The sequence below is a fragment of the Myxine glutinosa genome, chromosome 3 (assembly GCF_964187855.1).
Source record: "Myxine glutinosa chromosome 3, kmMyxGlut1.1, whole genome shotgun sequence".
NCBI classification, from domain to species: Eukaryota; Metazoa; Chordata; class Myxini; order Myxiniformes; family Myxinidae; genus Myxine; species Myxine glutinosa.
Window position 1 is genome coordinate 170,357,208 of NC_136263.1, and position 60,948 is coordinate 170,418,155.

Here is a 60,948-nt window from a genome sequence, read left to right on the forward strand (position 1 = left end):
TACTTGGGAAAGAATGGATACACAACATTTGTAATACCTAATTAATATAGAGATACCTGTCCACATGTGGACCTCATGTAACAAATGGGGTTAATTTACCTTTTAGGGCCACATGTTACATATGGTTCTCCTATCTCCTTCACCACAACTTCCTCTTTATCCTCATGATCATTTCATTATAGTACCCTGAGGTTCCATACACTGTCAGGGAATGTGGAGCAGGACACGCCATGGAGGGCGGTGCAGATAAGTGAGGGGTGCCTCACCAGAAAAGATTTCACCTGAAGAGCCTCAGGGAGGTCAGTGTATTTGAGTGATGATAAGAGAGATCAGTAACTTGAATGAATTCCACCCATCTCAGCCTCAACGACCTGATGACGATACACCCAGAGAGTCTGTGGGACTGGATGTAGCGGGGCAGGCCACAGTTCGGCATTACATGGAAACGAGTATGAGTTCGCATCACCTCTCAACCAAATATGGTTTTTAATTATTCCCCTGTGGTTTCACCTTTCCCATTTCTCACTGTTATCCCTTACCTGCATTCGGATATGTGGCCACAGTGGAGGTACAGTAGTTATTTGTTCACCCAATTGGTACGAGTTCTGTATCTTGTTTGGTTATATGGTGCTGTCTGCTGCCCATATTCATGAGACGATGTTCTTCAGGCAACATTCAAGGCTGATGTGCATCACCATGAGCTGATAGTATGAGATCAAAAACGGGTGTCGTTCATTTATTGGGCCTCGAACACCAAACGTATACAAGTCATATCTTCAATGATCTGATTATTTTTTGTATTAAAACATTATGTTGGGTGTGGTGTTTGTAACCTTGTTCGGAAATCTTATACAGAATGTAATTTTACCCTGTTACCTTGTTTTATCATCATTTCCATGATTGTTATCATATTCTTTTTGATATCTCTGAACACGAGACTTCTTGTTCTTTTATTTTTTTTTAAAATACAATTTGTTGAAGGACAAACTTTTTTCAATCACGGTTTATTGATTAAGAAAGCAAATACATTTAAGCAGAAAACAAAATCCTTGGGTAATTGCAGAGCAGAAAGTAATTTATTTTGAAAGATAAATGTTTGAGCATTTTCTTGAAGAAATTAACTCTTCATCTTTGTTTTGGTTTTGGAATCAGTCTCAACCTGAAAAACAACACAAGTTCACTCTCAGGTCAGTGGGACGATAAAAAACATGGGTTATTAATTCACTCAATTAAAGTAGGACCGAATCAATCAATCAATACATTTATTAAATTGTACTTTTCGTTTCAAACAAAATCGATGTGTTTGTGTAATAGGAAGATGTGATGATTGAGGAAGAAACAAGAGCTTAAACATATGACAAAATGACAACGATTTTCTCCATGAACAGAATCTACATTAGAATCATATCTGATTCACACTCGGAGTTCATACATGAAATGGAAGATCAGTGATGTGGATTTGACATTATATTACATCTTTTGTATAAATCTTCAACAAACCTTTCAAGTAGACAGGATTCATGCACACATGTCCACATCCATTTGAACAACACTTCTGTCTGCCTCTGCATCCAAAATCATGGGAACATTTCTCAACGCAGATACCAAATCCCCGAGGAATGGGACATTTTCCGGGTTTTACTGGAAAAGATAAACATTGGGTCCTGGTGATTGTCTGCTTGATATTCAAGACCATGGTTAGTGCGGGATTTCTCCAAAGTGAGAACGTGTGGAGGGGGTGCACAAAAACTCTGATATCAAACTCTAAATGAAAGATATTCACCAGTCCAATACTACTTTGTTTCCAAAATATTTAAAGTTAAATTCGTTGTTGAATCGATCAAAATGTCGTCCACCACACCCACACCCCTCTAAATGGCCACACAAACAAAATAAAACAACTTTAAGGCTCTCTAATCGTTTTCTGCCTTTCATGCCACCCATCTACCACAAAATGGTGACCGACATTCTTTGCCACATGGACCAGGACAGCAGATCTTATGATGTTCACAGTCTGAATCCGACTGACACTGATCCAAATACCGGATGCATTGTTGGTAATCATTTTTAGGTGGGCAACCCTTTCTAGGTGCTGTGGACACCAAGAAAAAAAACAACATATTATTCAGAAAACAATCAATCAATCTTATCATAGAATACAATAGAAAAACTGATTATCAAAGTATTCCTGAAATGGTTCAAATGTGACTTTATATCAAAAGTTGTCGAAGTTGTGAGATGTTTACCAATCACTCACCGACTCCATGTGCGAGTTCCACGATGGAGATTCCGATGATGAGAGCGACTGCCATGGAGAGCTTCATGATCTTCAGATGAAGGAAACGTGTGTCATGCACACTTTGAATCAGTCTGGTGTGTACATCGTGCTTTGGGCGGTGTACTCGTATTTATAGCTGAGAGACAGAGAAGTAAGGGGGGAGGAGGTGGATAATGTGGGTGGAGTGCAGTTCAAATGATTTGTGCATTTTTGTATCGGGGTGAGTACTCGTTGTGCAATTCCAGGGGAGTGTTCTGTTATCAAGTTTCTTCAAGAGTGCCCGCCAAGAGGCGTCCACACTCAAGCAAACACTCAATTCCAAATGGTTTATAAGGAACAGCTGGCTTGGCGAGTGCTAGCTAGCTGCTTGGTAACTGAAAACATACCCCAGAACATTATAATTGGGATACACCTGGGGCGTTTACCCTTTCATGTGGATTTATATCACTTGCAAAACCAGACGTTCCGTATATACCGCTTCACAAGACACTTGCCAAGCCATGTGCGAAGCGCTTGTGAAGCGGAGCAAGGGACTAAAGGAGTTGCTCAGGGAGCAGTATGCGAGTTCCTTGTGAACAGAACAAGCCCGTATGTTATTAATAAAAATGGTCGTCGTGGTGAAGTTTAAAATGATTGGCTATTTCTTCAATTTTGCTGTCACAGAGAACGACATTGAAACGTGAATTTCATACTTTCATTGTTATTTATACTCGGCATCTTAATTCTTAACAAGCGTTACGCCTCGGTCCCCCGTCGGTGAAGTGATGCGAGTTGACAAAGTGGAAGACGAAAGGCGTCCATCTTGGATTTTGACGTGGCGACCCAATTTTCAACAGCTTTCTTCATTATGCCTAGATACACCCACACACCAGATTATAAGTTGGTACTTCGCTTATTTTTCAAGATATTCCGCTCACAAGGTTCAGACATACATGGCGGCGGCCATCTTGGATTATGATGTGGCGACCCAATTTTCAATAGCGTTCTTCCTTATGCGTCGATACACACACATACCAGATTAGAAGTTGGTACTTCGTTTCTTTTTCAAGATATTTAGCTCATAAGGTTCAGGCATATATATGGTGGTGGCCATCTTGGATTTTGATGTGGCGACCCAATTTTCAAAAGCGTTCTTCCTTATGCCTAGATACACCCATGCCGAGATACACCCACACACCAGATTACAAGTTGGTACTTCGCTTATTGTCCCCCCGTCGTACCGCGGAGCGAAAGGGGGACTATGGTTTTCTCCTCCGTCCGTGCGTGTGGGCAGGCGTGCGTGCATGCGTGCGTAAGCGAAGGACCGCATTCGAATTTGGTGTGGGTGCAACCCACGTCAAAATACAAAATGGCCGCCACCATGTATGTCTGATGCCATGTATGACTGTACATTGTGAGCGGAATAACTTGAAAAATAAGCGAAGTACCAAATCCTAATCTGGTGTGTGCGTGTACCTAAACATAAGGAAGAAACCTATTGAAAATTGGGTCGCCAAGTCAAAATCCAAGATGGCCGCCACCATATATATGTCTGAACTTTGTGAGCGAAATATCTTGAAAAATAAGCGAAGTACCAACTTCTAATCTGGTGTGTGGATGTATCTATGCATAAGGAAGAAACCTATTGAAAATTGGGTCACCACGTCAAAATCCAAGATGGCCGCCGCCATGTATTTCTGAACATTGTGAGCAGAATATCTTGAAAAATAAGCGAAGTACCAACTTCTAATCTGGTGTGTGGGTGTATCTAGGCATACGGAAGAAAGCTATTGAAAATTGGGTCGCCACGTCAAAATCCAAGATGGCCGCCTCCATCTGTGTCTGAACCTTGTGAGCGAAATATCATATCATAGCATGTTTTCTGCGTCTTCCACTTTGTCAACTCACATCAGTTCCCTGATGGGGGACCTACGCGTAACGCTTGTTTTTCAAGATAATCCGCTCACAAGGTTCAGACATACATGGCGGTGGCCATCTTGGATTTTGACGTGGCGACCCAAATTTCAATAGGGTTCTTCCTTATGCCTAGATACACCCACACACCAGATTAGACGTCGGTACTTCGCATATTTTTCAAGATATTTCACTCACAAGGTTCTTACATATATATGGTGGTGGCCATCTTGGATTTTGACGTGGCGATCCTATTTTCAATAGCGTTCTTCCTTATGCAGAGACACACCCACACACCAAATCTGAATGTGGTCCTTCGCTTACGCACGCACGCCCGCATGCACACACGGACGTACGGACGGACAAACGGACGGAGGGGAAAACCATAGCCCCCCTTTTGCTCCGCGGTGCGACGGGGGACAAAAATCGACAAACATGCCCCAATATTCCATCTGATTAGGTGGATGAGCGAATGGCAGTGGACATAGTGTATTTAAGGACTCTCAGAAGACATTTGATAAGGTGCCACAAAGGAGGTTATTATTTGTTTGCTTAAGATGAGGGCTTGTGGAGTATCTGGTCATGTAGCTAACTTGATTGGGAGCTGGCTTCGTCATTGTAAGCAAAGAGTGGCTGTGATTGGGACGATGTCTTGCTGGGAGAATGTAGTGGGTGGCCTACTTCCGGGACAGTACTTGGACCATTATTATTCACAATTTACATCAATGATTTGGGCAGTGTTTTGATGACACTGAAGTTAGAGTTGAGATAGATAGCATGGAGGAGTGGTTCGTTCTGATTTGTTCTTATTCGTTCTTATTTGTTCGTTCGTTCTTCGACCACGTTGTTTGTGATCACGTGATCACGTTGTTAAAAAATGTCTAATCTGTCCCCTGAAGACCTGTATTCTGTCATATTCTATAACACCTTTTTCTTCTTCTTCTATAATAGGATGCTTTCGACTTGCTCACCAAATCTATTCATTCCAAAAAAAAATTCCATCTCTTATAGTGCATCTTTCATTAATTCCCTAAACTCTCCAGCACTCCATCCTCCCTCCACGTCCTCAAACGTGTTTTTGACTCGAATGTCTCAAGAAACTCATTTTGCAATAAATGTTCGTTTCCCATTAATCGTACACTTTTCAAAATCCCATCACCCCAAAATCCCATTTCCCATCACCCCTCCCCTCTAAATCTACCCCTTGCCCCTCCCCTCCAAATCATCCCCATCTCCCATCTCTTTCAAATCATCCCCCTTGCCCCTCCCCTCCAAATCTTCCCAGTCACCCATTCCTTTCAAATCTCCCCCCACACCCCTCCCCTCCGAGACTCTCCCTCGCTCCTCCCCTCCTAGACTCCCCTCTCACCCCTCCTCCTCAAAGCGTCCTCCCCGCTTCTTCCCCCTTCCAACTTTCACCTTCATCTCCCTCAACCTTCTGCCTCGCTCTTCCCCCTCATCAAATAACACCTCACTGCGCCTCTCCCAATCACCATCAAACCTTTTGTCCGCCCCATTCTTCCCTTTCTCCAAGCTATTCTGTAATCTCCGACACACCTTCAACAGCTCTCCCTACCTCTTCCTCCTCTTCCACATCTTACCCTACTGCTCCCCCCCCCCCCCTGTTCTGTATCCGATGCTTCCCCTTCCTCTTCCTTAACAGTATGGACCTCAAACATCCGGGGCCTTCGCTCAAAGTTGTCTGATCTCTCCATACAGGTTGCTTCTGACAAACCAGACGTGATCTGCTTAACAGAAACTTTCCTCCTTCATGATGTCTCTGATTCCTTGGTATATCTCCCAGGTTACTCCCTCCTCCAGTATGATAGACCTGAGCCTCGTCCTGGAGGTGGGGTTGCTATCTTTATAAAAAAAACTCTCTTCCTCACTCGCCCTGCACTGCCCTCTCTCCACCTCACCCCCAGGAATACCTTTGGCTACGGCTTCCCCTTCGCTCCCACCTTTTGTTCATATGTGTGTTGTATTGTACCATCCACCAAACAGTGATGACTCCATCTACATCTCACTGTCTGAGAATATGGACCAACTTCTATCTACCCATCCCAACTCTCTCTTCCTCATATGTGGTGATTTCAACTGTCACCATGCCAGTTGGCTGGGTGTGGGTACCTCTCTCACCAAGCATGGCTCTTCAGCAAAGGACTTCCGTGACTCACTGGGACTGACACAATCTGTCAATTTCCTGACCCGGATTTCAGTCAATGGAGCATCTTCTCTTCTGGACTTGGTTATGACAACTTCCCTGAAAATGTCTGCTGCTCTTCTTCTGCTCCAATCGGCTCTTCTGATCATGTGCTTGTTAAAGTGGACATCTCTCTGACCATTCTCAGAGAGCCTCCTCAGCGGCGACGAGTCTGGCATTTCACTCAGGCCAACTGGCACGGTCTTCAAGCAGCCATCAATCATCTGGACTGGTCTCCCATCTCTACTGCCTCTGACTTAAATCCTTCCTGGGAATTCTTCCAAAGCAAACAGCTCTCTCTCATGCACAGATTTATCCCATCTCGTCTTCTGTTGTCATACCCTTCCTCCCGTCCATGGTACACGGAATCTTGTGGTGAGGCTATTGCCCAGAAACAACTTGCTTTCGTCTCCTGAAAAGCAAATCCAACGGAGGAAATCTCATTTCCTTTCACAAAGCCCGAAACAAGTGTGTGTCCACCCTCAGGAGAGCCAGGAAACAATATCTCTCCGTTCTCAGGACCGAACTCTCTTATCTGTCTCCCTCTTCCAAATCCTGGTGGCGTCTGGTCAAATCTGTTTCTGGTGTTTGTTCCCCCTCCATCCCCTCCCTCACCTCAAATGGCCACTTGGCTGACTCCGCACGTGAAAAAGCTGAATGCCTCAACTCTGTTTGCCTCTAAATCTTGTGTCCCAAACCCATCCCTCTCTGTACCCACCGTACCCAGTCGTACCCAGCTGCTCCTGGACTCTGTGTCCTTTCCTCCTGACAAGGTGGAAAATTTTCTGTCATCCCTCGACTCGGATTCTGCAATTGGACCTGACGGCATCAGCCCACGGGTCCTAAAATCCTGTTCTTCCACTCTTTCACTCCCTCGCTCTGTTCTCTTCACCCTCTCTTTTGCTCAAGGTCATCTTCCATCTGCTTGGGATTCTGCCAACATCACCGCTTTGCACAAAAAAGGTGCAAAAACAGATCCCAGCAACTACAGACCAATCAGCCTTCTCCCAATTATCAGCAAAGTCATGGAATCCATCATTGCTTCAGATATGAAATCTTTCCTCTTCTCCAATGGCTTGATTTCTGATCATCAATTTGGTTTCAGACCTGGACACTCTACTCTGGACATGCTGCTTCTGCTTTCTCAACAATGGATGGAGGTCCTCAATGCCAAACAGGAAATTAGAGCAGTCTCCCTTGACATATCACGTGCCTTCGATACGGTCTGGCACCCCGCTCTGCTCACCAAACTCTCCTCTTTTGGTATCCATGGAAATCTCCACGCATGGCTGGCGGACTTCCTCTCTAGTCATAGTCAACGTGTGGCCCTGAATGGGTTTCTCTCATCTCCTCCTCCTGTTCAGGCTGGAGTTCCACAAGGCAGTGTTCTGGGCCCTGTGCTTTTTCTGGTCTTCATCAATGATCTCTCTGACTCTCTTGAAAATCCTCTGTATCTCTTTGCTGATGACTCTACTCTCTGTCGCTCCATTCTTCATCCCTCAGATCGGCAGTCTGCAGCCTTCTCACTCTCTGCAGACCTGGACAAAATCACAGACTGGGCAAACAAGTGGAACATGTCTTTCAATCCTGACAAATCTCACACTCTTATGATGTCTCTCCGAAAAGACCGACTGGACAACCCTCCCATCCACTTTCTGAATAATCCTCTCCAAGAAGTTCTGTCACTCAAGCTTTTGGGTCTCACTATCTGCCATGATCTTTCCTGGGAAAACCACATTTCAAATCTGGCCTCCAAAGCCAGTCGCCGACTGGGCATCCTCCGTCGTGCGAAGTCCTTCCTTGGCACACCTGAGCTCCTCACCACATACAAGGCTTTCATCCGCAGCTCAATGGAATACTGCTCTCCCCTCTGGGCTTGTGCTCCTGCCTCACACCTAGCTCGTCTTCACGCTGTTGAAACCAAAGCATTCAGAATCATTGGAATCTCCCACGATGAAACTAACTCCAAGGGCCTCTCAATCACTCACCGCAGGCAGGTTGATGGTCTTTCCATCTTCTACCGACTCCTCTCTGGCCTTGCCCCCCCAGCTCTCTCTGGGCTCTGTCCCGCAAATATTCCTACAGGTCGCACAAGATCTGCCTGCAACCCTCTTATGGTCAAACTGCCAAAATCAAGACTCTCTGCTCACCTTCACTCCTTCATTCCTCTTTTCTCCCACCTCTGGAACAAACTTCCTCACTCTCTTCAATCCCACTCCACTCTCCAGGTCTTTAAAACAGCTGTTCACCGCCATCTCTTATCTTCCCCCATCCAAAACCTTGATCTTTTCTACCCCTGCTAATTTCACGCCAAATCCTCTTTTTTGAAATACCAACTTCTTTCCTGGAAGTCCTTGGTGTCCTTGTATTTTATACTTCTCCCTCCCCCTCCCCCCCCTTCCCACACCTCCTCCCCCCCAAGCCCTCTCCCTTCCACACATCTCCCTGCTCTCAAATGTTGTGTTTGTGTGCTTCCCCTTCTCTCCCCATCTTGTTTTCCGCTCCCTCTTTTTATATATTTTGTTTGTCTGGTTGATTTGTTTGTGAAGTAAATGTTAGCTCTTTCACGAGCCTCGATTCAGTATACAAAAAAAAAAAAAAAAAAAAAAAAGTGTGGGGTGAAATGAGATTCAGGGATGTCTCGACACTTTCATAGCTTGGGCAGAGGATTGGCTGAATCAACTTACCATATAAAGACATGTTAGGTGCAGGGGATGGGTAAGAATAATGAAAATAGAGATTACATGATGCAAGAGAAAATGTTGGAGTGGATCACACAGGAGAAGGATCTGGGGGTGGTAATAGATATGGTGGAGGGGAGGGGTAATGAGCATTATTTAGTGCAGTTGTGCGTTTGGCTGTCTCCCGTTTCCAGAGCTCCTTTTTCAAAAGTTTCGCATGCTGGCAAAGCTCAACGTTCACCCGGAAGAAATACATTATACCAATTGAGATACATCTTAAACGTATAAATACAACATGGAATCTCAGTTTGTTTGTTATCTCTGCCACCAAAGCTGGATGGAGGTTATGTTTTCACCCCTGTCTGTCTGTCTGTTTGTTTGTCTGTCTGTGCACAAGATATCTCAAAAAGTTGTGAATGGATTTGTATGAAATTTGGCAGAGAGGTGGTGTATGTGACAAGGACGAAATTATTAGATTTTGGTGAAGATCCGGATTCGGATCCGACTAGTAGAATTTTAAAGTGATTTTTCACCATTGGGAGATAGGGACAAAAACGATAAATAGCAGGATATCTCAAAAAGTTATGGACTGCATTTTTGGATTCTGCATGTCCAAATGAGGTTAATAAGCATTGTTCCAAACTTTTATTTCACAATGCCTCCACATGCTTCTATTTTCTGAAAATTTGACAGGTCTATTTTTGTTTATTACAATCCCCAACAAAACAATTTTTTGGAAATGATGATGATGTTGATGAGAGTGTACTTATATGTATGCAATGCCTCTTAACTATGGATATTTAAAGCATCTATCAATGTATTGAAGTGTACATGGGAAAGAATTGATACACAACATTTGTTTTCATTCCTAATTAATATAGAGATACCTGTCCACATGTGGACCTCATGTAACAAATGCGGTTAATTTACATTTTAGGGCCACATGTTACATATGGTTCTCCTCTCTCCTTCACCACAACTTCCTCTTTATCCTCATCATCATTTCATTATAGTACCCTGAGGTTCCATACACTGTCAGGGAATGTGGAGCAGGACACGGCATGGAGGGAGGTGCAGATAAGTGAGGGGTGCCTCACCAGAAAAGATTTCACCTGAACAGCCTCAGGGAGTTCAGTGTATTTGAGTGATGATCAGAGAGATCAGTAACTTGAATGAATTCCACCCATCTCAGCCTCAACGACCTGATGACGATACACCAAGAGAGTCTGTGGGACTGCATGTAGCGGAGCAGGCCACAGTTCGGCATTACATGGAAACGAGTATGAGTTCGCATCACCTCTCAACCAAATATGGTTTTTAATTATTCCCCTGTGGTTTCACCTTTCCCATTTCTCACTGTTATCCCTTACCTGCATTCGGACATGTGGTCACGGTGGAGGTACAGTAGTTATTTGTTCACCCAATTGGTACGAGTTCTGTATCTTGTTTGGTTATATGGTGCTGTCTGCTGCCCATATTCATGAGACGATGTTCTTCAGGCAACATTCAAGGCTGATGTGCATCACCATGAGCTGATAGTATGAGATTAAAAACGGGTGTCGTTCATTTATTGGGCCTCGAACACCAAACGTATACAAGTCATCTATCTATAATTCCAGTAATCTCTGTGTGTGTGTGTGTATGCGACCGCTGTTTCTCGACAACTACCGGTCCGATATACTTGAAACTTGCCAGGTATATTGCTGGGGACCCGAGGATGTGCCTTTTCAAGGTTTTAAATTAATCGGAGAAGTAGTTACCGAGCTATGTCCAAAAAACGATTCAACCAATCAGAGAGCAGCGAGTTATCACGTGTGCCTAACGTGGCGAACAGACTCTGCCTCGGACGGCACATTTGAGAGCGTATTCATTTATTTCACGTTGGCAAACTATGTTGCCGTTAAACTATGTTTTAAAACTAATTAAAACTATTTTGCGATTCATCGTAACTGCGATATGCGACCTTCCGGAGCTCCTGTGAGAGCGTGCGCCATTACGGATAGTAATTCAATTAAAAACATAAAAACATTGTCCCAATTCAAGGTTTCATATTAATCGGAGAAGTAGTTACCGAGCTATGGCGATTTCTTTACCAAACTCCGCAAGCCGTTCGCTTTGGACCAAACCATTTCATGTAAATAGAGGGGGGGGATTGTCACCGTACTTGCAAGCCGTTCGCTTTGGACCAAACCATTTCATGTAAATAGAGGGGGGGGATATAATTTTAGATATAGATATAGTACGGGCATGCCCTAGTATCTTCAATGATCTGATTATCTTTTGTATGAAAACATTATGTTGGGTGTGGTGTTTGTAACCTTGTTCAGAAATCTTATACAGAATGTAATTTTACCCTGTTGTCTTGTTTTATCATCATTTCCTTCATTGTTATCATATTCTTTAGATATCTCTAAACACGAGACTTCTTGTTCTTTTATTTTGAAAAAAATACAATTTGTTTCAGACAAACTTTTATCAATCACGGTTTATTGATTAAGAGTAGTGTAATAATGTTGCTTCTGGGACACCTCCGTTTAACATGGGAAATCCCTATCTAATGTCATTTACCCCCTTGTCTTTTTCAAAAATCATAAACACCTCTATTTCTCCCACCCTCATCTTTATGAACCTTTTGTCTGTAGTACCTATCCTTAATGTTGTTCATTAGACCACTCAAACACTACAAATATTTGTTTTCTCTTATAGACCTATCATCCTTCTTCTACATATCATCTGGCAGATTAATCTTTGACCCATTCACTTCCATATTAATTCTTTCCCTCCCTCATTGCCCCTAAACACCTATATTTCTCTCACCCTGTTCTTTACGAACCTTCTAACCTTTTGACATGTTATCCTTATTCATTAGACCACTTAAACACCTGTGATCCTTCTGACCTCATGGACCTTTTAACCTTTTACTCTTAATATCATCTGGTGAATATAACCCACTCAAACAACGACCCTACAAATATTTGTTTATGCGTGGGAAATAATTTAATTCTCCTACAACTCTCTTCACCATCTAATATATTAACAAAAAATATGTTTGAGTTTGGTTCTTTATTAAGATATTTTAACTGAGCTAAGATAAAATGGTAAACCTCCCTCAATGTTCTTATTTGAGCGCCTCCAGTGCCACATACCATTTTTTGGTAAGCCCCGCCCACTTTTTGGTAAACCACGCCCATTTTTACTAAGCCCCGCCCACTTTTTGTTAAGCCACGCCCACTTTTTACTAAGCCCCGCCCACTTTTGCTAAGCTCCTCCCACTTTTGCTAAGTCCCACCCACTTTATAAACTCTTCAGCATTGTATCATTTCCAGGTAATACATAACATCATTTTCAGGGAATTTCCATCACATCATTTCCAGTTAAGACACGCCCAGGGAATTTCCACAGGAAATGACACACACCCAGCCCTTCTTATAAAAGGCACCGACCACACAGGCTTTTTCAAACACGCTTTCTGCTTCACTTGAGAATGGACTCCTATGCCGAAATGGAATGGGATAACTTTGCTATTCCTTGGAGTCCTACTACCTGTGTAGCGCTCAACCTTCAGATTGATGAACTGGACTCGAACCTCTTGTCGATGGAGGAAATTGTATCTGAGCTACGAAATGAAAATTCTACTTTTAACACAACTTGGGATAAAGTTATTTTTTTGTTTGAAGATCTTTTGAACAACCAAGACCCACAGAACGAGTTCTACCTTGATGACCCAGCCAAAGAGTTATACCTTGGAGATCCACAAAATCCTGAAAAAGAGTTCTACCATGATGATACTTATTGTGAGTTATCAAAACAAAACCCACTGAACGAGTTCTACCTTGATGACCCAGCCAAAGAGTTATACCTTGGAGACTCACTGAATTTGGGAAAAACAAATTATGAGGTTTGCCTAGATGGTTCTAACTGTGGAGCCTACCTTGGAGACTCACTGAATTTGGGAAAAACAAATTATGAGGTCTGCCTAGATGGTTCTAACTGTGGAGCCTACCTTGGAGACTCACTAAATTTGGGAAAAACAAATTATGAGGTCTGCCTAGATGGTTCTAACTGTGGAGCCTACCTTGGAGACTCACTAAATTTGGGAAAAACAAATTATGAGGTCTGCCTAGATGGTTCTAACTGTGGAGCCTACCTTGGAGACTCACTAAATTTGGGAAAAACAAATTATGAGGTCTGCCTAGATGGTTCTAACTGTGGAGCCTACCTTGGAGACTCACTAAATTTGGGAAAAACAAATTATGAGGTTTGCCTAGATGGTTCTAACTGTGGAGCCTACCTTGGAGACTCACTAAATTTGGGAAAAACAAATTATGAGGTCTGCCTAGATGGTTCTAACTGTGGAGCCTACCTTGGAGACTCACTAAATTTGGGAAAAACAAATTATGAGGTTTGCCTAGATGGTTCTAACTGTGGAGCCTACCTTGGAGACTCACTGAATTTGGGAAAAACAAATTATGAGGTCTGCCTAGATGGTTCTAACTGTGGAGCCTACCTTGGAGACTCACTAAATTTGGGAAAAACAAATTATGAGGTCTGCCTAGATGGTTCTAACTGTGGAGCCTACCTTGGAGACTCGCTAAATTTGGGAAAAACAAATTATGAGGTTTGCCTAGATGGTTCTAACTGTGGAGCCTACCTTGGAGACTCACTAAATTTGGGAAAAACTAATTATGAGGTCTGCCTAGATGGTTCTAACTGTGGAGCCTACCTTGGAGACTCACTAAATTTCATAAAATTAGGAAAAGAGTTTTACCTTGGAGACTTTGAAAACTGGTTTCGTTTTGGAGACTCGGAATGGGGGTTTTGTTTTGATGACTCGGAATGTGATACCTATCTTGGAGGCTCAACAGGAATGTGGTTATACCTTGGGAACTTGGAAAGTTGGTTTTATTTTGGAGACTCTACCTGTGGGGTTCCTCTTGGAGACTCTTTGGATTCTAAAGCAATGAACAATGTTCTTTATTTAATGACGCTTGATTTAAGCAATATCAAGAAAGTTCGAGGAAGAAAATGCTGGAAAATTCTTTCTTCCCATTTCTACTTCTTCAAACTTAAAAGCCTTGAAAGACAGAATTGGAGGAAGAGGAAAAAAAAAAAAAGAAATACGTATTTAAAAAAGAAGAAAAGAAAGATTATGTTAGGGTTTGGGTGGGATTTTGAATGTGAGGGTTAGGGATGGGGTTGGGTTGGGATTTTGAATGTGAGGGTTAGGGTTGGGGTTGGGTTAGGGATGGGGTTGGGTTAGGGATGGGGTTGGGTTAGGGATGGGTTGGGTTAGGGTTGGGATTTTGAATGTGAGGGTTAGGGTTGGGGTTGGGTTAGGGATGGGATTGGGTTAGGGTTGGGATTTTGAATGTGAGGGTTAGGGATGGGTTGGGTTAGGGATGGGGTTGGGTTAGGGATGGGGTTGGGTTAGGGTTGGGGTTGGGTTAGGGATGGGGTTGGGTTAGGGATGGGGTTGGGTTAGGGATGGGGTTGGGTTAGGGATGGGGTTGGGTTAGGGATGGGGTTGGGTTAGGGATGGGTTGGGTTAGGGATGGGTTTGGGTTAGGGATGGGGTTGGGTTAGGGCTTGGGTTGGGTTAGGGTTTGTATATTATTATGACTCACTCGCACATACACACACACACAAAAGTTAAGCCCCAACTAAAAAGTTGTGGGATTCTGTGTTTGGGGTTCACAGATTTAAAAACGTATCCCCATTATACACACACAAAAGTTAAGCCCCAACTAAAAAGTTGTGGGATTCTGTGTTTGGGGTTCACAGATTTAAAAACGTATCCCCATTATACACACACAAAAGTTAAGCCCCAACTAAAAAGTTGTGGGATTCTGTGTTTGGGGTTCACAGATTTAAAAACGTATCCCCATTATACACACACAAAAGTTAAGCCCCAACTAAAAAGTTGTGGGATTCTGTGTTTGGGGTTCACAGATTTAAAAACGTATCCCCATTACATTTTATTTATTTATTTATTATTTTCAAGGGTATTATCTGCTTACTTGTGTTTTTTGTAATTCTTGTGAGTAAAATGAACCCAAGATTTCTTCTCCATTTAAATCATATAATTTGTAGGTCCAAGGGTATCCATTACATCAATGATTTTAAATAATTCACGAGTCCATTTTTGTGTATAACCTTTCTCAAAATGACTTTTCCATTTGTATATTCTTACAATATCACCAACTTTAAACTTGGGCTTTCTCAAATTAATCTCCTTTTCATATTCTAATTTTGTAAATGTTTCTGATGGTTTTGATTGTGTTGATGAATGAACTGTATTATTGTAATTATCTACAATATCCTGAATTAAATACACCCATTTTTGAGAACCGAGTTGTGTGAATTTTTTATATAATTTCTCTTTTAAAGTACGATTAAAACGCTCAATAACAACTGCCTTTCCTTCATTAAAGGTGCTGTATAATTTAATACCCTTCCCCTTAAGAAATTTCATGAATATTTTGTTATAGAACTCTGTTCCCTCATCAGTCCATAACTTCTTTGGTTTCCTTTTATCCCGATCAAATATTAGCTTAAAGGCTAACATTAAAGTATCACCCCTTTTATTTTTTAAAGGGACAACCCAGGCAAATCTACTCCTCAAATCAATAACGGTTAAAGCATACCTGTATCCCCTGTCATTATTCAATTCAATTAAATCAGCGGACCATATGTGGTCAGTGTATTTAGAATAAACCTTCCTTCTTTTAAACTTTGTGATTATAGGTTTGTGTAATTCTTCAGCCAAAAGCTCCTCAGTCTTGATGGCATCATTAGAGCCTAATAGTTTTTTGAGGAATAACCAAGACCAAGTTTCAATTTAGCATTTATCAAATTTCTCACAATAAACCTATCAACTTTCTCTCTCAACGTTGGATTTTGTATCAAAGACAAATTATACAACATTTCGCTGTCGGCTTTATGTTTTTCAGTCAACGTAGTGGTTTTCCCATAAGCAATATCATGCTTCATACACACTTCGTCAACCCTATTTGTAGGTTTAGACCAAGGTTTAGGATTGTCAGCCTCATCTAATCTTTTATCCAAGTTTGTTCCTGGACCACAGAAAGAATACCCTGGAAGGTGTAATTCCCCTGGAATTCCAGTTGTTGTAAATTTACTTCCTGACAGAAACTTTTGTATGTCTCCTCCTCTTTTAGGAGAGATGAATTGGCACTTTTTAGAGCCACATACTTGACATATTCCTTTTTGATAAACTCTATTATTTTTAGCTTTAACATAAGAGATATTTTTAGATTTAGTTTTCTTTTTACATTTGAGACAATAACTCATATTTATTTATCAGAAAAATTCCGACAGAGTATCAAAACCTTTTTGGTTTTCAACATATACATTTCAATCTTTATTTTTAAAACATAAAGAATCCTAAGGAATGCCTTCACTCTCTCCTCCATTTATTTACAAATAAAAACTAACTAAAGTCAATGACACCAACATCATCAATCACATAATCTTTTCCTTCTTCTTCTTCTTCTTCTTCACCACTTTCTCGTTTAAATCTCTGAAATTGAAGACATTGACGTTCTTATTTTTGAAACCATTATCTTCATAAGAGTTGTTAATTCTTTAATTTCCTCTTCGGTGCGTTGAGATTGATTTATTTGCTTTAATACACTCAATCTTTTATGAATCTCAGTGATTTCCATCTTTTTATATTTTTCCTCCCTCTCTCTTTGCTCCCTCTCCTCCTCCTCCATTTTCTCCCTCTCCCTTTCCTCCTTCTCCTTTTTCTCTCTTTCCTCCTTCTCCCTTTTCTCCCTTTCCTCCTTCTCCTTTTTCTCCCTCTCCTCCTTCTCCTCCTTTTTCTCCCTCTCCTCCTTCTCCTCCCTCTCCCTTTCCTCCTTCTCCTTTTTCTCTCTTTCCTCCTTCTCTTCTTCAACTCCTTCCTCATCCCTTGCTACCCTTGAGTTTGAACCCCAAAGAATATTATACATATACTCATCTGGATTTTGAGATATTCTTGTATCTATAATTATTTTTCTCATAATAGGATACCAATAAGATTTGTTGACGATTTCTAAAAGAGTTTTATATTTCATAACTTTGAGAAGTTCATTTTTATTTAATATTTTAAACAAGTCTCTATTTGTGGGTTTAACAATATCAGTATAAGGCCAGTTTTTTATGACAAAATTCCCATGTATATGCTCCAAATCATAAGGTATGTAATACCGAGCACCCTTTTCTTGTAGGTATCCTTGAATACAAAAATTATAATTCTCTTGTAGTCTTCTTCCTGCCATTTATGTATCAGAAATATATGTGAGATTAATATTATGACAGGTAATACCACCCCATCTTCCCACTACCAAATCGGTTTGTATTCCTCGGCTTTCTATCCTTATCTCATTACCTTCCTTCTTTGTCATGCGAACCATCGCTATACTATCATATATTTTTATTTTCTTAAAATCACGTATTTGTTGTTTACTAATTGTACTTCCACATAAATCCTTATCTTCACCAAGTGGATAATATTCTTCTTTACGAGACTGATTTAAATCATGTAGGTCTTCTATGTTTATTGAAAAAGACCAATTATACCCTAAATCAGGCATATCATACCCCCATTTATTAATTCGCATATTAACTAAATGTCCTTCTTTATAAAATTCAATTGTAAGCAGGTAGTTAAATTCAATGAGGAAAGGTGTATGGTCAGTATAACCAGGTGTTGTGGTTGTAAATTTTACTTCTTTCACAAAACGTGCTGTTTTCTTTAAAAATATATATTGTGATAAATCACTTAATCTAATTAAGTCATTCGCATCTGTAGGGTTTGGATAATTGATTAATTTATAAGTATTCTTCATATTAATATTTTTACTTACACTATATTTTTGTCGTTCAGCCTGTGCCTTTGTATAATAATTTGATAAATCAATATCCTGAGAGGATTTTCCAAAGATAGAACCATCTTTTCCAACATAAGTCATTTATATTAGATTAAAAATGATATCATAAAACTTTTCATTATTGTTGAGTTGAAATAATACATATAAACATAATTGACCACAACATTTAGAATTAATTTCTTGAACTTGAAATGTTTGATAAACACCATTCTGTAAGAATTGTATTACTTCAACAGGTGGTGGCATACCATAACTATCAAAATAATATTTATCCTGACTATTATGAATACAAACCCAATGAGAACCATTCTGTGTGTCTAAATTCATAATAATATTCTTTGTATTCTTATTTATATGTATTAATTCATCTCTCATACAGATTACCACATTATCAATTTTTAGTGTTTTACAATACTTGGCTAGTTCTATATTTGACGTTGTATTCTTTCCAAATTGTTTAAACCATTTATCCATTTATTTATGAGAAAGATACAATCCATTACCCCGTTTAGTTAGTTTAACACCCGCTTGAGCGATAGAGGAAAGCATATCACCAACCAACAATCTAGCTTTATCAGGTAGACTTTCAAGTTTTTGAGCAAAATCTACAATTACACCACTTCCACTAATTTGTTTCTCCAACTCCTTGTTATGTCTTTCCAATTCTTTTTGAGCTTTTAGTTGTGCCTTCCTTTCGTTAGCAGTTTTTACCGCTGCTGAAATACCACCAGTCAATGCTCCCGCCGCACTTAAACCAGCAAATAAAGGAATTAGAAACGGGAGAAATCCTCCTCTTGACTCGTCTATTGAATATTTCTTTAACATAGGTTTCGTCATTTTAATTTTAAGTGATCCAACATCATTTAGTGTTTTTACTTGTGTGTGTGTGAGTAAAACATCAATTCTTACAGCTCCTTTTCTTTGAATTGTATTAACATTAATAATACAAGGCTTTTGATTTTGAATACAAGATGTTAATTTATTAAGATTGATTTGATTAACATATACCCCAACCATTTATTTATGAGAAAAAACCTATGTGATATTAATCATAACACCATTATCTGTATTAATCTGTAATTCTGTTTCCTCCAAAAGCAAACAATAAGCATCAACTTCTTCATTCTCCCCTCTTTCAATGTATAGAGAAGTATCCACTCGATTAGACTTTATAGTTTCCTTTTGAGAACTCAGGTCAATTGCGTAGATTGTATATAAACCTTTAAATGCAACCATATCCAAAATAGGATCATTATTACCATTACTTTCACACACCTTTTGGTAGGACTTGTAGGCTTCCGCATAATCATTTTTTTCCCAATCAATTTCCAATCTATCTCGCGGATAAAATGTGCCATCAAGAGAAACCCGAAGTTGTTTCACCTTAGCATTATCACTCAGCGCATTATTCTTATTAGTACCGTCCTCTCCATCTGGTTTTTTAAAAATGAGCCAGAGGTATCGTGGCTTTCCTTGAAGAACACCCAAATTCCAAGTGTAGGTAGTGTGTTCCAGTTTAACGTGTTGACATCTTCTTTTAAGGTATGATACATTTAGCGGTTTCTTTGAGTTAGTTAAGTCTTCTATTTAACATCTCTTCCGTTTTAAGATTAGGAGTATATTCACTGATATACCAACACAAATCATTAATAACAAATTTATTGTTGTCTCCAAAAGCATTTTCATCCCCAAAAAGCAACCTATTTACATTATCATTCCTTTGTAGTTGAAATCTAATTTTAAGACCATACAAAACTTTATCATAATCGCAAAATCCAAATATACCTTTAAGAGGTACTGCTACGGTAAAACTATTCACTGCTTTTGTTTCATCATTATACATTGACTTCCTTTGACTATAACCAGGGTCTGCGTTTGTACCCGTTGACATATCAGGAATAAAACCTTCAACAGCTCCCTTACCCATTCTATCACTAAACGAATATAGTGTAAATTTCATCATTTCAGATGTAGCAGAGACATAATCAACCGCTTCAACCTCTTGTGTTCCAATATACAGGCGGACACTGTCAAACATTTTCCAGAAGAAATCATTTACGAGTGTAGCATTAGTATTATTCGCAGCCTTAGTGAATTTAAATTTACACAGCAAGAAACTATCAGCTATATTCAAGTAAGTTTGTTGATTATTTATTTCAAAACTTTTTGTTCCGTTTGAATTCCAGTCTGTTCCTGTTATAGCATTTACCTTAAAATAGTCTTCCTTTTTAGTGGAGTTTGAATGATAATCGTATCATCCAAATCATAGATACTATCAATCGCTTCCATACTTGTATTTATATAGCATTAAAATTGTTGAAACCCTGACCCAAGTATTTTAATGATTTTTTGTCGTTCTTGTGAAGATAGTTGAGTTTTACCTTTTTTTATTTCTTTGATTGCTTGTAATTTATGAGACTCCTTTTGAGCATCTTTTATACTCTTTATAGCACCCGCAACGGAGCCCACGGCAGAAGCAGTTGAACCAATTAGGTCTTTATGTTTAAGGATGGTTGAACCAATACCCATTAGAGTATCAATTATCCCATCTCCTTTATTTCGAAATTGATGACCTACACCTCGTTGTCTCTTAGGTTTATAGTATCCTCTACCCACATACCTTGTATAGTCTGGTGAAAGGAACATGCCCTCCCTGTAATTATTTTATATTTTCCAACTCGTGTTTTCTCACAATAACCATTATTTATTTATTGAAAAACTTCACGTAGGTGAATTCTGATGGATATAATTTCATCATTAAAGGATATCATACGATTATCTTGGTCGGTTATCCTAAAATTTACTCTGTATATGGTTTTTCCTGACACAGGTAAATAGACCAAGATTTTTTGGTTCCATATTAAATTTATAACCAATCGGGGTTGAGTATGCACTGAATGAAAATATTGTATTTGTTCTTATTCCATCGTTATAAGCACCATCAATCAAATCACAATGAATTAATACTGAATTTATACCGGAGGATATTTGGATAACATTATCACTGTAAAACGTCCCGTTATTTTCAATCTTTTTTGAAGAGAAACCCAATAGCTCTCTAAACGAATTTTCAATCGTGAAATCAACTTTATAATTATTTTTAAGTTTAATAGTTGATTTTGAAGTGTGTTTTTGAATATCTATTACAATATTTTTTGGTTCATCACCTTTTTCTTTCATAAGGCGAGAGACTTCTGAAGATATTTGAGAAATCTCGTAAGCTCCAGGTGAAACAGTTATAGTTTTGTAGGCAGTGCCTGGATTATAACTAAACTTGTTGTTTTTCTCTGTGATATTAAAAAGGGTATTGTAAGTTTCCATTGACAACAAAGATGCCTCATATGAGGTAAGGGGGTCAAGTTGTAGTGGGTAAGGGAATGAAGCTGTGTAATCGCTCGTTGTGAATTAAAACTAAGAATTGTGCTTCTCATCTTATTTAATATCTAATAAAATATCTTTGTATTGACATTTATTAATTATTTTCATATTCATCAACTGATCTAAAATGGCTGAGGATTCATTAAAACAATTGTTGTTTCCAGCCTTCTTACTACCTAACAACAATAATAGCCTATTAACTAATTGTGATGGGTCATTTGGAAGAAAACTAACACCTGAACCAAGTTTACTTAAAGCATCAATAATATGTTTCTCCTTCTCATTCTTCTTACTTTTACCAGCAACAGAAACTCCATAATCAAGTGCATTTAACAACTCAATATATACCCTATCTTCCTCTCTTTCCATATCAAGTGGTTCCTCAAAATATTTTGAACCGCTGAATCCGGGGTTTGTTAGAAGAAACATTAATCTTGGAGTTAATTTAACATTTGGTTGAGTAGAACTCAAGAACATCAATTCATCATTAAATATCAATACCTTTTCTTCCACAAGATGAAACACTGCTGGTTCTTCTGTTGGAATGAGACCTGCTCTGGTTTTTGAACCCGCCGAATATTCATTGTTTTGAAGAGCTTCCACAACATAATTAGGGGGTTGATTTACCTGCTCAAGTTTCCGAAATAATCCCTCGTCATCATATTCTAATTCACCAAGTTCTTGTTTTGTTATCTGACTAAAATCTTTGAGCATTTGAAGTTTTTTCGGAGTAAATTCTACCGTGGGAACTGTAGGTGAGTGTTGAGTTTTCAAAAGTGGTTTAAAGAATTTCTCTTGTTTTCTTTCAAAGGCTTCTTCACCAGTTAGTTTCTGTCTCCGTTTCTTCTTTATCTCTTCCTGTTGTTTAACAACTTTTGAAACTAATTGTTGATGTTCCTTAAACTTTCTTTCTCTTTCTTCGGTATTCATTTTCTGTATTTATTTATTGAAAAATATCATTTAGTATCTCATCTTGTTTCACAACAATATATTTATATTTTCCAATCGTGTGTTTCATATAATTTTCAAATTCTTTTTTACTACATAACGTAGAGCAATTATCTCTCCAAAAATTATTTACATCTATTGAATTTAACTTAAATAAAATAAAAGTATTGGCATTGTTTCTTATTGAGCGTCGAGGGAGTTGAAAATATGATTGACTAAGATATATACAATTACAAGAAGAATGTCTCCCTCTTGTATAGTAGCTATCCATTACTGTTTGGTTTTCTCTCATTAACACAATCATCAAAGATGACGAGGTTCTTTTTTGATTTATCTAAATCTTGAGGTGAAGGTATATCATCCGTATTATCACTGAGAATACAAGTTATGGGTTTCGATTTTGATTTCTGTGTATCACAAAATAATTGTATTATATCTTCAATATTATAATCATTCAGTTTGTTTTGAAGTTTAAATAAACCGATAATGTCTTCCTTTTTAAGACCTGCATTAAAACCCTGTGAGAGTAGTTGATACTCGGTTGAAAACTTGACTTTGTAAAAATTATTAAATTATCATAATCTAAAAAATTAGGACCAAGGAGCATCTTTAAAAGTAAACAGGTTTTCCCACATCCGCTTGAACCAACTATTAGACATCTCAATGAATTTGGAATGTTTTTATGGTTATTAAACTTTATCTTATTTTCCCAAACGGGTAAAAAATCATTCATTTATATATTTGGAAAACAAGTCATCTAACTTTTTTTGAGCTATTTTAGAAACTCTATATTTTATCCTGAGTTCGGGTTTAATTTCAAATAATTCATTATTTTATTTATATAGTATCTTGTATTAACATTTCCATTAAAATTATTTTGAATAATAAATATCATTAAACCCTTATACATTTCCTCAATACAAAGAGTCTCTTTCCTTGTAAGAAATGGTGTATTATCACCATAATGCTTAACATTCATCTCTCTTATTAATCTTGTAAAGTAATTCATTTTTGGTTCTAATTTAAAAGAGTTATATGTTTTTTTATATTTCTTATTATCATTAATTAGAATATAATCACAGAATAAACATTGTTTATATGAATCCTCATCATTAAGCCCCACTCTATCACAAGCCGGACAATTCTCTAATTTATCATATGGAGAGTCTGGAAATTCTAAATATCCTTCAGAACTTATCATATTTATGTGGTAAATTTTTACTTAAACTAAACGCAAGTTTATTCATTAATAAATACAATGTTTCAAAGCACAAAAGACAAATTTCAATCAATCTCTACTTCGGTGGAAGATATAGAAAAATATGTCAAAGATGTTAAATTGAACAAAGATAAATATGGAAATTTTTGGGTAAAACCAGTTATGGAAAATAACATGAGCCCCTCTATTTCATTTAAAGGAAGAGCTCTAACTATACCTGGAAAGACATCCATTAAAGTAAATCTAACAAAAGTTTCTCCTCTACTCCTGGCAATTTATTCAAAGCTTGAAAAAGTGATTGACCACGATACTTTGAAAAAGAATGATAAGACCATTAATAATTCTAGAGGAGACATTTGTATTTTCTTTAATAATCCAAAGGGTGTAGATCTAAGTAAAATGAATGATGTTAATATTTCTGGTGAAATGTCATTTCGTTCTATGATAGTTAGAGATTATTTAAAGATAACTTTTGATATAAAAATTGTAGAGATTGAATCTGTTAATGAAAGAAAGTATATAGATATTGATGGGAATATTTTTCTTGCTAATTAAATATGAGTCAATACAGCAGTGAAGATTTTACTATTTCATTGAACTCGGACGATAGTGATGATAGTATTTCATTGAACTTGGACGATGGTGATGATAGTATTTCATTGAACACAGATGATAGTTATGATACTAATAGTTTGTGCTCAAATGATAGTTATGAGAGTAGCTTTATTGATGACTCTGAGTATGATTCTGAGTATTCATGTGATAGTTATGACTTAGATGATTCTGAGTGAAAAAGTGTTTTAGTTTAAGCACAGCGATATATATAAAACGGAGCTGTAAAGCTCAAAAGTGTTTTATTTTAAGCACAGTGATATATATAAAACACCACGTTTTCTCACGCTATAAATATGGTTTATTGTGATACTTGCGAGAAGGAAGTAAAATATTATAAACAACATATTCTCACCGCAAAACATACATACAACATTTTAAACAAACTTTCCCCTCTTCCACCTGAAACAAAACACTGTTCTACATGTAATAAAAATATCCTCAAGAAAGGCTTCAAAATACATCTTAAAACAAATCTACATTTATCAAATTTTATCACAACTAAAAACTCTGATGGAGCATTCAAAGGACATATTAAAATAAGAGTCTTTAACTTCAAACCTCCTGAACCAGAGTCTATAGTTGATGCTGTAGAAATAGTTAAACCTGCTGTTCAAACGTTGATTGAAAAAACACTAAAGGAAATGAAACCACTTAAATTTTATATGGGAGTAAAATTAGAAATGACAAAGGATGAAGGAGTTATAGATGCACCATACATGAGAACTGAGCCACACTTTATATCTTCATATCAAGATTTTAAAACATCAGGAGTCTATGATGAACTTATTAAACAAGAGCAAGATGTGGATAATTCAATCGTAGGAAGTGGATTCAATATAGGAAAAATTATTTACATAGACATTCATATTCTTAAATCAGATCCTCTAAAAGCTTCTTCTTACATTGATTTACCCAGTGTTATCAAAAATAGAAAAGCAGTTATCAATATCAAAAATAAAGACAATAAATGTTTTCTCTGGTCTATTTTAGCACACTTACATCCTCCACATTTTCATGATGAAAGAGTATCTCATTATAAAAAATATGAGAATACATTAAATACGAAAGATCTAAAGTTTCCGATGACTTTAAATGATATTCCTAAATTTGAAAAGATGAATAATTTATCAGTTAATGTTTATGGTCTAACAGAAACAAACAACATTCAGGTTTTAAAGCTTTCTGACAATTGTAAACAAACTCATATTAATCTTCTATATTTTAATTCAGACGAAAATTCACATTATACATACATCAAAGATATTGCTAAATTAATAAAACCACAAGTCTGTAAGAGAACAAATAAAATATATATTTGTTTGCGTTGTCTTAACTTCTTCAATTCACAAGAAAGATTAGATAAACATTCAAATTATTGTGGCGAACATAAATCAACGGTAATCAATATGCCTAAAGAAGGCTCAAAGATCACATTCAAAGATGAAAATAAAAAGATCAAACATCCATTTGTTATATATGCTGATTTTGAAAGTATTTTAGAAAAAATTGATACTGCTTCTCAAGATCCAAAAGAATCATACACAAATAAATATCAAAAACATACTCCTTGTGGTTTTTGTTATTATATCAAATCATCCGTTGGTGATAAATATAACAAGTTAGAGATGTATAGAGGCTCAAATACCCCAGAGGAGTTTGTGAAACGACTAGAAAAAGACTGTGTTCGATTAACCAAGATAATGAGAGAAACCAATAAACCAATGTCCTTAACAAGTAAAGAAAAAAGGGAATTTATAAAAAACAATGTCTGTCATATTTGTGAGGAGAAAATTGGTAAAGGTCTAAAGGTTAGAGACCATTGTCATCTCACTGGTAAATATAGAGGTCCGGCTCATCAAAGTTGTAATATTAATTATCAACTCCCCTCTTTCATTCCTGTCTTTCTTCATAACAACGCTCATTATGATACACATCTATTTATCAAGGAACTCTCAAAGACTTCTGGAAGTATCTCAGCAATTCCAAACACGGATCAGAAATACATTTCATTCACAAAAACAATTCACACATCTCCTATTACTCATATCAGATTTCTTGATACATTTAAATTCATGGCAAGTCCATTGGTTAACTTGGTTCAAAATCTAAAAGAGTTTCCATGTCTTTCAGAGTATTTTTTAGATAAAGATTTTCTAACACAAAAGGGAATTTACCCCTATGACTATATGGACTCATTTGAGAGATTCAATGAAACACAACTTCCTTCAAAAGAAAATTTCTATAACAAATTAAATAATAGTCATATATCTGATAAAGATTATGTACACGCACAAAATGTTTGGGAAAAATATAACATCAAGAATCTTGGCGAGTATCACGATTTGTATCTCAAAACTGATGTGCTTTTATTGGCCGATGTATTTGAAGCCTTTAGATCTGTTTGTCGCACTGGATATGGATTGGATCCTGCTCACTACTACACAGCACCTGGATTGGCCTGGAGTGCGATGTTGAAAATGACAAAACAAGATTTGGATTTGATAACCGATGTTGATATGCTTTTGATGATTGAAAAGGCAAAAAGAGGTGGAATTTCACAAGTCTGCTCGAGTAGATACGCAAAAGCAAATAACAAATATCTTCCAAATTATGATCCAACGAAAGAGAGTTCTTACTTGATGTACTATGACGCGAACAACCTGTATGGCTGGGCAATGTCTCAGGCTCTTCCTTATGGAAAACTTAGATGGGTAAAGGAAAAAGACTACAAAAACGTTTTACAAGATGTATGTATCTCTACACAAAAAGAATTGGATGAAGAAAAAGTTGGTTATTATTTTGAAATTGATTTAAAATATCCAGAGGAACTCCATAACCTACACAAAGATCTCCCATTTGCTTGTGAGAAAGAAAGTCCAAAGAAAGAATGGTTGAGTGATTATCAACGATCGTTTGATATAGGTGAATCAACAGAAAAATTACTTACTACATTATATAACAAGAAAAATTATGTTCTACACCAAAGAAATTTGCGACAATATTTATCAAAAGGTCTAAGAGTAGAGAAGATCCATAGGGTTCTAAAGTTCAATCAAAGTCATTGGTTAAAGGGGTACATTGATTTTAATACACAAAGAAGAACAGAGTCAAAAACAGATTTTGAGAAAGACTTTTATAAATTAATGAATAATGCGGTCTTTGGTAAGACTATGGAGAATGTGAGGAAAAGACAAAATATCAGACTATCAACATCTTGGGAACAAGCATCAAAATTAATTAATAGACCGAGTTTTACTCGAGCTGAGGTCTTTACTGAGAACTTTTGTGCGATCCATTTGATTAAAGAGAGTATTGAAATGAACAAACCTATTTATATTGGAACAACAATTCTTGATTTATCAAAGTCATTAATGTATGATTACTTTTATAATAACTTGAGGAAGAAATATCAAAATGATGTTAATCTACTTTATATGGATACAGATAGTTTTATTTTGAAAATTAATACCAACGATGTTTATTCAGACATGAAAAGAGACATTAATATCTATGACACGAGTAATTACAGTCCAGAGAGTGAGTTGTTCTCTTCTAAAAATAAAAAGGTGATTGGAAAGTTCAAGGATGAATTAGGAGGAAATGTTATGAGTGAATTTGTGGGATTGAGGTCAAAGGCTTATGCTTATAAATACATTGTGAATAACGTTGAAAAGACTGATAAGAAGTTAAAAGGTGTAAAGAAAAATGTTATTAAAGAAACAATAAACTTTAAGGATTATTATAACTGTTTAACAACAAAGAAAGAAGAGTTTAGAAAGATTAATGGAATAAGAAGTTATAAACATCAATTATATTCAGAAGAGATAAATAAGAAAGCATTGGGGGCTTTTGATGATAAGAGGTTTATTTTAGAAAATGGAATTGATAGTCTCCCTTATGGTTATATAAGTATATAAGTGATAAGATATATATAAGTGATAAGATATATATAAGTGATAAGATATACATAAGTGATAAGATATATATAAGTGATAAGATATATATAAGTGATAAGTTAAAAAGGGGGGGGGGGGGGGGTTGGGGATTTTAACGGGCTACCGCCGCCTTTTTTACTATTATATAAATGATAGAACCAAGTATCAACCAGACTAAAGAGTGGAGGTGTAATCAACCTTGGTATATAAATGGAAAACATAATGAATGTGAAAAATATCAAATAGGTATAATTGAAAAGGCAACTGGTAAAAAAGTTCACAAAACAAATAAGAGAATTAATTTAAATACCGGTGAATTGGGTAAAAAAGATGGAAATATTTTTGAGTGGACGGAAAACTTTGATGGTTGTCAGGAAAATATATACTTTAATTTAAAAATGGTATGTGGCACTGGAGGCGCTCAAATAAGAACATTGAGGGAGGTTTACCATTTTATCTTAGCTCAGTTAAAATATCTTAATAAAGAACCAAACTCAAACATATTTTTTGTTAATGTATTAGACGGTGAGGAGAGTTGTAGGAGAATTAAATTATTTCCCACACATAAACAAATATTTGTAGGGTCGTTGTTTGAGTGGGTTATATTCACCAGATGATATTAAGAGTAAAAGGTTAAAAGGTCCATGAGGTCAGAAGGATCACAGGTGTTTAAGTGGTCTAATGAATAAGGATAACATGTCAAAAGGTTAGAAGGTTCGTAAAGAACAGGGTGAGAGAAATATAGGTGTTTAGGGGCAATGAGGGAGGGAAAGAATTAATATGGAAGTGAATGGGTCAAAGATTAATCTGCCAGATGATATGTAGAAGAAGGATGATAGGTCTATAAGAGAAAACAAATATTTGTAGTGTTTGAGTGGTCTAATGAACAACATTAAGGATAGGTACTACAGACAAAAGGTTCATAAAGATGAGGGTGGGAGAAATAGAGGTGTTTATGATTTTTGAAAAAGACAAGGGGGTAAATGACATTAGATAGGGATTTCCCATGTTAAACGGAGGTGTCCCAGAAGCAACATTATTACACTACTATTAAGAAAGCAAATACATTTAAGCAGAAAACAAAATCCTTGGGTAATTTCAGAGCAGAAACTAATTTATTTTGAAAGATAAATGTTTGAACATTTTCTTGAAGAAATTAAATCTTCATCTTTGTTTTGGTTTTGGAATCCGTCTCAACCTGAAAAATAACACAAGTTCACTCTCAGGTTAGTGGGACGATAAAAAACATGGGTTATTAATTCACTCAATTAAAGTAGGACCGAATCAATCAATCGATACATTTATTAAATTGTACTTTTAATTCCAAACAAAATCGATGTGTTTGTTGAAGAAACAGGAATTTGTGATGATGGAAGAAGAAACAAGACCTTAAACTTATTACAAAATGACAAAGTTTTTCTCCATGTTCAGAATCTACATTCGAATCAAATGTGGTTCACACTCAGACTTCACACATGAAATGGAAGGATCAGTGATGTGGATTTGACATTATTATTTTACATATTTGGTATAAACTTTTAACGAACCTTTCAGGTAGATAGGATTCATGCAGATGCGTCCACACAAACTTGAGCAACATTTCTGTCTGCCTTTGCATTCAAAATCATGGGAACACAGCTGATGAACAACAGAACAACCCATTTTATTGGGAACAGGACACTTTCCCGGTTTTCCTGAAAAGATAAGCAGTCATAGTGGTCAAATATATCATAACAATAATAATAAACATAGGGGCAATACCCCTGGCGCTCACCTGGTAGAATAAAAAGTATACTGAAATTTTTTCCAATTTTTTTTTCCAATTTTTCTAATGCCTTGGACAAACATTGGTACATCATGGGTACATTATGGTTGTGGTCACGTTTTATCGAACTTGCGGGTGTAGTTTCTGAGAAGAAAGCAAATTCCTATTTTGTGGGGTCAAACCTCGAGCCACTTTGACCCCCGGTAGACCCCCTTAGACCCCGATTTTTTTTTAATGCCGTGAACAAACTTTAGTCACCACACAACAAATATCATTTGTGCCAAATTTGGTCGCAATCCAATCAGCGGTTTCGGAGGATTCGTTTCAAGTGTTTACGGACGGACGACGCGCCATCACATGAGCTCCCCTGAAATTCGGTCCAGGTGAGATAAAAGTCCGTTGTTGAACCTATCATGGGATGAGTATGCCATAAACTGGTGGTTTAAAAGGGGATTAACAACCTCTAATACCAACGATCTATAACTAAAAAAAAAATATCGGGGCAATGCCCCGGGCTTACTTGGTAGAACCAGAGAACCAATGGTCCAAGATGGCCCACAAAATATGTAATGGCTAATACCTCACCTTAACTACTATCCAGGTGAGCTAAAAACACAATATTATGACAGCTCACCTGGTAACCAACATTCTTTGCCACATCGACGGGGACAGCAGATCCTATCACGGCCACAGTCTGAGTCCTCCTTACAATGATCAATTATTTTGCATTTGTGGTGCTCCATCGGAGGGCAAAACTTTTTAGCTGCTGGAAAAACGGAAACAAAACACATTATACAGAAAGCAATCAAACAAGGAATCAATTCATAAAATAATACACAAAAAACTGACTTGAAGTATTCATGAAACGGTGTAAATGTCCACTGACTTTACATCGAAAGTTGTCGAAGTTGTGAGATTTTTACCATCTCCATGTGGGAGTTCCACAACTGAGATGCCGATGATGAGAGCGACTACGAGGGAGAGCTTCATGATCTTCAGGTGAAGGAGACGGAGGTCGTGCACACCTTGAATCGAGTCTGGTGTGTACATCGTGCTTTGGTCGGTGTATTCGTATTTATACCTGAGAGAGGTAAGGGGGGAGGAGGTGTATAATGAGGGTGGAATGGAGGTCTCATTGTGCAACTCCATGACATTATCATTATAATTGCTCTCCACCCACCTCAACGTCCATCCATAACTCCAAGCACAAAAATGCCTGAAATGCTTCACCTGTGTCCGAGATTTACAACAGGGAGTAAAAGGTGAAATCGAGTCGATCGGATCCAGGATAATGGACCGCACAGTAAATGAGAAATATAATGTTATAAGGTTACAAATTTACTTTAAACCAACAACAAAACCAATATAGTACAGAAATGCCGTTGCAAGCTCGACGTTTGAACAGGATCAACTTTAAATTTGATTTATTTTCGCTAAATGAAGTTTGCTTCAAATTCAGAGAAAGTGAAAGTGCACTGTGACGTCATTACGTCCCCCTAATTATGTAAAACCCATAAAAGCTAAAAACTTGAAAACTTTTGAAATTATTTTCCAGTAATCTTTTTATAATAATTTTCTGACAGTAATCACAAAGCCGTCAATGCACCACCATGAGACACCTTGAGACCCTTTTATCAATCCCTTTACCCATTCGACTCTTTAGCCCTCTTACACCACTATAGACCCTGCTGACCTTTAAAACCCCTTAGACCCTCACTACAATTGGAACAGAACCCTTTGGACCATTAAGTCTACAATAGATCCCTATGTAGTCTGAGGTCCGCATGTAGCAAACAAAATGGCGGGAATTTGATATGATTTTTTAAAGGTTAGAATTGTGGGTGGAGTTAGGCCAGTGAAGCTCCGCCCTGGACGGACAGACCTTCAGAGTGGCAGACAGACAAAGCGAATGGCGGAGAATATAAATATGATGTCCATGTAACTCATAACAAAGCACACTGTAAGCTGATTGCAAATGACTTGGTCTTGCATGTCATTTTCAGGATTTTTAAAGATCTACTCTGAGAAAACTCACCTGTAAGCTATCTATCCTAGGTTTGAATCCTGACCCAGCTATAAACTGTTATCGCCCAGTTATCCCATTTAAACTGGTATCATGAAGAGAAGGCGAGTTGTCACTGGCGCCCTGAACAAATTCCAAAATTAACGCAAGAATTACTTTGCCGAAAGATAGTCCTGGCCAGCCGGTTCGTGAAAGAATTGCGACAAAAAAACTCCCGTGGACAACTTCCCCCTGGTCAAGAGAAAAGAATACTAATTTCTTCCTTCGTTACTGAATCTTGGTTTTGATGTAGGATTTTGTTGCTTTCACGGACGATGTCGATGTCAAACGTTGATCAGCGATCGATGTGCGGTGTAGTGTCTGTCTTGAGGACGTGGCATCCCTGCGTCCTGTTTCTTGGTTCAGCCTTACAAATGCCCCAGGGGCCATCTTTGACCTCAGATAAAATGAAACAGGTTAATGGACTCTCTTTCACAAGGAAGATTAGGATAAATATCAGATTCCATTCCACCTCCATCAATTATACAAATGAAGAAAACTACTTTCCTATATCTCGTTGATTGAATCTAAAATGAAAGTGTAATTTTTGAAAATAGTTCATTTTTATTGTTGCGTGGACAATGTTCGTTACATTGATTTTTTTTTTTTGGTTTGCTCAGAGTTTTATTTTGTTTATCCTCTTCGTGCTGTTGGGTGCATAAGACCACCGAGTCTGGTTCTTGGGTAGAGGTTATAATCCTGGAGTGTCGCCACGACTGGACTGAGAGTTCAGGGATTTGGAATCTGTTCATGGTGCCGGTGATAACTAGCCTACGCTTCAAGAAGGACACCGTGGAATCTTTAACGTCCACCAACTTATGCTGTTACATGGGATACCATGGGATACCGAGATCAACGTCTATCCGAGGGACAACACACACATTGATGCATCATCTTGCCTGTGAAACACCAGGTTGATGGTTTATAGCCTGGTCAGGATTCGAACCCAGGTTAGACAGCCCAGAAGTGCGACTTGGCCATCCGGCCAGCTTAATGAAGAGGAGTATTAGAGAGGCCAATATGGTAAAAGAGGGCTAATTAAGGAGTTTGACTACTTCACCTGCGAGAAATTTTTATTGCTAACTGTTAATTGCTAACTGTTTAAAATAATATTGCTAACTGTTAATTGCTAACTGTTTAAAATAATATTGCTAACTGTTAATTGCTAACTGTCAAAAATGATATTACTAACTGTTAATTGCTAACTGTTAAAAATAATATTACTAACTGTTAATTGCTAACTGTTAAAAAATAATATTACTAAGTGTTAATTACCTTCGCAAAAGCGGAAGGTTATGTTTTGATCGCTGTGTATTTATTTGTATGTCTGTGTGTGTGTGTGTGTGTATGTTATTCGCATAACTCAAAAAGTATTCAACCGAATTGCATGAAATTTGGTGGGATGATTGGTTATTATACGGGACACATTTGATTAGATTTTGGGAGCAATCGGGTCAAAGGTCAAGGTCAAGGTCACGAAAAGATCAAAATCGTATTTTTACCATAGCGCGGTCAATTTTTATCCAATTGGCATGCAACTAATGCCAAAATGTTCAGAATTCAATGCCCGATCTTGTGATATACGACATGACCCAGTGAAGACATTACCCTTGTTAGCGGTTGGGGGTCAAAGGTCAGGGGGGTCACGACCTTGCAAAATGTGCGTTTTTTGTCATAACTCGGTCAATTCTTATCCGATTTGCATGAAATCAGCACCAAACTGTTCACTGTTCTGTTCCCTACACTCCCATGCCAAGTACAGAACAGTAGCTGCGGCGAAGGTATGCGCTCTACCGAGTGCCCGTTCTAGTTGCTAACTGTTAAAAATAATATTGCTAACTGTTAATTGCTAACTGTTAATTGCTAACTGTTAAAAATAATATTGCTAACTGTTAATTGCTAACTGTTAAAAATAATATTACTAACTGTTAATTGCTAACTGTTAAAAATAATTTTACTAACTGTTAATTGCTAACAGTTAATTGCTAACTGTTAAATGCTAACTATTAATTGCTGACTGTTAATTGCTTGCTATTAATTGCTAACTGTTAATTGCTAACTGTTAATTGCCAACTGTTAAAAATAATATTACTAACTGTTAATTGCTAACTGTTAAAAATAATATTGCTAACAGTTAATTGCTAACTGTTAAAAATAATATTACTAACTGTTAATTGCTAACTGTTAAAAATAATTTTACTAACTGTTAATTGCTAACAGTTAATTGCTAACTGTTAAAAATAATATTACTAACTGTTAATTGCTAACTGTTAAAAATAATATTGCTAACTGTTAATTGCTAACTGTTAAAAATAATATTACTAACTGTTAATTGCTAACTGTTAATTGCCAACAGTTAATGGCTAACTATTAATTGCTAACTGTTAATTGCTAACTGTTAAAAATAATGTTGCTAACTGTTAATTTAATTGCTAACTGTTAATTGCTAACTTTTAAATGCTAACTATTAATTGCTGACTGTTAATTGCTTGCTATTAATTGCTAACTGTTAATTGCTAACTGTTAATTGCCAACTGTTAATTGCTAACTATTAATTGCTAACTATTAATTGCTTACTATTAATTGCTGACTGTTAATTGCTAACTGTTAATTGCTGACTGTTAATTGCTGACTGTTAATTGCTAACTATTAATTGCTGACTGTTAATTGCTAACTGTTAATTGCTGACTGTTAATTGCTAACTATTAATTGCTAACTATTAATTGCTGACTGTTAATTGCTGACTGTTAATTGCTGACTGTTAATTGCTTACTATTAATTGCTGACTGTTAATTGCTAACTATTAATTGCTGACTGTTAATTGCTGACTGTTAATTGCTGACTGTTAATTGCTAACTATTAATTGCTAACTATTAATTGCTAACTATTAATTGCTAACTATTAATTGCTGACTGTTAATTGCTAACTGTTAATTACTGACTGTTAATTGCTAACTGTTAATTGCTAACTGTTAATTGCTAACTAATAATTGCTAACTGTTAATTGCTAACTGTAAAAAATAATGTTGCTAACTGTTAATTTAATTGCTAACAATTAAAGTTGGGTAGATATGTGGGGGACATTGCAATGCAGGCTGCATATAGTCAGGGCTGATAAGTGGGAAAATGGGGGAGGGAGTCAGGGGGTCGCTACCCCAGGGGTCGGGCCTGTTGAAGCCTGAGGGTTCCAAGCTTCTCTCCTAATTTTTTTACAGTACAGCGAAACCCCTCATCGGCTCGTCCTCACTTCCTCATCGTTACATGTATGAAGACGCATGGCCGAAGACAGATCACATACTATGCTTTCTTTGAAGACCCATGTTCCTGTGGGGTTGTCTGGGGAAAATTTGGCTCAAGTCTTTCACGAACTAGCTGGTCAGGCATGACATTCGAACAAGGTTAGGGCAAGAATTTGTAATTTGCCCTCTTCCTCCCCAACCACTTCCTCGCTCTCCCCACCTTCCTTGCTCCCCCTTCCTCACTCACCCTTCCTCACTCCCACTTCCTAGCTCCCACTTCCTAGCTCCCCCCTTCTTTGCCCCTCACCTCAATTCTCCACCCCGACTCGCTTCCCCCTCTGCCTTCCCCTCTCTCTTTCCCACCTCATTCTCCTCCCTCCCACTCTTTCTCCCCCCCTCTCTTAGTATTCCCATCAATGAAGCAACGGGTGATACTTGCGAGTGACCAATAAAACGAGACCAAAACGAACACAGGTAGCGTGGAGCATCATTTCTCCAACAAATTTGTCGCCTTTTACACCAAAGAGCTCTCACAGATAATTTCTCAAATGTTTCCTCATCAGTCATGGTTACATACACATGCAATAAAGCAGATATTGTTGTCTTTCCTGCATTTAGACCTTCTACTACCACAATCGCTTTTATAGCGATTTGAAAATGTCAGGAGGTCTTCTGGTGGTAGTGTTGTCAGCTTTGGCAAAACGTGGCCATTCTCATTTACGATCCAATTTTTCACTGGAGATGCTGTTAATTACTGCACTGTATTATTTGACCAAATATAGATGTGACAGCTTGAAAACATCCATTGTTGAAGGCAGTTTGTCTCTTGTCTTGTTTTTTATTATTTACAAACAAGTCATAACGAATCATGGGATGCCTCGTCTTTCCCAGAGTAAACAATCGACATGCGATAAAGAGCCGGGGGGCAAGGAATATTTTCCGCCTGGTCTCAACATGAGCGCCACTCCCAGAACACAGGTTGCCTGAGGTTGAGTAAAGAATCTCTCATCTCTCTGGCTTATTTATATTTCGAGTTGAATGGGTTATATCAAAACATGTTTTTATATTTTCTCATTTAATTGATTACATGCACACATATAAACACAGAAATCATGCCCCTCCTCCCCTCCCCCCCCCTTATGCCGTTCACTTACTTGGAACATCGCATGCCCCTCCTTGCACCATTTACTCACACAAAACAACTCAGCTCAAGGCCCTCCTTGCACCATTCACTCGCACAGAACATCTCACGATCTGCCTCACACCATTCACTCACACGGAACATCTCACCATTCACCCACCACTCACTCGCATGATACACTCCACTGTCTTCCTTGCTCGCTCCCCCATACCACTATATTTGAGTAATAACAGATTAACAAGTTTGCACCATGTCCAGGCAGCTATTTTCGTCTGTCAGACATTATAAAAAAACATTTTATGCACTCAATTTTTTGGGGGCCTGCCAAGATCTGGGGCCAGGACCAAATGCCCCATTTGTCCCTGTTAAAATCCGCCATTGGTTGCAGAGTCTACCTGAATTGTATCTTAACCAAGACCATTAAATTCCATCAGTTCCAGGTGCTCTGAGGCTGCATCCATCCACCTTTTCTTAACCATTCTGTTGAAGGCTCTTGTTGAGTTGTATCCGCTGAATGTGTGAATGGAAGGCAACGCCAGGGACGTGTCTTTTCCTCGTTCTGCCAAAATAGTTTGCATTGGCACAATCACAAATCTCTTCTTATGACTGATGCCAGTCTGCAAGAAACAGCTCCTTGACTGCAGTCAAGAAGAGCAGTATCATGGACACAAACATACGACATCTGAATCAAAACTCCACAAAATAACACCATCTACCCTCAACGTGTGATGTGGACAAACATGTAGAACCATGTTGTTCTGGTTGTTGTTGTTCTTGTTTTATATCCCCGTTTCCTTTGCAAGTGTGATGTGCAGAAACATCTGAGAATCATCTTCTTCGTAATTAGTTGTCGGTGCAGATGGTACCCACATTATGATGCTGCCCACGAGTTACTCTGACTTCTCTTTTAATTATTTATTTATTTATACCATGAAACCCACCTGACAGATAAAGTGCACAGCCCGAAATAATTGTCTCCTCACACTTCACAATCCAGTCTTCCGTAAGAAGGTTTGAGGTCCGCTTCCGGTTTCTCGATCGAGGTGGCGACTTTTGTTCTCTCCGGGCATCCAAAGTTAAGTTATTTTTCCATTCGTGTGTTTGTCAAATTTCCACTTGTTATTTTATCGTCTATGCGTTATTGTTTGTTTCTAGTTCCTGGTTTTGAATTTCCTGTAACTCGTAATAAATTAATCGTTTTCTGTTTGTTTCGCATGTGCGGCCTTGTAGCGTGAGGCTTCCCCCGTCGAAGTTTGTTCACTCAAGTTCCTTCCTTCGCTGTTTTTGCTTGGTTCTTAGATTTTTCCCTTCTCCCCCGAACCTCCCCGAACATCTACTCTTTGTCTAATGTTTTAAATCCCCCTGTTCAATCTCCCTACGTCCCCCAAACAAAACAACAAAAAAAACATTTATTTCCCTTTCTCCATGTGTGCTGTTGTCTCATCGTGTGCCTCTGTCCACGTGCGCTGTCTTGCCCCACCCCCATTATTCCCTTGCCTTCCACCTTTTGCCCTGTTCACGTGACTCATGGTTGTCCCTCGAGGCCCTCTCCCCGTTGGTATTTTTGTGAATATAAGATTGTTTTTCGAGGTTCTGTTTAATTATGTTTAAACTTTCCCCTGCAGTGTTTTATTCAGTGGTATGTTGCAACACACTGTTTTTCTTCCTATTTAAAAGGCTCTTTTCAATTTCCTCTTCAACTCATTCCACTTCCAAAAAAAATTCAATCTCTTATTATTCTTCCTCACGACATGCTCCAAATTCACATTCATTCCACATGGATCTCTTACTTGAAAATCACAATAAACCCAATTTGTTATAAATGTTCGTCTTTCGTTAATCATCCACTTTCTAAACTCCCCCTTGCCCCACTCCTCCAAATCTCTCCCCTTTCCCCTCCCCTCCTAAATCCCCCCTTTCCCCTGCACTACTAAACTCACCCCTCACCCCTCCCCTTCAAAACTCCGCCCAAACCCCTCCCCTTCAAATCTCCCCCCAAACCCCTCCCCTTCAAATCTCCCCCCCAACCCCTCCCCTTCAAATCTCCCCCCCCTGCCATCCCTCTCTAATTCTCTCCCCTCCCTCCTACTCCTCAAAGCTGCCTCTTCCACACTTCATCTCCCTTCTATCTCATCCCTCCACCTCCCCCAACCTTCTACTTTCCTCTGTCCCCCTCCCCCCTCAAACAACACCTCACTGTGCCTCATCCCATCACCATCAAACCTTTCATCCTCCTCATCCTTCGCTTTCTTGTAACTCTTCTGTAATCTCTGACACACAATCAACCGCTCTCCCTTCCTCCTCCACTTCCTCATCTTCAGCCTCAAATTGTCAAAGACATGCATGTGTAATTTCTGAGAAGAAAGCAAATCCCTATTTGTGCGGGACCCCCCCCCCCCCCCTGTAATTGTAAAATTACAGTATTTAGCATTATTAATTGTTCAATTACCGTATTTATCATAGTTAATTGTTCAATTACCGTATTTACCATTGTTAATTGATCAATTACCGTATTTACCATTGTTAATTGTTCAATAACAGTATATAACATTGTTGCTTGTTCCATTGCAGTATTTATTATTATTAATTGTTAAACTACCGTATTTAGCATTATTAATTGTTCAATTACAGTATTTAGCATTGTTGTTTAATTACAGTATTTAGCATTGTTGTTTAATTACAGTATTTATCATAATAAATTGTTCAATCACAGTATTTAACGTTGTTAATTGTTCAATTACAGTATTTAGTATTTAACACGGTTAATTGTTCAATTACAGTATTTAGTATTTGACATTGTTACTTGTTCCATTGCAGTATTTAACATTGTTAATTGTTCAATTACAGTATTTATCATTATAAATTGTACAATTACAGTATTTAGTATTTACCATTGTTAATTGTTCAGTTACAGATAGTGAATATTATTAATTGTTCAATTATAGCACTTAACGTTGTTAATTGTTCAATTACAGTGTCTAACATTTTTTATTGTTATATTACCGTATTTATCATTGTTAATTGTTCAATTGCAGTATTTAACATATATGTGGTGATACCAAACCATGAGTTGTACCTTGCTTGGGTCTGTTTACGCCTTGGAGAAGGCTGTTTGCACCTCTCATGTCTATTCCTGTATGGGCCTGTCTTATTGACCACAATATTGACCTTTCTAAGGCATTCAAATCCAGCCAATTGTCGCTCTGCGAATGTGATGCAATTATGCCCAGTGTGGGCCGGCCATGGTCTATCCAAGACCAGGTGATGTTACCTTGTGTTATACTTGTAATTTTGTGATGGTTGGTGTTATCCGTTGCCCATGTTCATGAGAATTTAATCTTTCTTCAGGCAACATTCAAGACTAATGCGCATCAAAAACGGGTGGCGTTCATTTATTGGGCCTTGAACACCACACGCATACAAGTCATATATCTTCAAATGATCTAACTGATTATTTTTTTGTATTAAAACGTTATGTTGGGTGTGGTGTTTTTAACTTTGTTCAGAAACCCAATACAGAATCAGAATGTCATTTTACCCTGTTACCTTACTTCATCATAATTTGCTTGATTGTTATATTCTTGAGTTATCTCCAAACACGAGACTTGAAAACAATACAATTTGTTGAAGGACAAACTTTTGTCAATCATGGTTTATTGATTAAGAAAGCAAATACATTTAAGCATGAAACAAAATCCTTGGGTAATTGCAGAGCAGAAAGTAATTTATTTTGAAAGATAAATGTTTGAATATTTTCTTGAAGAAATTAACTCTTCATCTTTGTTTTGGTTTTGGAATCGGTCTCAACCTGAAAAATAACACAAGTTCACTCTCAGGTCAGTGGGAAGAAAAAAATATAGGTTATTAATTCATTCAATTAAAGTCGACCGAATCAATCGATCAATAAATTTACAAAATAGTACTTTTCGTTTCAAACAAAATCGATGTGTTTGTGTAATAGGAAGATGTGATGATTGAGGAAGAAACAAGAGCTTAAACATATGACAAAATGACAACGATTTTCTCCATGAACAGAATCTACATTAGAATCATATCTGATTCACACTCAGAGTTCATACATGAAATGGAAGATCAGTGATGTGGATTTGACATTATATTACATCTTTGGTATAAATCTTCAACAAACCATTCAAGTAGACAGGATTCATGCACACATGTCCACATCCATTTGAACAACACTTCTGTCTGCCTCTGCATTCAAAATCATGGGAACATTTCTCAACGCAGATACCAAATCCCCGAGGAATGGGACATTTTCCGGGTTTTACTGGAAAAGATAAACATTGGGTCCTGGTGATTGTCTGCTTGATATTCAAGACCATGGTTAGTGCGGGATTCCTCCAAAGTCAACACGTGTGGAGGGGGTGCACAAAAACTCTGATATCAAACTCTAAATGAAAGATATTCACCAGTCCAATACTACTTTGTTTCCAAAATACTTCAAGTTAAATTCGTTGTTGAATCGATCAAAATGTCGTCCACCACACCCACACCCCTCTAAATGGCCACACAAACAAAATAAAACAACCTTAAGGCTCTCTAATCATTTTCTGCCTTTCATGCCACCCATCCACCACAAAAACACAAGGACTACAGCTCACCGAATGGTGACCGACATTCTTTGCCACATGGACCAGGACAGCAGATCTTATGATGTTCACAGTCTGAATCCGACTGACACTGATCCAAATACCGGATGCATTGGTAATCATTTTTACGTGGGCAAATCTTTCTAGGTGCTGTGGGCACCAGGAAAAAAAACAACATATTATTCAGAAAACAATCAATCAATCTTACCATAGAATACAATAGAAAAACTGATAATCAAAGTATTCCTGAAATGGTTCAAATGTGACTTGATATCAAAAGTTGTCGAAGTTGTGAGATGTTTACCTATCACTCACCGACTCCATGTGCGAGTTCCACGATGGAGATTCCGATGATGAGAGCGACTGCCAGGGAGAGCTTCATGATCTTCAGATGAAGGGTACGTAGGTCGTGCACACGTTGAATCAGTCTGGTGTGTACATCGTGCTATGGTCGGTGTACTCGTATTTATAGCTGAGAGAGAGAGAGAAGTAAGGGGGGAGGATGTGGATAATGGGGGTGGAGTGCAGTTCAAATGATTTGTGCATTTTTGGATCGGGATGAGTACTCGTTGTGCAATTCCAGGGGTGTGTTCTGTTATCAAGTTTCTTGAAGAGTGCCCGCCAAGAGGCGTCTGCACTCAAGCAAGCACTCAATTCCAAATGGTTTATAAGGAACAGCTGGCTTGGCGAGTGCTCGCTAGCTGCTTGGTAACTGAAAACATACCCCAGAACATTATAATTGCTATACACCTGGGGCGTTTACCCTTTCATGTGGATTTATATCACTTGCAAAACCAGACGTTCCGTATCTACCGCTTTAAAACACACTTGCCAAGCCATGTGTGAAGCGGAGCAAGGGACTAAAGGAGTTGCTCAGGGAGCGGTATGCGAGTTCCTTGTGAATGGAACAACCCCGTATGTTATTAATAAAAATGGTCGTCGTGGTGAAGTTTGAAATGATTGGCTATTTCTTCAATTTTTCTGTCACAGAGAGCGACATTGAAACGTGCATTTCAAACATTCATTGTTATTTATACTCGGCATCTTAATTCTTAACAAGCGTTACGCCTAGGTCCCCCGTCGGTGAAGTGATGTGAGTTGACAAAGTGGAAGACGCAAGGCGGCCATCTTGGATTTTGACGTGGCGACCCAATTTTCAATAGCTTTCTTCCTTATGCCTAGATACACCCACACACCAGATTAGAAGTTGGTACTTCGCTTATTTTTCAAGATATTCCGCTCACAATGTTCAGACATACATGGCGGCGGCCATATTGGATTTTGACGTGGCGACCCAATTTCCAATAGCGTTCTTCCTTATGCGTCGATACACACACCAGATTAGAAGTTAGTAGTTCGTTTATTTTTCACGATATTTCGCTCACAAGGTTCAGACATACATGGTGGCGGCCATCTTGGATTTTGACGTGGCGACCCAATTTTCAATAGCGTTCTTCCTTATGCCTCGATACACCCACACACCAGATTAGAAGTTGGTACTTAGCTTATTTTTCAAGATATTCTGCTCACAAGGTTCAGACATACATGGCGACGGCCATCTTGGAGTTTGACGTGGCGACCCAATTTTCAATAGCTTTCTCCCTTATGGGTAGATACACCCACACACCAGATTAGAAGTTGGTACTTCGCTTATTTTTCAAGATATTCTGCTCACAAGGTTCAGACATACATGGCGACGGCCATCTTGGATTTTGACGTGGCGACCCAATTTTCAATAGCTTTCTTCCTTCTGCCTGGATACAACCACACACCAGATTAGAAGTTGGTACTTCGCTTATTTTTCAAGATATTCCTCTCACAAAGTTCAGACATACATGGCGGCCGCCATCTTGCATTTTGATGTGGCGATCCAATGTTCAATCCTGTTCTTCCTTATGCCTCGATACACCCACACACCAGATTAGAAGTTGGTACTTCGCTTATTTTTCAAGATATTTCACTCACAAGGTTCAGACATATATATGGTGGCGGCCATCTTGGATTTTGACGTGGCGACCCAATTTTCAATAGCGTTCTTCCTCATGCCAAGATACATCCAAGATACATCCATGCCTAGATACACCCACACATCAGATTAGAAGTTGGTACTTCGCTTATTCTCCCCGTCGCACCGCTGAGCGAAAGGGGGACTATGGTTTTCCCCTCTGTCCGTGTGTCCATCCGTCCGTGTGTGCGGACATGCGTGCATACGTGCGTGCGTGCGTAAGCGAAGGACCGCATTTGAATTTGGTGTGGGTGCAACCCACGTCAAAATCCAAAATGGCTGCCACCATGTATGTCTGATGCCATTTATGTCTGAACCTTGTGAGTGGAATATCTTGAAAAATAAGCGAAGTACCAACTTCTAATCTGGTGTGTGTGTGTATCTTGGCATAAGGAAGAAGCCTTTTGAAAATTGGGTCGCCACGTCAAAATCCAAGATGGCCGCCGCCATGTATGTCTGAACTGTGTGAGCGGAATATCTTGAAAAATAAGCGATGTACCAACTTCTAATCTGGTGTGTGGGTGTATCTTGGCATACGGAAGAACGCTATTGAAAATTGGGTCACCACGTCAAAATCCAAGATGGCCGCCGCCATGTATTTCTGAACATTGTGAGCGGAAAATCTTGAAAAATAAGCGAAGTACCAACTTCTAATCTGGTGTGTGGGTGTATCTAGGCATACGGAAGAAAGCTATTGAAAATTGGGTCGCCACGTCAAAATCCAAGATGGCGGCCTCCATCTGTGTCTGAACCTCGTGAGCGAAATATCATATCATGGCATGGTTTCTGCGTCTTCCACTTTGTCAACTCACATCCCTTCCCCGACGGGGGACCTAGGCGTAACGCTTGATTTTCAAGATATTTCGCTCACAAGGTTCAGACATATATATGGTGGTGGCCACCTTGGATTTGGACGTGATCGTCCAATTTACAATAGCGTTCTTCCTTATGCCGAGATACACCCACACACCAGATTAGAAGTTGGTACTTTGCTTATTTTCAAGATATTCCGCTCACAATGTTCAGACATACATGGCGGCGGCCATATTGGATTTTGACGTGGCAACCCAATTTTCAATAGCGTTCTTCCTTATGCGTCGATACACACACCAGATTAGAAGTTAGTAGTTCGTTTATTTTTCACGATATTTCGCTCACAAGGTTCAGACATACATGGTGGCGGCCATCTTGGATTTTGACGTGGCGACCCAATTTTCAATAGCGTTCTTCCTTATGCCTCGATACACCCACACACCAGATTAGAAGTTGGTACTTAGCTTATTTTTCAAGATATTCTGCTCACAAGGTTCAGACATACATGGCGACGGCCATCTTGGAGTTTGACGTGGCGACCCAATTTTCAATAGCTTTCTCCCTTATGGGTAGATACACCCACACACCAGATTAGAAGTTGGTACTTCGCTTATTTTTCAAGATATTCTGCTCACAAGGTTCAGACATACATGGCGACGGCCATCTTGGATTTTGACGTGGCGACCCAATTTTCAATAGCGTTCTTCCTTCTGCCTGGATACAACCACACACCAGATTAGAAGTTGGTACTTCGCTTATTTTTCAAGATATTCCTCTCACAAAGTTCAGACATACATGGCGGCCGCCATCTTGCATTTTGATGTGGCGATCCAATGTTCAATCGTGTTCTTCCTTATGCCTCGATACACCCACACACCAGATTAGAAGTTGGTACTTCGCTTATTTTTCAAGATATTTCACTCACAAGGTTCAGACATATATATGGTGGCGGCCATCTTGGATTTTGACGTGGCGACCCAATTTTCAATAGCGTTCTTCCTCATGCCAAGATACATCCAAGATACATCCATGCCTAGATACACCCACACACCAGATTAGAAGTTGGTACTTCGCTTATTCTCCCCGTCGCACCGCTGAGCGAAAGGGGGACTATGGTTTTCCCCTCTGTCCGTGTGTCCATCCGTCCGTGCGTACGTGTGTGCGGACATGCGTGCATACGTGCGTGCGTGCGTAAGCGAAGGACCGCATTTGAATTTGGTGTGGGTGCAACCCACGTCAAAATCCAAAATGGCTGCCACCATGTATGTCTGATGCCATTTATGTCTGAACCTTGTGAGTGGAATATCTTGAAAAATAAGCGAAGTACCAACTTCTAATCTGGTGTGTGTGTGTATCTAGGCATAAGGAAGAAGCCTTTTGAAAATTGGATCGCCACGTCAAAATCCAAGATGGCCGCCGCCATGTATGTCTGAACTGTGTGAGCGGAATATCTTGAAAAATAAGGGAAGTACCAACTTCTAATCTTGTGTGTGGTTATATCTAGGCAAAAAGAAGAAGGCTATTGAAAATTGGGTCGCCACGTCAAAATCCACGATGGCCGCCACCATATATATTTCTGAACATTTTGAGCGAAATATCTTGGAAAAATAAGCGAAGTACCAACTTCCAATCGGGTGTGTGGGTGTATCGACGCACAAGGAAGAACCCGATTGAAAATTGGATCGCCACATCAAAATCCAAGATGGCCGCCGCCATGTATGTCTGAACCTTGTGAGAGGAATATCTTGAAAAATAAGCGAATTACCAACTTCTAATCTGGTGTGTGGGTGTATCTAGGCATAAGGAAGAAAGCTCTTGAAAATTGGGTCGCCACGTCAAAATCCAAGATGTCCGCCGCCATGTATTTCTGAACCTTATGAGCGGAATATCTTGAAAAATAAGCGATGTACCAACTTCTAATCTGGTGTGTGGGTGTATCTTGGCATACGGAAGAAGGCTATTGAAAATTGGGTCACCACGTCAAAATCCAAGATGGCCGCCGCCATGTATTTCTGAACATTGTGAGTGGAAAATCTTGAAAAATAAGCGAAGTACCAACTTCTAATCTGGTGTGTGGGTGTATCTAGGCATACGGAAGAAAGCTATTGAAAATTGGGTCGCCACGTCAAAATCCAAGATGGCGGCCTCCATCTGTGTCTGAACCTCGTGAGCGAAATATCATATCATGGCATGTTTTCTGCGTCTTCCACTTTGTCAACTCACATCCCTTCCCCGATGGGGGACCGAGGCGTAACGCTTGTTTTTCAAGATATTTCGCTCACAAGGTTCAGACATATATATGGTGGTGGCCACCTTGGATTTGGACGTGATCGTCCAATTTACAATAGCGTTCTTCCTTATGCCGAGATACACCCACACACCAGATTAGAAGTTGGTACTTTGCTTATTTTTCAAGATAATCCGCTCACAAGTTTCAGACATACATGGCGTCTGACATACATGGCGGCGGCCATCTTGGATTTTGACGTGGGTTGCACCCATACACCAAATTTGAATGCGGTTCTTCGCTTATGCCCGCACGCACACATGGACGGACGGATGGACACATGGACGGAGGGGAAAGCCATAGTCCCCCTTTCGCTCCGCGGTGCGACGGGGGACAAAAATCTACAAACATGCCCCAATATTCCATCTGAATAGGTGGATGAGCGAAAGGCAGTGGAGATCGTGCATTTAAGGACTCTCAGAAGACATTTGATAAGGTTGCCACAAAGGAGGTTATTATTTGTTTGCTTAAGGTGAGGGCTTGTGGAGTATCTGGTCATGTAGCTAACTCGATTGGGAACTGGCTTCGTCATTGTAAGCAAAGAGTGGCTGTCATTGGGACGATGACTTGCTGGGAGAATGTAGTGGGTGGCGTACTTCCGGGACGGTACACTGGACCAATATTATTCACAATTTGCATCAATGATTTGGGCAGTGTGGTGATGACACTGAGGTTAGAGTTGAGATAGATAGCATGGAGGAGTGTGTGGGTGACATGAGATTCAGGGATGTCTCGACACTTTCATAGCTTGGGCAGAGGATTGGCTGAATCAACTTACCATATAAAGACATGTAAGGTGCAGGGGATGGGTAAGAATAATGAAAATAGAGATTACATGATGCAAGAGAAAATGTTGGAGTGGATCACACAGGAGAAGGATCTGGGGGTGGTAATAGATATGTTGGAAGGGAGGGGGTAATGAGCAATTATTTTGTGCAGTTGTGCGTATGGCTGTCTCCCGTTTCCAGAGCTCCTTTTTCAAAAGTTTCGTATGCTGGCAAAGTTCAACGTTCACCCAGAAGAAATACATTATACCAATTGAGATACATCTTAAACGTATAAATACAACATGGAATCTCAGTTTGTTTATTATCTCTGCCACCAAAGGTGGATGGATGTTGTGTTTTCAGCCCTGTCTGTCTGTCCGTTTGTTTGTCTGTCTGTGCACAAGATATCTCAAAAGGTTGTGAACGGATTTGGATGAAATTTGGCAAAGAGGTGGTGTATGTGACAAGGACGAAATGATTAGATTTTGGTGAAGATCCGGATTCGGATCCGACTAGTAGAATTCTAAAGTGATTTTTCACCATTGGGAGATGGGGACAAAAACGATAGAATAGCAGAAACCACCTTTAGAGGCCATTTTTCCCCGCAAAGCAGGGGTTGGCCTTTTTTGGGAACCATGGTTGTTGTTTTTTGGTCCCCTTTTTGAAGCAATGTTTTACGGCCGGATGCCCTTTCTCCCGCCAACCCTTTTTGTCGCCTTTTACGACAAACAGGGAATTACCAGTGAACTGGTTCTCAATTTGCCGACCTCAGAAGGATGAAAGGATGAGTCAACCCCCCTGGCGTTAATTCAGCGATCGACCGGGATTCGAACCCAGGATTCTAGGATCCTAAGCCGGCACCCCTAAGCCGGCACGCTAGCCGCTAGCCCAACACCATGGTTAAAAAAAAAAAAAAGAAAAAAAAAAAAAGATAAATAGCAGGATATATCAAAAAGTTATGGACTGAATTTTGGGATTCTGCATGTCCAAATGAAGTTACCAAGCATTGTTCCAAACTTTTATTTCACAATGCTTCCACATGCTTCTAATTTCTGAAAATTTGACAGGTCTATTTTTGTTTATTACAATCCCCAACAAAACAATTTTTTGGAAATGATGATGATGTTGATGAGAGTGTACTTCTATGTATACAATTCCTCCTCACTATGGATATCTAAAGCATCTATCAATGTATATAATCAATGTATTGAAGTGTACTTGGGAAAGAATGGATACACAACATTTGTAATACCTAATTAATATAGAGATACCTGTCCACATGTGGACCTCATGTAACAAATGGGGTTAATTTACCTTTTAGGGCCACATGTTACATATGGTTCTCCTATCTCCTTCACCACAACTTCCTCTTTATCCTCATCATCATTTCATTATAGTACCCTGAGGTTACATACACTGTCAGGGAATGTGGAGCAGGACACGCCATGGAGGGAGGTGCAGATAAGTGAGGGGTGCCTCACCAGAAAAGATTTCACCTGAAGAGCCTCAGGGAGGTCAGTGTATTTGAGTGATGATCAGAGAGATCAGTAACTTGAATGAATTCCACCCATCTCAGCCTCATCGACCTGATGACGATACACCCAGAAAGTCTGTGGGACTGGATGTAGCGGAGCAGGCCACAGTTCGGCATTACATGGAAACGAGTATGAGGTCACATCACCTCTCAACCAAATATGGTTTTTAATTATTCCCCTGTGGTTTCACCTTTCCCATTTCTCACTGTTATCCCTTACCTGCATTCGGACATGTGGTCACAGTGGAGGTACAGTAGTTATTTGTTCACCCAATTGGTACGAGTTCTGTATCTTGTTTGGTTATATGGTGCTGTCTGCTGCCCATATTCATGAGACGATGTTCTTCAGGCAACATTCAAGGCTGATGTGCATCACCATGAGCTGATAGTATGAGATTAAAAACGTGTGTCGTTCATTTATTGGGCCTCGATCACCAAACGTATACAAGTCATATCTTCAATGATCTGATTATTTTTTGTATTAAAACATTATGTTGGGTGTGGTGTTTGTAACCTTGTTCGGAAATCTTATACAGAATGTAATTTTACCCTATTGTCTTGTTTTATCATCATTTCCTTCATTGTTATCATATTCTTTAGATATCTCTAAACACGAGACTTGTTCTTTTATTTTGAAAAAAATACAATTTGTTGAAGGACAAACTTTTATCAATCACGGTTTATTGATTAAGAAAGCAAATACATTTAAGCAGAAAACAAAATCCTTGGGTAATTTCAGAGCAGAAAGTAATTTATTTTGAAAGATAAATGTTTGAACATTTTCTTGAAGAAATTAACTCTTCATCTTTGTTTTGGTTTTGGAATCCGTCTCAACCTGAAAAATAACACAAGTTCACTCTCAGGTCAGTGGGAAGATAAAAAACATGGGTTATTAATTCACTCAATTAAAGTAGGACCGAATCAATCAATCGATACATTTATTAAATTGTACTTTTAATTTCAAACAAAATCGATGTGTTTGTTGAAGAAACAGGAATTTGTGATGATGGAAGAAGAAACAAGACCTTAAACTTATTACAAAATGACAAAGTTTTTCTCCATGTTCAGAATCTACATTCGAATCAAATGTGGTTCACACTCGGACTTCACACATGAAATGGAAGGATCAGTGATGTGGATTTGACATTATTATTTTACATCTTTGGTATAAACCTTTAACGAACCTTTCAGGTAGATAGGATTCATGCAGATGCGTCCACAAAAACTTGAGCAACATTTCTGTCTGCCTTTGCATTCAAAATCATGGGAACACAGATGATGAACAACAGAACAACCCATTTTATTGGGAATAGGACACTTTCCCGGTTTTTCTGAAAAGGTAAACACACAGTCATAGTGGTCAAATATATCATAACAATAATAATAAACAGAGGGGCAATACCCCTGGTGCTCACCTGGAAGAATAAAAAGTATACTGAAATTTTTTCCAATATTTTTTTCCAATTTTTCTAATGCCTTGGACAAACATTGGTACATCATGGGTACATTATGGTTGTGGTCAAGTTTTATCGAACTTGCGGGTGTAGTTTCTGAGAAGAAAGCAAATTCCTGTTTTGGGGGGTCAAACCTCGATCCACTTTGACCCCCGGTAGACCCCCTTAGCCCCGATTTTTTTTAATGCCGTGAACAAACTTTAGTCACAACACAACAAATATCATTTGTGCCAAGTTTGGTCGCAATCCAATCAGCGGTTTCGGAGGATTCGTTTCAAGTGTTTACGGACGGACGACGCGCCATCACATAAGCTCCCCTGAAATTCGGTCCAGGTGAGATAAAAGTCCGTTGTTGAACCGATCATGGGATGAGTATGCCATAAACTGTTGGTTTAAAAGGGGATTAACAACCTCTAATACCAACGATCTGTAACTAAAAAAAATAATATCGGGGCAATGCCCCGGACTCACTTGGTAGAACCAGAGAACCAATGGTCCAAGATGGCCCACAAAATATGTCATGGCTAATACCTCCCCTTAACTACTATCCAGGTGAGCTAAAAACACAATATTATGACAGCTCACCTGGTAACCAACATTCTTTGCCACATAGACCAGGACAGCAGTTCATGTCAGGGGCACAGTCTGAGTCCTCCTTACAACGATCCATTATGTCGATGCATTTGTGGTTCTCCTTCGGAGGGCAAAACTTTTTAGCTGCTGGAAAAACGGAAACAAAACACATTATACAGAAAGCAATCAAACAAAGAATCAATTCATAAAATAATACACAAAAAACTGACTTGAAGTATTCATGAAACGGTGTAAATGTCCACTGACCTTACATCGAAAGTTGTCGAAGTTGTGAGATTTTTACCATCTCCATGTGGGAGTTCCACAACTGAGATGCCGATGATGAGAGCGACTACGAGGGAGAGCTTCATGATCTTCAGGTGAAGGAGACGGAGGTAGTGCACACCTTGAATCGAGTCTGGTGTGTACATCGTGCTTTGGTCGGTGTCTTCTTATTTATACCTGAGAGAGGTAAGGGGGGAGGAGGTGTATAATGAGGATGGAATGGAGGTCTCATTGTGCAACTCCATGACATTATCATTATAATTGCTCTCCACCCACCTCAACGTCCATCCATAACTCCAAGCACAAAAATGCCTGAAATGCTTCACCTGTGTCCGAGATTTACAACAGGGAGTAAAAGGTGAAATCGAGTCGATCGGATCCAGGATAATGGACCGCACAGTAAATGAGAAATATAATGTTATAAGGTTACAAATTTACTTTAAACCAACAACAAAACCAATATAGTACAGAAATGCAGTTGCAAGCTCGACGTTTGAACAGGATCAACTTGAAATTTGATTTATTTTCGCTAAATGAAGTTTGCTTCAAATTCAGAGAAAGTGAAAGTGCACTGTGACGTCATTACGTCCCCCTAATTATGTAAAACCCATAAAAGCTAAAAACTTGAAAACTTTTGAAATTATTTTCCAGTAATCTTTTTATAATAATTTTCTGACAGTAATCACAAAGCCGTCAATGCACCACCATGAGACACCTTGAGACCCTTTTATCGATCCCTTTACCCCTTCGACTCTTTAGCCCTCTTACACCCCTTAAGACCCCGCTGACCTTTAAAACCCCTTAGACCCTCACTACAATTGGAACAGAACCCTTTGGACCATTAAGTCTACAATAGATCCCGATGTAGTCTGAGGTCCGCATGTAGCAAACAAGATGGCGGGAATTTGATATGATTTTTTTAAGGTTCGAATTGTGAGTGGAGTTAGGCCAGTGAAGCTCCGCCCTGGACGGACAGACCTTCAGAGTGGCAGACAGACAAAGCGAATGGTGGAGAATATAAATATGATGTCCATGTAACTCATAACAAAGCACACTGTAAGCTGATTGCAAATGACTTGGTCTTGCATGTCATTTACAGGATTTTTAAAGATCTACTCTGAGGAAACTCACCTGTAAGCAATCTATCCTAGGTTTGAATCCTGACCCAGCTATAAACTGTTATCGCCCAGTTATCCCATTTAAACTGGTATCATGAAGAGAAGGCGAGTTATCACTGGTGCCCTGAACAAATTCCAAAATTAACGCAACAATTACTTTGCCGAAAGATAGTCCTGGCCAGCCGGTTCGTGAAAGAATTAGGACAAAAAACCTCCCGTGGACAACTTTCCCCTGGTCAAGAGAAAAGAATACTAATTTCTTCCCTCCTAACTGACTCTTGGTGTTGATGTAGGATTTTGTTGCTTTCACGGACGATGTCGATGTCAAACATTGATCAGCGATCGATGTGCGGTGTAGTGTCTGTCTTGTGGACGTGGCATCCCTGCGTCCAGTTTCTTGGTTCAGCCTTACAAATGCCCCAGGGGCCATCTTTGACCTCAGATAATGAAACAGGTTAATGGACTCTCTTTCACAAGGAAGATTAGGATAAATATCAGATTTCATTCCACCTCCATCAATTATGCAAATGAAGAAAACTACTTTCCTATATCTCGTTGATTGAATCTAAAATGAAAGTGTAATTTTTGAAAATAGTTCATTTTCATTGTTGTGTGGACGATGTTCGTTACATTGATTTTTTTTTTTTGGTTTGCTCAGAGTTTTATTTTGTTTATCCTCTTCGTGCTGTTGGCTGCATAAGACCACCGAGTCTGGTTCTTGGGTAGAGGATATAATCCTGGAGGGTCGCCACTACTCGACTGAGAGTTCAGGGATTTGGAATCTGTTCATGGTGCCGGTGATAACTCGCCTACGCTTCAAGAAGGACACCGTGGAATCTTTAACGTCCACCAACTAATGCTGGTACATGGGATACCGAGATCAACGTCTATCCGAGGGACAACACACACATTGATGCATCATCTTGCCTGTGAAACACCAGGTTGATGGTTTATAGCCTGGTCAGGATTCGAACCCAGGTTAGACAGCCCAGAAGTGCGACTTGGCCATCCGGCCAGCTTAATGAAGAGGAGTATTAGAGAGGCCAATATGGTAAAAGAGGGCTAATTAAGGAGTTTGACTACTTCACCTGCGAGAAATTTTTATTGCTAACTGTTAATTGCTAACTGTTAAAAATAATATTGCTAAATGTTATAATTGCTGACTGTTTAAAATAATATTGCTAACTGTTAATTGCTAACTGTTAAAAATAATATTACTAACTGTTAATTGCTAACTGTTAAAAATAATATTGCTAACTGTTAATTGCTAACTGTTAAAAATAATATTACTAAGTGTTAATTGCTAACTGTTAAAAATAATATTGCTAACTGTTAATTGCTAACTGTTAAAAATAATATTACTAACTGTTAATTGCTAACTGTTAATTGCTAACTTAAAAATAATATTACTAACTGTTAATTGCTAACTGTTAAAAATAATATTGCTAACTGTTAATTGCTAACTGTTAAAAATAATATAACTAACTGTTAATTGTTAACTGTTAAAAATAATTTTACTAACTGTTAATTGCTAACTGTTAATTGCTAACTGTTAAAAATAATATTGCGAACAGTTAATTGCTAACTGTTAAAAATAATATTACTAACTGTTAATTGCTAACTGTTAATTGCTAACTGTTAAAAATAATATTGCTAACTGTTAATTGCTAACTGTTAAAAATAATATTACTAACTGTTAATTGCTAACTGTTAATTGCCAACAGTTAATTGCTAACTATTAATTGCTAACTGTTAATTGCTAACTGTTAAAAATAATGTTGCTAACTGTTTATTTAATTGCTAACTGTTAATTGCTAACTTTTAAATGCTAACTATTAATTGCTGACTGTTAATTGCTTGCTATTAATTGCTAACTGTTAATTGCTAACTGTTAATTGCCAACTGTTAATTGCTAACTATTAATTGCTAACTATTAATTGCTTACTATTAATTGCTGACTGTTAATTGCTAACTGTTAATTGCTGACTGTTAATTGCTGAATGTTAATTGCTGACTGTTAATTGCTAACTATTAATTGCTGACTGTTAATTGCTAACTGTTAATTGCTGACTGTTAATTGCTAACTATTAATTGCTAACTATTAATTGCTAACTATTAATTGCTGACTGTTAATTGCTGACTGTTAATTGCTGACTGTTAATTGCTAACTATTAATTGCTGACTGTTAATTGCTAACTATTAATTGCTGACTGTTAATTGCTGACTGTTAATTGCTGACTGTTAATTGCTAACTATTAATTGCTAACTATTAATTGCTAACTATTAATTGCTAACTATTAATTGCTGACTGTTAATTGCTAACTGTTAATTGCTAACTAATAATTGCTAACTGTTAATTGCTAACTGTAAAAAATAATGTTGCTAACTGTTAATTTAATTGCTAACAATTAAAGTTGGGTAGATATGTGGGGGACATTGCAATGCAGGGTGCATATAGTCAGGGCTGATAAGTGGGAAAATGGGGGAGGGAGTCAGGGGGTCGCTACCCCAGGGGTCGGGCCTGTTTAAGCCTGAGGGGTCCAAGGTTCTCTCCTAATTTTTTAACAGTACAGCGAAACCCCTCATCGGCTCGTCCTCACTTCCTCATCGTTACATGTATGAAGACGCATGGCCGAAGACAGATCACATACTATGCTTTCTTTGAAGACCCATGTTCCTGTGGGGTTGTCTGGGGAAAATTTGGCTCAAGTCTTTCACGAACTAGCTGGTCAGGCATGACATTCGAACAAGGTTAGGGCAAGAATTTGTAATTTGCCCTTTTCCTCCCCAACCACTTCCTCGCTCTCCCCACCTTCCTTGCTCCCCCTTCCTCCCTCACCCTTCCTCGCTCCCACTTCCTAGCTCCCACTTCCTAGCTCCCCCCTTCTTTGCCCCTCACCTCAATTCTCCACCCCGACTCGCTTCCCCCTCTGCCTTCCCCTCTCTCTTTCCCACCTCATTCTCCTCCCTCCCACTCTTTCTCCCCCCCTCTCTTAGTATTCCCATCAATGAAGCAACGGGTGATACTTGCGAGTAACCAATAAAACGAGACCAAAACGAACACAGGTAGCGTGGAGCATCATTTCTCCAACAAATTTGTCGCCTTTTACACCAAAGAGCTCTCACAGATAATTTCTCAAATGTTTCCTCATCAGTCATGGTTACATACACATGCAATAAAGCAGATATTGTTGTCTTTCCTGCATTTAGACCTTCTACTACCACAATCGCTTTTATAGCGATTTGAAAATGTCAGGAGGTCTTCTGGTGGTAGCGTTGTCAGCTTTGGCAAAACGTGGCCATTCTCATTTACGATCCAATTTTTCACTGGAGATGCTGTTAATTACTGCACTGTATTATTTGACCAAATATAGATGTGACAGCTTGAAAACATCCATTGTTGAAGGCAGTTTGTCTCTTGTCTTGTTTTTTATTATTTACAAACAAGTCATAACGAATCATGGGATGCCTCGTCTTTCCCAGAGTAAACAATCGACATGCGATAAAGAACCGGGGGGGCAAGGAATATTTTCCGCCTGGTCTCAACATGAGCGCCACTCCCAGAACACAGGTTGCCTGAGGTTGAGTAAAGAATCTCTCATCTCTCTGGCTTATTTATATTTCGAGTTGAATGGGTTATATCAAAACACGTTTTTATATTTTCTCATTTAATTGATTACATGCACACATATAAACACAGAAATCATGCCCCTCCTCCCCCCCCCCCCCCCTTATGCCGTTCACTTACTTGGAACATCGCATGCCCCTCCTTGCACCATTTACTCACACAAAACAACTCAACTCAAGGCCCTCCTTGCACCATTCACTCGCACAGAACATCTCACGATCTTCCTCACACCATTCACTCACACGGAACATCTCACCATTCACCCACCACTCACTCGCATGATACACTCCACTGTCTTCCTTGCTCGCTCCCCCATACCACTATATTTGAGTAATAACAGATTAACAAGTTTGCACCATGTCCAGGCAGCTATTTTCGTCTGTCAGACATTTAAAAAAAAACATTTTATGCACTCAATTTTTTGGGGGCCTGCCAAGATCTGGAGCCAGGACCAAATGCCCCATTTGTCCCAGTTAAAATCCGCCATTGGTTGCAGAGTCTACCTGAATTGTATCTTAACCAAGACCATTAAATTCCATCAGTTCCAGGTGCTCTGAGGCTGTATCCATCCACCTTTTCTTAACCATTCTGTTGAAGGCTCTTGTTGAGTTGTATCCGCTGAATGTGTGAATGGAAGGCAACGCCACGGACGTGTCTTTTCCTCGTTCTGCCAAAATAGTTTGCATTGGCACAATCACAAATCTCTTCTTATAACTGATGCCAGTCTGCAAGAAACAGCTCCTTGACTGCAGTCAAGAAGAGCAGTATCATGGACACAAACATACGACATCTGAATCAAAACTCCACAAAAGAACACCATCTACCCTCAACGTGTGATGTGGACAAACATGTAGAACCATGTTGTTCTGGTTGTTGTTGTTCTTGTTGTTCTTGTTTTATATCCCCGTTTCCTTTGCAAGTGTGATGTGCAGAAACATCTGAGAATCATCTTCTTCGTAATTAGTTGTCGGTGCAGATGGTACCCACATTATGATGCTGCCCACGAGTTATTCTGACTTCTCTTTTAATTGTTTATTTATTTATACCATGAAACCCACCTGACAGATAAAGTGCACAGCCCGAAATAATTGTCTCCTCACACTTCACAATCCAGTCTTCCGTAAGAAGGTTTGAGGTCCGCTTCCGGTTTCTCGATCGAGGTGGCGACTTTTGTTCTCTCCGGGCATCCAAAGTTAAGTTATTTTTCCATTCGTGTGTTTGTCAAATTTCCACTTGTTATTTTATCGTCTATGCGTTATTGTTTGTTTCTAGTTCCTGGTTTTGAATTTCCTGTAACTCGTAATAAATTAATCGTTTTCTGTTTGTTCCGCATGTGCGGCCTTGTAGCCTGAGTCTTCCCCCGTCGAAGTTTGTTCACTCAAGTTCCTTCCTTCGCTGTTTTTGCTTGGTTCTTAGATTTTTCCCTTCTCCCCCGAACCTCCCCGAACCCCGAACCCCGAACTCTTTGTCTAATGTTTTAAATCCCCCTGTTCAATCTCCCTACGTTCCCCAAACAAAACAACAAAAAAAACATTTATTTCCCTTTCTCCATGTGTGCTGTTGTCTCATCGTGTGCCTCTGTCCACGTGCGCTGTCTTGCCCCAACCCCATTATTCCCTTGCCTTCCACCTTTTGCCCTGTTCACGTGACTCATGGTTGTCCCTCGAGGCCCTCTCCCCATTGGTATTTTTGTGAATATAAGATTGTTTTTCGGGGTTCTGTTTAATTATGTTTAAACTTTCCCCTGCAGTGTTTTATTCAGTGGTATGTTGCAACACACTGTTTTTCTTCCTATTTAAAAGGCTCTTTTCAATTTCCTCTTCAACTCATTCCACTTCCAAAAAAAATTCAATCTCTTATTATTCTTCCTCACGACATGCTCCAAATTCACATTCATTCCACATGGATCTCTTACTTGAAAATCACAATAAACCCAATTTGTTATAAATGTTCGTCTTTCGTTAATCATCCACTTTCTAAACTCCCCCTTGCCCCCCTCCTCCAAATCTCTCCCCTTTCCCCTCCCCTCCTAAATCCCCCCTTTCCCCTGCACTACTAAACTCACCCCTCACCCCTCCCCTTCAAAACTCCGCCCAAACCCCTCCCCTTCAAATCTCCCCCCCAACTCCTCCCCTTCAAATCTCCCCCCCAACCCCTCCCCTTCAAATCTCCCCCCCTGCCATCCCTCTCTAATTCTCTCCCCTCCCTCCTACTCCTCAAAGCTGCCTCTTCCACACTTCATCTCCCTTCTATCTCATCCCTCCACCTCCCCCAACCTTCTACTTTCCTCTGTCCCCCTCCCCCCTCAAACAACACCTCACTGTGCCTCATCCCATCACCATCAAACCTTTCATCCTCCTCATCCTTTGCTTTCTTGTAACTCTTCTGTAATCTCTGACACACAATCAACCGCTCACCCTACCTCCTCCACTTCCTCATCTTCAGCCTCAAATTGTCAAAGACATGCATGTGTAATTTCTGAGAAGAAAGCAAATCCCTATTTGTGCGGGACCCCCCCCCCCCTGTAATTGTAAAATTACAGTATTTAGCATTATTAATTGTTCAATTACCGTATTTATCATTGTTAATTGTTCAATTACCGTATTTACCATTGTTAATTGATCAATTACCGTATTTACCATTGTTAATTGTTCAATAACAGTATATAACATTGTTGCTTGTTCCATTGCAGTATTTATTATTATTAATTGTTAAATTACCGTATTTAGCATTATTAATTGTTCAATTACAGTATTTAGCATTGTTGTTTAATTACAGTATTTATCATAATAAATTGTTCAATCACAGTATTTAACGTTGTTATTGTTCAATTACAGTATTTAGCATTGTTGTTCAATTTCAGTATTTATCATTAGAAATTGTTCAATTACAGTATTTAACATTGTTAATTGTTGAATTACAGTATTTAGTATTTAACACTGTTAATTGTTCAATTACAGTATTTAGTATTTGACATTGTTACTTGTTCCATTGCAGTATTTAACATTGTTAATTGTTCAATTACAGTATTTATCATTATAAATTGTACAATTACAGTATTTAGTATTTACCATTGTTAATTGTTCAGTTACAGATAGTGAATATTATTAATTGTTCAATTATAGCACTTAACGTTGTTAATTATTCAATTACAGTGTCTAACATTTTTTATTGTTATATTACCGTATTTATCATTGTTAATTGTTCAATTGCAGTATTTAACATATATGTGGTGATACCAAACCATGAGTTGTGCCTTGCTTGGGTCTGTTTACGCCTTGGAGAAGGCTGTTTGCACCTCTCATGTCTATTCCTGTATGGGCCTGTCTTATTGACCACAATATTGACCTTTCTAAGGCATTCAAATCCAGCCAATTGTCGCTCTGCGAATGTGATGCAATTATGCCCAGTGTGGGCCGGCCATGGTCTATCCAAGACCAGGTGATGTTACCTTGTTTTATAATTGTAATTTTGTGATGGTTGGTGTTATCCGTTGCCCATGTTCATGAGAATTTAATCTTTCTTCAGGCAACATTCAAGACTAATGCGCATCAAAAACGGGTGGCGTTCATTTATTGGGCCTTGAACACCACACGCATACAAGTCATATATCTTCAAATGATCTAAATGATTATTTTTTTGTATTAAAACGTTATGTTGTGTGTGGTGTTTTTAACTTTGTTCAGAAACCCGATACAGAATCAGAATGTCATTTCACCCTGTTACCTTACTTCATCATAATTTGCTTGATTGTTATATTCTTGAGTTATCTCCAAACACGAGGCTTGAAAACAATACAATTTGTTGAAGGACAAACTTTTATCAATCATGGTTTATTGATTAAGAAAGCAAATACATTTAAGCATGAAACAAAATCCTTGGGAAAATGCAGAGCAGAAACTAATTTATTTTGAAAGATAAATGTTTGAACATTTTCTTGAAGAAATTAACTCTTCATCTTTGTTTTGGTTTTGGAATCGGTCTCAACCTGAAAAATAACACAACTTCACTCTCAGGTCAGTGGGAAGATATAAAATATAGCTTATTAATTCACTCAATTAAAGTCGACCGAATCAATCGATCAATAAATTTACAAAATAGTACTTTTCGTTTCAAACAAAATCGATGTGTTTGTGTAATAGGAAGATGTGATGATTGAGGAAGAAACAAGAGCTTAAACATATGACAAAATGACAACGATTTTCTCCATGAACAGAATCTACATTAGAATCATATCTGATTCACACTCGGAGTTCATACATGAAATGGAAGATCAGTGATGTGGATTTGACATTATATTACATCTTTTGTATAAATCTTCAACAAACCTTTCAAGTAGACAGGATTCATGCACACATGTCCACATCCATTTGAACAACACTTCTGTCTGCCTCTGCATCCAAAATCATGGGAACATTTCTCAACGCAGATACCAAATCCCCGAGGAATGGGACATTTTCCGGGTTTTTCTGGAAAAGATAAACAAAGGGTCCTGGTGATTGTCTGCTTGATATTCAAGACCATGGTTAGTGCGGGATTTCTCCAAAGTGAGAACGTGTGGAGGGGGGTGCACAAAAATTCTGATATCAAACTCTAAATGAAAGATATTCACCAGTCCAATACTACTTTGTTTCCAAAATATTTAAAGTTAAATTCGTTGTTGAATCGACCAAAATGTCGTCCACAACACCCACACCCCTCTAAATGGCCACACAAACAAAATAAAACAACTTTAAGGCTCTCTAATCATTTTCTGCCTTTCATGCCACCCATCCATCACAAAAACACAAGGACTACAGCTCACCGAATGGTGACCGACATTCTTTGCCACATGGACCAGGACAGCAGATCCTATGATGTTCACAGTCTGAATCCGACTGACACTGATCCAAATACCGGATGCATTGTTGGTAATCATTTTTAGGTGGGCAAATCTTTCTAGGTGCTGTGGGCACCAGGAAAAAAAACAACATATTATTCAGAAAACAATCAATCAATCTTATCATAGAATACAATAGAAAAACTGATAATCAAAGTATTCCTGAAATGGTTCAAATGTGACTTGATATCAAAAGTTGTCGAAGTTGTGAGATGTTTACCTATCACTCACCGACTCCATGTGCGAGTTCCACGATGGAGATTCCGATGATGAGAGCGACTGCCAGGGAGAGCTTCATGATCTTCAGATGAAGGGTACGTAGGTCGTGCACACGTTGAATCAGTCTGGTGTGTACATCGTGCTATGGTCGGTGTACTCGTATTTATAGCTGAGAGAGAGAGAGAAGTAAGGGGGGAGGATGTGGATAATGGGGGTGGAGTGCAGTTCAAATGATTTGTGCATTTTTGGATCGGGATGAGTACTCGTTGTGCAATTCCAGGGGTGTGTTCTGTTATCAAGTTTCTTGAAGAGTGCCTGCCAAGAGGCGTCTGCACTCAAGCAAGCACTCAATTCCAAATGGTTTATAAGGAACAGCTGGCTTGGCGAGTGCTCGCTAGCTGCTTGGTAACTGAAAACATACCCCAGAACATTATAATTGCTATACACCTGGGGCGTTTACCCTTTCATGTGGATTTATATCACTTGCAAAACCAGACGTTCCGTATCTACCGCTTTAAAACACACT

The 60,948-nt window shown here is 38.8% G+C and overlaps 2 protein-coding genes and 2 long non-coding RNA genes across 4 annotated transcripts; all 4 read right to left on the bottom strand.

Annotated features, from left to right (window-relative positions):
- Positions 1-1,054: 1,054 nt before the first annotated feature.
- LOC144891171 (uncharacterized) lies at positions 1,055-2,364 on the bottom strand. Its single transcript, XR_013622761.1, has 3 exons — positions 2,258-2,364; positions 1,501-1,641; positions 1,055-1,159 (listed from the first exon to the last, which is right to left on the bottom strand). It is a non-coding gene; the product is annotated as an uncharacterized LOC144891171 (long non-coding RNA).
- Positions 2,365-11,328: 8,964 nt separating this feature from the next.
- Positions 11,329-30,859, bottom strand: LOC137423066 (uncharacterized). Its single transcript, XM_078773633.1, has 4 exons — positions 30,733-30,859; positions 30,444-30,575; positions 29,592-29,738; positions 11,329-11,486 (listed from the first exon to the last, which is right to left on the bottom strand). The coding sequence occupies exons 1-4, from the start codon at positions 30,857-30,859 to the stop codon at positions 11,329-11,331; spliced, it is 564 nt and encodes a 187-aa protein (XP_078629759.1).
- A 9,048-nt stretch (positions 30,860-39,907) lies between these two features.
- On the bottom strand, positions 39,908-41,284 carry LOC144891172 (uncharacterized). The gene is made up of 3 exons (XR_013622762.1): positions 41,176-41,284; positions 40,398-40,538; positions 39,908-40,058 (listed from the first exon to the last, which is right to left on the bottom strand). It is a non-coding gene; the product is annotated as an uncharacterized LOC144891172 (long non-coding RNA).
- A 17,863-nt stretch (positions 41,285-59,147) lies between these two features.
- On the bottom strand, positions 59,148-60,552 carry LOC137423065 (uncharacterized). The gene is made up of 4 exons (XM_068109849.2): positions 60,435-60,552; positions 60,129-60,269; positions 59,653-59,793; positions 59,148-59,312 (listed from the first exon to the last, which is right to left on the bottom strand). The coding sequence occupies exons 1-4, from the start codon at positions 60,499-60,501 to the stop codon at positions 59,308-59,310; spliced, it is 354 nt and encodes a 117-aa protein (XP_067965950.2). The 5' UTR covers positions 60,502-60,552; the 3' UTR covers positions 59,148-59,307.
- Between the last annotated feature and the right edge of the window lie 396 nt (positions 60,553-60,948).

Bases quoted from the DNA above. Each gene is read 5' to 3' on its own strand.
- LOC137423066 (XM_078773633.1), bottom strand. From the start codon at position 30,859: ATGTACACACCAGACTCGATTCAAGGTGTGCACGACCTCCGTCTCCTT. The intron at 30,576-30,732 runs GTAAAAATCTCA...CCGTTTTTCCAG, and splicing joins GGAACTCCCACATGGAGATG to CAGCTAAAAAGTTTTGCCCT. The intron at 29,739-30,443 runs GTGAGCTGTCAT...TTATCTTTTCAG, and splicing joins CAAAGAATGTTGGTTACCAG to GAAAACCGGGAAAGTGTCCT.
- LOC137423065 (XM_068109849.2), bottom strand. From the start codon at position 60,501: ATGAAGCTCTCCCTGGCAGTCGCTCTCATCATCGGAATCTCCATCGTG. The intron at 60,270-60,434 runs GTGAGTGATAGG...TGGTGCCCACAG, and splicing joins GGAACTCGCACATGGAGTCG to CACCTAGAAAGATTTGCCCA. The intron at 59,794-60,128 runs GTGAGCTGTAGT...TATCTTTTCCAG, and splicing joins AGAATGTCGGTCACCATTCG to AAAAACCCGGAAAATGTCCC.